Source organism: Lygodium microphyllum, unplaced genomic scaffold, assembly GCF_053477565.2.
Source record: "Lygodium microphyllum isolate KBCC unplaced genomic scaffold, Lygodium_microphyllum_v1.1.10 scaffold_201, whole genome shotgun sequence".
In the NCBI taxonomy this organism is placed as follows: Eukaryota; Viridiplantae; Streptophyta; class Polypodiopsida; order Schizaeales; family Lygodiaceae; genus Lygodium; species Lygodium microphyllum.
In genome coordinates this window covers 69934-141849 of record NW_028229684.1, presented here as the reverse complement: position 1 = coordinate 141849, position 71916 = coordinate 69934, and the positions used below count along the sequence as shown (strand labels likewise).

At 46.7% G+C, this 71916-nt stretch overlaps 1 protein-coding gene across 1 annotated transcript; it reads left to right on the top strand.

The window, feature by feature from the left end:
* The first annotated feature begins 20360 nt into the window (after positions 1-20360).
* On the top strand, positions 20361-67927 carry LOC148008304 (uncharacterized). Its single transcript, XM_087674327.1, has 14 exons — positions 20361-20387; positions 20540-20758; positions 20804-20932; positions 24456-24853; positions 33495-33570; positions 34217-34317; positions 34551-34622; positions 34862-34910; positions 43586-43627; positions 43776-43897; positions 44015-44074; positions 44495-44543; positions 44640-44734; positions 67789-67927. The coding sequence occupies exons 1-14, from the start codon at positions 20361-20363 to the stop codon at positions 67901-67903; spliced, it is 1554 nt and encodes a 517-aa protein (XP_087530453.1). The 3' UTR covers positions 67904-67927.
* Positions 67928-71916: the final 3989 nt, after the last annotated feature.

Here is a 71916-nt window from a genome sequence, read left to right as displayed (position 1 = left end):
GTTTCTTATGCTATCATTTGGTCTCACCAACTCTCTTGCAACCTTTAATAGAATGATGGAAAGAGTCTATAGAGCATATCGGAAGTTTATAGGTACTTTCTTTGATGATATTTTGGTTCATTCAAAAGATGAAGAAGAGTATAAGCAACATTGGAAAATTGTGTTTAAAGAACTCTGCAAACACAAACTTTATGTGAATAGTAAAAAGAGAGAGTTTTTCCTAGAATAGATTCACTACTTGGGCCATATCGTATTTGAATAGTGGCCAGAATTGACTAATGTTCATGAAGTTTGAAGTTTCTTGGAATTATGCTCTTATTATAGGGGATTCATTAAATGGTTTGTAGTGGTTGCTGGATCACTGCATAATTTAACCAAGAAAGCAGGCGCATTCCGGTGGACCAAATTAGAAAAGGAAGCTTTCGAAGCTCTAAAGTTTTATATCAGCAAAGGTTATGTTTTGATTATACTTAATTTGTCAAAACCTTTCTTTGTGGAATGTGATGCTTTAGGAGATTGGATTGGTACAGTCTTTAACCAGGAAGGGCATGTAGTTGCTTATGCAAGTAGAAGGTTATAATTCGCAAAACAGAATGCTACTACCTTTGAAAAGGACTTAACGGTTATCATTCAAGCTTCAAAAGATTGGAAACACTATCTTTTAGGTAAAGAATATCTCATCAAGATGAACCATGATAGTTTGAGACATTTTCTTAACCAACCAAAGATTTTTGAGAAGTATATTCGATGGGCCAATTATTTAGCTCAATTTGACTTTCAGATATACTGCATATTTTTGGGAAGCAAAACAAGGTAGTTGATGCCTTGTAAAAAAAAACTTAGATTTATGCAGTGTCCACGATTATCATACAAATTTTACTAGTATGAGGGATATGCATGCTTTTGATGCAGATTTTAAAATTATTTGGAAGAGTTTATAACTTGATAAAATGGTAAATTCTTACGTTATCAAAGATGGATTCTTTTGATGGAGAATAAGTTATGTGTTACTAAAGATTTCAGACCTAAAGTTCTGAAAGAATATCATGCGGCTCCTTACATGGCTCATCGTGGTATTTTGGCCACAACCGAGGCACTTGAAATGCATTTTTTTTGGCTGAGTCTTCGATGAGACATTGAATAATTTGTCAAAGAATGTCTTCTCTACCAAAATATTAAGCTTGATGGCGAAAAGCATGCAGGGCTTTTGCAACCATTACCAATTCTATACCAACCTTTGGAAAGTATTGTTATAGATTTTATTTTTGGCTTGCCAAAATCAACAAATGACAATAATGACTCATGGACTATTGTTGATAGGTTTAGCAAATAGACTGATTTCATTCTAGTCAAGAAGCCTTTTAAGTCTCAACGTATGGCTAGAATATTTATTCAACAAATCTTGAAGTATCATGAGTTACCATAATCCAATATAGATGATAGAGATTCATGAATCACTAGTTTCCTGTGGTAAGTTATTTTTGAAAATTTGGGTACAAAGCTTACTTTTTCTTCTTCTTATCATATTTAAACAAATGGTCAAAGTGAGATAGCAAATCTCACAGTATTAAATATGTTGAAGTGCTATTGCCATAAAGCCAATCAACAATGGAAAGAGTATTTACCTTTGGTAGAATATGCCTATAATAATATATTTTATACTTTTACAAGTAAAGCACAATTTGAGGTCATATATGGAAAACCACTCTTATTACCTATTTATAAAACAAAGGAGGAGATATTTTCAGCCGATGAGTTTGTGCGTAATATTGATACAACTTTTGTCCAAGTTAGACGAGCTATCCAAGGATCTCAAGAAAAACAAAAGAAAGTAGCAACTAAGCATTAAACACACTTGATTTTACAAGGAGATTGGTGTCAAAAGATGAGGTACCAGGGAGATAGTAGGGTTTGCGGGGAGGAACATGGAGTGAACTCGGTAAACATGGAGAAGAGAAGAGAAGAGAGAAGAAACTCTGATGTATGGAATGATGAAGTTTTGAATCATGGAGTGAATGTGATACAAGGAAACAAGGGTGCCCTAGCACAAGGAAGATGATGAAGATAGTTACGAACCACGAACCGCAATGTCCTCATGAAGGGGTGTGAGGGTAGTGGAGAGGCTGGAGAGAAGAGGTGACGGACTGAATGAATTTGTTAGCTTGCTCTTATTCAGTCTCAGTCTGTCATCTCCTGGTTGTGAGCTCCTGTCAGAGTCTGACAGGAGACAGAGGAGCTCTGTCAGTGTGTTTTTAGGCTGCTTTAGTCAGCATGCAGCCTTGGGCATTTTACAGCCCAGATCTGGGCTGTTTTTGGGGTGACTGCCCATTATTTTGGGCAGTCGGACCAGTTCTGGTCAGTCGGACCAGATCTGGCCATAGTCGGCCAGATCTGGCCAGGTCGGCCAGTTTAGCTGGTCGGCCAGTTTTCTGGCTGGGGGCTATTTATAGCAGCCCCCCCCAGTCAGTCCAGTATTCATTCTTTGCAGGTACAGCACTGCTTCCTCCGTCTCCGTCTCCGGCATTGGTGCTGCCTCTGCTTCCAGTCTGTCCTGGTTCCCTCACTGACGCTCCGGGCTGCGTGCAGGGACTGTTCTGTCCATTCCAGTGTATACAGCATTCATCTCAGTCAGTGCAGACTTTCTTCCTTCATTCTCTGCTTCCTCTCTCCTCTCCTCTGTGTTCGTGTTCTTCTTTCGCTGCGCACTCTCACATGGTATCATCGCCTGATTGAGAGCACGGAGGACGAGAGAAATACCTTACTGCTGCTACCCACAGTTCCACAACAGCCAGGCGACTGCTTCAGGCGGCTGCCAACAGGTCCATCCCAGCCAGGCGACTGCATCAGGAGGCTGTACAGCCTGCGTTTGCTGTACACAGGGGTTGCCACGTCATCCAGTGACGCAGCAACCCTGCGTTTGCTGCCAGGCGACCTCTTCTGCTGCAGGGCGACCTTCCTACAGCCTGCGTTTTGCTGTTCTGCAGGTCGCTTCTTCCCCCGACTGCTCCTTTCCTGCAGGCGACATCTGTCTGGGCTTGTTCCTGATGCTGGTGGTCTCGATTCTGGTGTTCGCCATCAGATCTATTTGCGTTTTGCAGATCCAGGTGTTCGTAGGCACTCTCTGCCTGCGTCTTGGTGGTTGGTGACCACATTGCTGGTCCTATTTCGTCAGCGGCACACTTTTCTTTGGTATTTTGCAGATTGGAAGATGTCTTACCAGTTTTCAGGCTTTGAAGACTCAGAGGATGAGCTTCTTTCTCATCATTCCTCTGAACGGAGGCGGGACTATCGTGAAGTTCGACATCGGGAAGACCCTCCTCGCACTCGTCCTTCTTCAGTCCATGCATCTTAGAGGGTTCCCTCTACTGCGAAGGTTTCTTCCGTGAAGACTGCATCAGATGTGCGGATGCCTTCCTTGATTCCCTCTATCCAGGTGCCGATTCTCCCTTCCTTTCCGAAGGAAGACAAGTTGGATGGTTCCAACTACTCCCTATGGTCATGCAGGTGGCTTGCATCCTTGATACCTTTGACCTTTGGGATCTTGTTTCTTCGCCCATCGACCGACCCCCCGTGGATTCGTCCGATGGCACCTCTATGGACCGTGCAGCCTTATGGGATAGGCTCAACTCACGAGCCCGTTCCTTTCTTTTTATGAGTCTCCATGATTCTGTTCTTGTACATGTTCACAGGTTAAAGACCGCGGCGGAAGTATGGACAAAGCTTGCGTCTTTGTATCAGCACAAGACATTTGCCCACAAGATTTCCCTGGAGAAGAAGTTGCGGATGCTCAGTCTTGATGGTTCTTCTTCCATGAAGGAGCACATCACGAAGATGGAGGATATGCGAGGCGAGCTAGCCTCTCTTGGTCGTCTGATATCGTCTGAGGATATGGCGATGATTCTGTTGACTCAGCTGCCATCACCCCGTTATGATGTCTTTTACACCAGCCTCATCACTTCGAGGACCCGTGAGACTCTCCTTTGGGAGGAGCTTTCCCCGCTTGTCTTAGAGCATGACGAGCGACTCAGAGAGGTGGGAGCCAGTGGCTCCACCAAGGCATTTACGGGTGGCACAGGTGGCGGCAAGAAGAAGAAACAAAAGAAGGAGAAGGCCAAGGACAAGAAGGAGGAGGACAAGAAGGATGCGAAGGAGAAGAAGCCCAAGTATCCCCATTGTGGGAAGGGCACTCATCCCGAGGAGAAGTGTTGGCAGAAGTATCCCCATCTGAAGCCTAAGGAGAAGGACTCGAAGGCGGCCCCAGCCACAACAGAATCTGCGTTTGTGCATCTCTTTGTTGAGGAAGACACTGCCCTAGCTTCTACCACACAGGAGAAGCCTTGGCTCGTCGACAGTGGAGCATCTTCACATATGACCTTCCGTCAGGATTGGCTTCAGGATCTTCGTTCCAGAGGGGGTACAGTCACCATCGGTGACAATTCTACAGTTCCTGTTCATGGAGTGGGGACTTTACCTATGTTTTCTGACAGGCGGTCTTCCTCCGCCAAAGTTCTCTATGTGCCTGATTTGGGTTTTAACCTCTTATCTGTGCATGGTCTTACTCAGTTAGGTACCCGAGTCATTTTTACTCAGGATGTAGTCACAGTGGAGGATGCTTCTACAGGTGATGCTCTTTGGACAGGTACACAGGAGGGTGGGCTTTATACGCTCACAGCCTTGGCTGCGCGGACTTCCCATGAGCTTGGGCTGCTCTGGCATGCTCGGTATGGTCATCTGAACCTCCATTCTCTACGCCGGGCTTCTACGAGGAAGATGGTGGAGGGACTTCCTGATTTCCCTCCTCTTCACACTTTGTGCCCTAGCTGCTTGAGGGGCAAGCAGCACCGGCAGCCTCACCTGCAGGTTGCTTCTAGGCGGGCTACTTCTCCGCTTGAGTTGGTTCGTACCGACCTTTGCGGACCCATGGGCACGGCCTCCCTTGGGAAGGCCAAGTATTTGATGCTGATTGTGGACGACTTTAGTCGTTATGTGTGGCCTTATTTCTTGGAGTACAAGAGCGAGGCGTACTCCCGTTTCTGTGAGTGGCAGGTGTTTGTGGAGACCCAAACAACTTCCAAGGTCCGTGGTGTTCGAGCTGATCACGGTGGAGAGTTCACTTCTCATCTTTTCTCTCAGTTTTGCAGGGATCATGGTATTCGGGTGGAGTATTCCCATCCGAACACACCATCAGAGAATGGTGTGGTGGAGCGTGCGAATCGGACCATGCTTGAGATGGCCCGATCTATGCTGGAGCATAGGAGTCTTCCTCATTTCCTTTGGGGTGAGGCGGTGGCTACAGCGGTGCATATCCCCAACCGCTCTCCGACTTCGGCATTACAGGACATGACTCCGTATGAGGCTTTCTTTGGCAAGAAGCCTTCCGTGTCCCATTTTCGCATCTTTGGGTGCGATGCTTTTGTCCATGTGGACAAGAAGAAGAGGAAGACGAAGTTCGACTCTAAGTCGTGAAAGCTTATCTTCGTTGGTTATAGCACGACCACGAAGGGCTATCGGCTCTACGACCCGACGACTCGGCAGGTTGAGGTGAGCAGGGATGTGATCTTTGATGAGGCTTCGGCCTCTGAGGATCCGATTGATGGTTCTATTACAGATGTTTCTTCATCATCGACGGACCCCCCCCCCCCCCCCCCCCCCCCTTCTCTCCCTTCACTTCCTTCCAGGATGCCTCTTAGCACCCCCCCAGTTCCTCCTCCCTCGGCTTCCCTTTCCCCCTTGGTGGATGTGCCTTCGTCTTTAACGAGCTCTTCTTCCACCACTTCGGGATCTTCACAGGATATCGAGCCTTCTTCAGATGCGGAGGATCTACCTTCTCTCGGTGAGGGGGAGTCCCTCTCCGATTTGGGTGCTTTACAGGTTCCAGAGACCCCCCGGTCTCCCTCACAGCCGACGGAGTCCCTCAGGATTCCTTTATGGTATCGCCGGCTCATGCAGGATTCAGGTGTTACTCACTTTCCTGCTTCTTCGACAGGTCCTCGTCGATTAGCACGTTTACAGGCCCAGCGGGACAGTTCACTATGTGTGAACTATGCTCTTATGTCACAGATTCTTCAGGATTCTGAGCCTTCCACTGTGGAGGAGGCTCTTGCACAGGATATTTGGAGACAGGCTATGCAGGCCGAGCTCGACTCCATCGAGCGAAACCATACGTGGGAGCTTGTACCGCGTCCCGCGAAACGGAAGGTGATTGGTGTGAAATGGGTCTTTAAGACCAAATATCTTGCAGATGGCTCCTTGGACAAGCATAAAGCTAGGCTTGTTGCCAAGGGTTTTGCCCAGCGCGCAGGGTTGGATTACTTTGAAACTTTTGCTCCTACAGCTAGGATGTCCACCATCCGAGTGCTTTTGGCTCTTGCTGCTCACCACCGTTGGCCTGTCTATCAGATGGACGTCAAGTCTGCTTTTCTGAATGGCGTTCTTGAGGAGGAGATTTATGTTTCACAGCCTTCTGGTTTTCTTGTGCAGGGGAAGGAGGATCATGTCTACAGGCTGTGGAAGGCTCTTTATGGCCTAAAGCAGGCTCCTCGTGCTTGGTACCAGCGGATTGACCGCTTCTTTCTACAGAGTGGCTTTGCGCGCTCCGCTTATGATCCCAACCTCTACTTACGGGTTGTGGATTCTCTTTCGGTGTTCCTCATCTTGTATGTGGATGATCTTATCATTACAGGGAGTGACACTCAGCAGGTGGAGCATACACGGTCCATTCTACAGCAGGAGTTTGACATGACGGATCTAGGGATCCTTCACTTCTTTCTAGGTCTGGAGATCTATTAGATGGCACAGGGCATTTTTATCTCGCAGCACAGGTACATCTCCGAGCTTCTTTCGGAGTTTGATATGGCTGAGTGTCGGCCTATCTCATGCCCTATGGACCCTGAGTCCAAGCTTTTGCCAGCTGGAGTTCCTCTTACCGATCCCACCCGTTACAGGTGCCTTGTCGGCTCTCTTATCTGGCTACTTCACACTCGGCCGGATATCTCTTTTGTGGTGGCTTTATTGTCTTCCTTTATGCAGACTCCTACCCAGGATCACTGGCAGGCGGCCTTGCGGGTTCTTCGCTATTTGACAGGAGACAGAGGAGTTTCTGGATGGAGTGATTCTGATTGGGCAGGTGATGTGGATTTGCGACGATCCACTACAGGTTATGCTTTCACCCTTGGATCTGGTGCTGTCTCTTGGAGCAGCAAGAAGCAGCCTACTGTGGCACTTTCTTCTACAGAGGCTGAGTATCGGGCCCTATGTTCGACCGCTATGGAGGCAGTTTGGCTCCGTCGCTTACTCGCGGAGATTGGCTTTTCCCAGACCGGACCTACGGAGCTGCGCGTGGATAACCAGAGTGCTCTTGCTCTGGCCAAGAACCCGGTGTTTCATGCTCGTACGAAGCACATTGAGGTTCAGTATCACTATGTTCGAGAGCGGATCGTGGATTCGGAGCTGGTGGTGGTCTATTGTCCTACGGCGGCCAATGCAGCTGATCTCTTTACGAAGCCGTTGCCTCAGGCTTCTTTGCTTCATCACATGCGGTTCTTGGGTCTTCAGACTCTCCCAGGAGTTGAGAGGGGGTGTTAGCCTGCTCTTATTCAGTCTCAGTCTGTCATCTCCTGGTTGTGAGCTCCTGTCAGAGTCTGACAGGAGACAGAGGAGCTCTGTCAGTGTGTTTTTAGGCTGCTTTAGTCAGCATGCAGCCTTGGGCATTTTACAGCCCAGATCTGGGCTGTTTTTGGGGTGACTGCCCATTATTTTGGGCAGTCGGACCAGTTCTGGTCAGTCGGACCAGATCTGGCCATAGTCGGCCAGATCTGGCCAGGTCGGCCAGTTTAGCTGGTCGGCCAGTTTTCTGGCTGGGGGCTATTTATAGCAGCCCCCCCCAGTCAGTCCAGTATTCATTCTCTGCAGGTACAGCACTGCTTCCTCCGTCTCCGTCTCCGGCATTGGTGCTGCCTCTGCTTCCAGTCTGTCCTGGTTCCCTCACTGACGCTCCGGGCTGCGTGCAGGGACTGTTCTGTCCATTCCAGTGTATACAGCATTCATCTCAGTCAGTGCAGACTTTCTTCCTTCATTCTCTGCTTCCTCTCTCCTCTCCTCTGTGTTCGTGTTCTTCTTTCGCTGCGCACTCTCACAGAATTAACCGTGAGAAATGAATGAGAGAGTGGCGTGTAAGTAGGCATAATCAGTCTAGGATGGTGCCCCTTTTTGGAGTTGCAAACCCTAAATGCAAAATGCAGAAATGCAAAACTTGCAAACTACAGGCGAAGGGTGAAGGGTGAAGGGTTTCTCAACACCCCCTCTCACGCCCAAAAAGGGAAACAAGAACAGTGAGGTGGAGATGCAATGCCACATGCTGAAGAATGCTCATGCACCAGGTGCCACTTGGACAGTGTCCCTTGTTGGGAAATTGTTCACTTGCCCAAGCGCCCTAGTACAAAAATGATGAAAATATGCAATGCATAGGAGGAATATCGGACTTTGTGTAGTGTAGAGAACCATAAGAATATGCCTGTACTTGATCTCAGGAGGTGGCTCCATGCTGACCAAGAGACAAAGAAGAACCACCTTGTAATCTGAGAATACCACTTGAAAGGAGACCTGAAGATAGCCAGGAGATTGGATGAGCTGTAGAGCCCGAAACTCAACCTTAGGAGAGAAGCCACTAGCTTCATGATTCCATGCTGGAAGGAATACGAAGGCCTAGCCACCAAGTCGCCATTGAAGACCAAAGGGCCTCAATCTAGGTGGATCCTCTAGATCCTGGGTATGAGTAGAGGAAATGACTGCTCAAAGGAGAGCCACTCCTCGAAAGTGAAAGATGGTGGTATGTGAAGAACTTCATGGCACATAGGATCCCTCTTCGGAAGGAGTAGAAGTGGAGTCCCCTGTGAAGTCGAAGAACTGGAAGCCCCCTCTGAGGGCGAAGTAAGAAAATCCCCCTCTGAATCCCAGTCTGAGAGAGAAAGGGAATCCAACCACTCATGGCTCACGGGCTGCGAAGCATTTGATGACGAAGAAAGTGCCGTTGGTTGCGCCGAAGAAGGTATCTGGGGCTTGAAAGAAGAAGTTGGAAAGCACCTAGAAGTGCCCTCTTGAAACTGAGTGGAAGAGAGTAGGGAAGAAAGAGGCTTAGGATGAGCCAAGGATGGGGAATATCACGGGCTCTTAGGAGAGTGGACTGTGGAGGAGATGTGGGCCGTGGAAGCCAATGTACTTGGAAGTGGGTGGGGGAAACCTGCACGTAGTGGGGTGGTCTCCAGGAGGGCTTATCGCCTTGGAAGGTCTTAGAGCCTCCGTGTGCTCACAAGGACTTAGTGTGTCGGGTGCGGCTTATTGTCTCGAGCATTATACTTTGATAGCCGATGCAGAATGATCTTTGTGGCCCGGAAAGGAGAGGTGGCACAAGGAGTGCTTGGTGGAAGATGCATATACTCCGGAGGGATGAGGAGCAAAGGTTGAAAGTTGGCAGTCTTCGGTGGGATGACTGTTAGTGCTGCAATAGTAGCACCCAGTAGGACAATCTATTGGTGGAGACGCCATAGTACTAGTGTGGCAGACTGGAGAAGGAAGTGGGAGAGAGAAAAAGGATATCTCCCGATGCATAGTGGAAATGATAGAGAAATCAAATGTTGATGCCGAACTCGCTACCGATCTTTCTCTTCTCTAATGAAGAAGATCTTTGTGGACACGCAGCCAAAGAAGGTTGGATCTGATACAAACGATGGTGTAGGAGAGAGAGACTAAAAACGCAGGTGAGGAGAGAGAAAGACAAAAAACGCAGGTTGTAGGAGAGAGAAAGACTAAAAAAGCAGGAAAAACCAGTAGTAGCAATCAATATGTTGAAATCAGCTCTGAACAATGTGTGGTAGGGTGGAAACAAACACCAGATTGTTATAGACAGCAATGGCCAGCTTGGACTGTGATATCCTCTGCGTTCGGGGTGTGGGCAGCAAGCTAAGATACTTGAAATCTGCAAAAGCAAGATTATTGATGCAGTGGAAGAAGAAGAGAAGTAGATGCCGAACCCACCACTGGTCTTTGCCGTCACTAGAGTGGAGGATCTCTGCCGCTGTTTGAGCAGGTCCAACTTTGATACCATGTCAAAAGATGACGTACTAGCGAGACAGTAGGGTTTGCGGGAAGGAACATAGAGTGAACTCGGTAAACATGGAGAAGAGAAGAGAAGAGAGAAGAAACTTTGATGAATGGAATGATGAAGTTCTGAATCATAGAGTGAATGTGATACAAGGAAACAAGGGTGCCTTAGCACAAGGAAGATGATGAAGACAACCATGAACCTCGAACTGCAATGTCTTCCTTGAGGGGTGTGAGGGTAGTGGAGAAGTTGAAGAGAAGAGGTGACGGACGGAATGAATCGGCCGTGAGTAATGAATGAGAGAGTGGCCTATAAATAGACACAATCAGTCTAGGATGGCGCCCCTTTTTGGGGCTGCAAACCCTAAACACAAACCCTAAATACAAAATGCAGAAACACAAAAAACGCAAACTGCCGGTGAAGGGTTTCTCAACAATTGGGTGTGGCTAAAATTTGACAAAGCTGGTCTAAGAAGCTCTAACAAGCCTTCATTCCAAGTCACTAAGCTCGCAACAAGAAATTATAGACCATTTCAAGTCACTAAAAAGATTAATGATGTTTGTTACAAGTTATAACTTCCAAAGCATCAAAGAAATCATAATGCTTTTCATATTCATCTTTTGAAGCCTTTTGAAGGGACTCCACCATTGGAACCTGTAATAGAGGATCCAATTGAAGGAGATGACCAGGAGGAGATACTTGAACCAAAGTAAATAGTCTTTCCTATGGTTCGAAAATGAAAAAGAAATATTTTTAGATTTTTTTTATATAAATTCAAAAATTACTCTCATTTAGATTTTAAATGGATGCCAAAAGAGTATTTTAAAGACTTTCAAGAAATACTTGTAGCTTATAAAGAAGCTATAGGATTAGAAATAATTCAAGCAACGTCTTAAGGACAAGATGGGTTTTAAGAGGGAGGGATGTAACCAACCTTTTGTATATCAATTGCTACCAAGGCATATTGGCTCAATGATTCGAATTAGTATGATACTCATATACTTTGAAAGATGATTTGTATTATTTGAGTATTTCAAAAAATGGTTAAATGTTTTTCTTTCTATGTAAGGATGGCCAATGGCAAGAACACCCTATAATTATTTTTAAGTTGTTATGGAGTCTTTGTTGTATGGACTATAACAAGTCATTATCATTGTATGAGATCATCCATGATCTGAGAGAGGATACTAGCAGTTTGGTCGGCTCATGTGTGAGTTTGGGTCATGCTTGACATTATCATGCATTTTATTGTGGCCTTTATGATGCTTATTCGGGCATTGGCCGACCAACACTAGATGCTAGTTGACTTGCTGCCATTTATGACATTGTTTTGTGCTTTAAATTCAGGCTCCTCCTTCTCTGTCATTATTCATCATTTGAGGTTTTGTTGGAGAGAGGGAGTTGGTGCCAATGCATATGCAGCCAGTGACTCATTGTTGTACGTGATTGTCTTGTGCTCATTATATGGATTTTGTTTCCCGAGCATTCTTTTGAGTTCTCTTCTTTGCAATGTTCTTTTGTGTTTCTCTCTTTCGTCCTTGTGTTCAATGGTTTATTACAGCATAGGTTTATGCTTCCATTGTTGCATCCACTTCTTACACACTCTCCAAGCAATGGATTTCCACCGATTGCTGCTTCTTTTGTCAAACGTCAGTAGAAACCCCTCACCATCAGTTCCTTACTTGCCCATTGACAAAAGTTGTCAAGGTTTAGTCACTACTATCGGCCATTTGGTTCCAAGTGGTTGGGCTATCGATGCTTCCAAAAGATTGGGTCTTTGGATATCCCAAGTTTGTGGATCCCTTACAAGTTGATGCAAAAGTGCTCTTTTCCTTTTTATGCTTTTGGGGTTGTTGGCATTTATGGATCATTAGGAATGCACTCATCTTTGATACTTCATCGGGAGTGCAGAGTCATATAGTCTGCTTGAAAGGACTTCTTCATTGGCAGCTTGACTTGATTCAGTTAACAGATATTCTCCCTAGACAGGATTTGTTCGCTTGGCATGCTACAGTTTCTTCTACCCGTTCTAGTCACTCTGCTTCCTTTGTACTTTGATTGCGATGTCTGATATTTTATGTACAATGGCCTATAGCCATTTTGTATCTTGTAATCATGTATTTTTTTTCTTAATACAATTTTATATATATATATATATATATATATATATATATATATATATATATATATATATATATATATAGAGAGAGAGAGAGAGAGAGAGAGAGAGAGAGAGAGAGAGAGAGAGACCCTCCATGCCCCTCCCTGTGTGGCGACTTGATCCCAGTCTCGCGCCCCTGCCTTCGCGTGCAGCATCACGTCTGTGCAGCTTTGCGCGGCCCCTGTGTGCAGGACTCAGGCGGAACAAGTGACAGAGGCAGAGCGAGAGAGAGACAGGGATTCGAGCTCGTCGCGGTCCTGTTCGCCATCGCCATCGCCAGCCTGAAGCCTGACGCCCGTCCGACGTCTGCCTGCCCCAGCCGCCTGTCAGACGCCTGTTCTGTCCGCCGCCTGCCTGCCCTTGTCGCGTGTCCTCTCGCCCGCCCCTGACGATTGCCTGCCCTGTCCTGCCCGTCGACAGCCTGCTCTGTCGCCTGTCCCCTCGCCCGCCCCTGACGATTGCTGCCCTGTCGCCTGTCAGATGCCCTAGTCTGACCACCGCCATCGCCTGCCAGATCTGTCCGCCCTTGCCTGTAGGACGCCACCCTCCCCTGTCGGACACTGCCCTCGCCAGTCAGCCGCCGTGGTCGTCGCCCCCGCGAGAGGCCGTATCCCCTGTTCGTGCCGGAGCCTGCGCCTCTGGGCTCTGCGACCTGCACACGGAGGCAGTGTAGCCTTGTCTTTCCACAGACACTGAGAGAGAGAGAGAGAGAGAGAGAGAGAGAGAGAGAGAGAGAGAGAGAGAGAGAGAGAGAGAGAGAGAGAGAGAGAGAGAGAGAGAGAGAGAGAGAGAGAGACGCCAGAAGACAGCAGTATGGCTGGCCTGGATATGGATTTTCTCGACCGGACGGTGGCAGCCCTTGGCCCTGATTCCGATATAGAGGAGCCGGAGGATATGGTGCCCTGCACGAAGGAGATGCCTCCGGGCTCTGAACTGCCGCCTGTGGGCAAACGCTCCAAGCATACTTCTGACGACCCAATGGGTCCTCAGGAACGTTCCTATGCGCAGGTTGCCTCTGATCCTGTGGATTCGCAGGAGATAGACTGGGAGCATTTGCTGGACTTTGCCAATACTCTGCTTGGCGATTATGTCCAGCACAACAATGAAACTTTTTCTGATGCGGGAACTGATGATGTGCTGGAAGCCACGGTGGACCCGAAATCAGTCTTGCGGTCCTTCTCAGTGTTTTATGACCGTGCAGTCATACTTTTCTTCACTGGCAGAATCCCCGTGCTTTCACCTATTCGCCAGTGGATGCATCATTTATTGCAAGGGGAGTGTGTTGAGGAGATCTTCCTTGGACCTTGCGGCTTTTATGAGGTGCTGTTGAAATCAGAAACACATCGCGCTGAGCTCCTGTCCAAGCTGCCATTATTCTTTGATCGCCGCTTGGTCCATGTTGTACCATGGCGCCCGATGGCCGATTTCCAGCGTCTGCTTCAACGAGAATGCCCGGTATGGGTAGAAGTGGAAAATTGTCCGGCAGTTTATTGGCCATTGCTGAAGGATGCGATGGCCGTTGTGGGCACAGTGCTGGTGCCCCCAAGCCTCAGGGCTATGAATCGCAACCGTTTATGCATGTTATGGGACACAGCCATGAAAAGGCCTGCGTGGCTTCACCTCAATTGTTCTGGCATGCATCCCTTGCATTTTCGCTTGAAATGGGGCAATTTTGCAGGCCACTGCTTTTCATGTGGTAAATTGGGGCATTTCATGGCCGAATGCCCTGAAAGGCAACCGTCTTCCGAGGATGCGCAGGTTGTGCTGCCTAAGGATGACATGGTGCTTGATGCCCCGACGCAGGAGGCCCTTCAGCCGCCAAATGTCGTGGATAAAGGCAAACAACAGGTCCTGGGTTTGGACTCTCGTAGCACTGATTGGATTAAGGCCCGTCCCAAAAAAGGTAAAAAGTTGGATGCAGGCTTGGCGGATCCTGGGCCTACTACTTCACTGGATTCCGTGTGCACGTATATGCGCAGAAAAGAAATGTTCACTTCATAGCCGGCTGCGCGTACTATAGCCCCGTCTGCCCCCCGTAATCAGTCTACAAGGAAAGCCTATACAGACGGCCCCAAGGGCCCACCTGCTAAGCTGGCGTTTGATACAAAAGGTAATGTGATTACACCTTGGGATCGGCGTTATCCCCGCCCTGCTCCCAAGGCAGTGGATTTTCCTTCTACCTCTAAAGCAGGTCGCCAGAATTCGTATGCAGTATTGGTTGATTTTCTGGATGAGGGTGTCCTAGATGCTCTCGCGGAAAAGGTGAAATCGAGGCAACAACCGCCTCGTTCCTGACTTCCTTTTTTTGAAGATATATGAAGATAGCCACGTGGAATGTGCGAGGCATTTGCTCTCGCCATAAGCAACATGCCATGTGGACTGTCTTGCATGAGAACCAGTGGGATGTATTGTGTGCAGTTGAGCACAAAAGTCACGCTGAAGCAGGCAAAATTGTGGATTGTCATGGATTCCGTCTGTTTTATGCAGGGACACAAGCTATGCACTATTCGGGCGTGCTGATGATTGTCCATGAAAAATACCAGCTTGTTCTTATAAAAAATGATGTGCAGGGCCGCTTTCTGGTAATCGAAGTCTTATTTGAAGGAGAAATTTTATGGTTGCTAGGCCTCTATGCTCCAAACGATCCTGCCTCCCGACGGGATCTTTGGTCGACTTTGCAGGGCTCCATGTCACTTGGCCGAAGGGGATTTTTGATGGGAGATTTCAATATGTGTGTTGACTTTTCTCAGTCCACTTCGGGGCATTCGGTAATGGATACGCCGGAAAGCCGGGTGTGGAATTCCTTTGCTTTGCGCGTGCTTAAGCAAGATCTTTGGTCGTGGCTTCACCCTTCTTTTTCAGGCTTTACTTTTCATTCCGCACAATATGCCACTACTTGGTCGCGCTTGGACCGAATGTATATCATGCAAGGGGATGATTTTCTTCCCGAAATGCTGGAAATGAAGGTCTTGGAGCAATATGCGTTGTCGGACCATTTCCCCCTCCAGTTTGAGATGCGGGCACACTCTATTGCACCTTTTACGCAGTTGCTGGATAGGCTCCCTTTACGTTTCAACTCCTCTTATTTGACGCATCCAATTTTTCAGGGTTATATGCAGCAATTGATTGAGAGATTCTTATTGGACTTCGCCTCTGTGACGGCCTGGCAGCATTTGCGCGGCTGCTTTCTAATGTGCAGCGGGTTGCTCGGCAGTAGGGATTCATCATGCCTCTCTTTGTCTGCGACGTCGACATGCAGCAGAGGACTTACTGGCTTTGGTCCGTTCCTTGCTCGTGGATTCCCCAGATGATGATTTTCTGCTGTCACTGGAAAGGCGTTTGGCCCATCTTATTCAAGTGTTTCAGTTGAAATCTTATCAGCAGGCCAAGCTGCATAACTTGACTGACACATTGCACGATAGTGCCTGCCAGTCTCATAAGTTCTTTCGCACCTTGCATGCTTCTCCGGCTCGCGAAAATATGACTAGGCTCCAGGATTCGGAAGGTCGCATGGTCACTGATCCGCAGACCATTGTCACCATGTGCAGAAATTATTTTATGGAACTTCTTGGTTCTTCTCCCTCGCCTTCTAGCCAGGTTACGCATGCCCGCTCGGCCTTCTATCATCTGGTCCGTCAGCAGGTTTCACTTGATATGCAAGCCACTTTGGAGGCGGATATTTGCGAGGAGGAGGTTATGGATGTTTTGTTGCACCTGCCTAAGGATAAAAGTCCTGGTTGGGATGGTCTCACTAATGAATTCTTTGAGCACTCGGCCACGCAGTTGGTGAAGCCATTGGCGGTCATGTGTCAGCAGGTTTGGGAAACAGGGGTCATGCCTTCCTCATGGAAGGAAGGCCTTATCAAACTGATTCCCAAGGTCCCTTCGCCGTCAAAGCTGCAACACTGGAGACCAATTTCTTTGATGGGCTCGATGTATAAAATCTTCTCCAAGGTGTTGGCGAATCGGCTTCACAAGCACCTTCCAGCTATTGTGCATCCTCTCCAATATGGTTTCATCAAGGGCCGCAACATTCTCCATAATATCTTGAATGTGCAAATGGCTATTGACTATGCGCGGCATTCCAGTCAGGAAGTGGTCTTGATTCAACTGGACTTGGAAAAGGCCTTTGACTATGTGGACTGGTCTTTCATTGCAGATCTCATGTCTGCTATGGGCTTTGGCACCCGGATGTCCCGATTGATCTACATCATTAGTGCTGCGGCTTCTTCAAGAGTTATGCTCAATGGTGGGTTTACAGAGCCATTTGTCCTTGCTCGCTCGGTCAGACAGGGTTGCCCTTTGAGTCCTCTCTTCTTTGCCCTGGCGACTCACCTGGTCCTTTCAATGTTATCCTCAATGGCGGCTTCGGCTCAGCTGGCCGGATTGTCTCTTCCTTTGGGGCAGCACTTCATTAGCCAATCTTTGGCTGATGACACCTTTATGATTTTGTGGGCAGACAGGGACAACATTCGAAAGGCATTAGATGTTTGGACGCTCTTTGGTCAGGCCTCTGGTCTTCGCATCAATGCCTTTAAGTCGGCCATTCTCAGTTGCACGGAGCCTGATTTACAGTCATTAGGCTGGCAGGGTCAGGTGGTTTCCCGTGGATCCATTGTCAGGCATCTTGGATACCCGTTGGGAGTGGATGTACGGCCAAAGGACCTGCTGGAGTGGATTTCACAAAAACTGGCGACGAAGTTTATGTATTGGAAGTCGCAAGCGTGGCCATCCATGTGCGCCTCAAAGTGGCTCAGACCATTATGCTACCAATGCTAATGTATTTCTTGCCATTGCTGCCATGGACGCCTACTACTTTGAAGGCTCTTACTCATCCCATTCGTTTCATGCTATGGAAGAGGGACTCCCTGCAGGCAGGCATTTCATGGATTTCATGGTCGCATACATGTACCCCTAAACGCATGGGTGGTGGCGCTATTTTGGATGCTGAAACTCATATGGTGGCTCTTCGTTGCTCTCTTTTTCGTGCCATGTGTGTGGATCATCACCCGTGGACCATCATAGCCCGTTATTTTCTTGAGGACAGCGGGCTACGCCATGGTAACACACGGCTTCGGGCCTTCTGGTGGCATGTCCTTAATTCTGACTCTCGATTTTCCAGTCCCTCTTCCTCTTTGTTACTGCACTTGGTCGGCTCTTGGAAAGTGGTGCTCCAAAAGGCCTGTTGGCATCCAGTCGGGGACCGCTTGCAGACTAACTCCTTTCAGCTGGAATTGTTGGCAGTATCCAGATTACTTTCATGGGAAGCCAAACATCAGCTCAGACCGAGATTTAACCGCATGGCCCGTTTAGGTCTGACTTCGATTGCGGATGCTACCCTTGCCACTCGCAATGTCCTTGCATCGTTTCGGACTGCTAGGAGACTTTTCAGGATCCCGCGCGGATACCGTGGTTTATGGGAAAAGCTTTTATTGGAGCTTCAGGGTCGGCAACCCTTTCCTGCCCTGGCTGTGGATCGTCCTTGGCAGGACTGGGACCTTGCAGGCAAGTTGACTCTGGAAAAGGCCTCTACCAATCAGGTGTATCTTCTTCTCATTCGAGATCACCACTGGCTGGGTGTGAAAGCTAATACTGTTTGGGGACTGTGGAAATCGCGGACATGGCGGCAGGCAACGCTGATGGAGGGCTGGCGGAATAAGGCACCTTTCAAATGCAAGGTCTTCCTTTGTTGGCGGGTAATGATTGGTGGTCTTCCTCTTGCCTCGGCCCTTTCCAAGCGTCGAATCTCGAATGGCAATTGTTTCTTCTGTACCACTACCGTGGAATCGGCCCGACATCGTTTTCTTTCTTGCCCGCTCGCCAAGAATATCTGGTTACTCTTGTCGCAAATCTGGCAAGCGGTGGTGGGGTCCTCACTAACTCCTTTCGATTGGGTTTTTGTGCGCCCAAAGTACCCCACACCGCCACAGTTACATATGAAGATCTTATTTCACTTTTTCAGATATTGGGGATGTTGGCACATTTGGACCACGCGCAATGCTTTTCTTTTTGATTCGGCCTCTAATGTACCGAGACATATTGCCAGGCTTAAAGGGCTTTTGCATTGGCAGCTAGATCTCATTCGACACTCCGACTTGCTCCCTCGGGAGGATTTGCATCCATGGCATATGGCAATTGCCTCTGGGTCGTTGCCATGATTGGTGTAACCTTTGTAGTGCATTAGTACGGGGATTTCCCACACGTTGGGCTAGGACCCTCGTGTCACTTGTAATCATGTCATCATGTAATCTTGTATCTTTTTCGTAATTAATACAATTACCTTTTACGAAAAAGAGAGAGAGAGAGAGAGAGAGAGAGAGAGAGAGAGAGAGAGAGAGAGAGATTCTATTTGGAGACTTTTCAGGATCCCTCGTGGATACCGTGATTTATGGGGATAGCTTTTGATGGTGCTCTAGAGCAGACAACCCTTTCCTACCCTTGCTTCGGATCATCCTTGGCAGGACTGGGACCTTGCAGGCAGGCTGAATTTGGAAAAGGCCTCAACTAACCAGGTGTATCATCTTCTGATTAAAGATCATCAATGGCTGGTTACTAAAGCTAATACTGTATGGGGATTGCGAAAATCTCAGTCATGGTGGAAGGTAACAGTGATGGAGGGCTGGTTGAACAAGACACCTTTCAAATGTAAGGTCTTTCTTTGGAGGGTGATGATTGGTGGTCTTCCTCTTGCTTCAGCCCTTTCCAAGCGTCGAATCTCCAATGGCAATTGTTTCTTTTGCACCACCAGTGTGGAATCGGCTCGTCATCGATTTATTTCTTGCCCTCTCGCTAAGAAAATCTGGTCACTCTTGTTAGCGGTTTGGCGAGCAGTGGTTGGTTTCTCGCTAAGCCCTTTTGATTGGGTTTTTGTGCGGCCCAAATACCCCACACCGGCACAGTCGCATATGAAGATCTTGTTTCACTTTCTCAGATACTGGGGCTGCTGGCACAATTGGACCATTCGGAATGCTTTTCTTTTTGATTCAGCCTCTAATGTTCATGGATATATTGCTAGGCTTAAAGGTCTCTTGCATTGGCAGATAGATCTTATTCGGCACTTTGACTTACTCCCTCGGGAGGACTTAGTTCCTTGGCATATGGCAATTTCCTCTGCGTCTTTGCCATGACTTTTGTAACTTTTTTGTCGTTTAGTACTTTATAAATATAACATCCATTACGGAGAGAGAGAGAGAGAGAGAGAGAGAGAGAGAGAGAGAGAGAGAGAGAGAGAGAGAGAGACTTCCCTGGCATATGGCAATTTCCTCTGTGTCTTTTCCATGACTTTTGTAACTCTTTTGTCGTTTAGTACTTTATAAATATAACATCCATTACGAAAAAAAAAAGAGAGAGAGAGCTTCTATTTGGAGAGAGAGAGAAGAAACGATGGTGAGTGTGATGGTGGGGATGCAACGGGACCCCGATTAGGGTTTTTGTCTGTCGACTGTGCGTCTTCTGTTCTCGTTCGTGCAGTCTGCCTTGGGGTTCCATGCTAAAGCCCAATGTCGTTTGCGCCTTCCTATGCACCTACCTTTCCGATCCATTGCAACCCACGCTCGACGGTGCTCTTCGTCTCTTGCTTCTGCCGTTCCACCTCGACATGCTCTTCCTGCTCAGTCGGAACAGGGTACCGTGTTTTTGTGCATCTGCCTGGCCCGTTCCAGCCTTTCGCGAGCCCTGCCCCTGCATGCCTGTAATTTGTCGCAACCACTTCTGCTCTGCGATCAACGTGTTGTTTGGTGTCCAGATTAGCTCCTTAGTCACAGTCCTTGCGTAAGGAGAAGGGACAGCTCTGCCCTGCCTCTGCGTGGTCAGCCTTCACGCACCTAGGCAGTAACCGACCTGCTGTCAGGGCAGTCTGCTGTGCATCCTCTGAGCGCCCTTATCCAGAGCCGGTGAACCAGATATTATTACATGTGCAATCTGCCCTTGTGCACTGGTAAAGAGAGCAGACCTGCCCTTGTGTAGAGAAAAAGTGTGAGAGGGAGAGAGCGAGAGAGAGAGAAAGAATTCTGTGTTCGGAATCTGGTTTTGCTATGGCAAATATACAGCAATCTAATGGCATCGATATGGCCTTTCTCGATCAGTAGATTGGGCAAGGGAATGACAAAGACTTCACCGATCCGGATGGTGATTCCTCGGCTAATGAACTCGGGCCGTTGGAGGATAGTGAAGAAATGGGCAAATGTCATAGGATGTTGGTCGAAGAACCGGTCTTGGGCCCGATTTTATCTCAGCTAGAGGTTCATGTTTCATGTTCACAACACGATGGATTTTTACAGTTCATGCTGGCCAATGCCAATCATTTTATGTCAAATTATGTCCAATGTAATGAGGATAAAGCTAATGAACTACCGGATGGGGATCAAGTAGTTGCAGTCTTGGGAACCGACGTGGTCTTACAACAGATAGTTGCTTTCCATGAGAGGGCCGCCATATTTTATTTTACGGGAAGGACTCCTTTGATTACCAGAATTCGTGCTTGGCTACAGTCCATGCTTGTCAGTTTTGAATAGTGCTTCGAAGATGTTTTAGGGTGTATGTAGATTCCCCTGGTGGAAGAGATTTATGATGGCCCGAAGGGGTTCTTTGAGGCTCGTTATCATTCTGCAAAAGTACGGGCTCTTGTTATGCAACACATTCCTTTGGTTGAGTTTCAGGAGGTGCTGCAACAGGCATGCCCAATTTGGGTAGAGATGGTGGATTTCCCTGCGCATCTCTGGAGACTCCTCCCTCTGATTATGAGAACCATTGGGGAGATTTTGGTGGAACCTCGGCTGGCTTCTTGCAATCGGAATAGGGCATGTATGCTTTGGGATATAGGGAAACCTCGCCCAACAAAGATTCGTTTTGAGGTTCCAGGGTTACAAATGTTGGTGTATGAGTTGAAATGGGGTACTTTTGCATGACACTGTTTCAGATGTGGCCAGTTGGGCCATTTCATTTCGGAATGCGACAAGAATATGGAGGTAGGGCAATGCCCTATGGACCCAGATATGGAAATGCAAGACCACCTCCCTTAGCAAACGATTCAGAAGCCCGTGGTTGATCCTGAGCAGCTTTCTCAACATGGTCGTAATGAAGGCAAGAAGGACGTTTCCCACGGTGATGGGGAGCGTGCTTCAATTGCGGGTGGGCGGAATTTGTCTCTTAGGAGGATTCCTAGGTCACTGTAGTTTGTCGTAATGCCAGATAGGATTCTCACTCCACTCCTGCCCATCCTCTGCCGCTCCCAATCACTCAAACCTTTCAACGCAGAGGAAGGGGGTTTTATATGAAACCCCAATCTTCGCGTGCTCCAGCAGTAGAAGATAAAAGGCCTTCCGATTTTGCTTTGCGCTTCGATGTACTGTTGCAGCGCGTAGGGTTGAAGGTCACCACAGGGGTTTGGCAAGAAAACTGGACAAGATAGATAGAGATGTGTCTTCAAGAGACAAGTAGATTACAGTGAATGTTTAAAGGTTCAAGAGGTACTTCACGGTCAATCACAGGGGTTTGAGAGAGAAGAATGTATAGAGGTTCAAGAGCTTAGATTCCGGAGATGGTAGAGATAAGAGAAGGGTTGAAGGTTTCAAGCCAAGTTCTTGAAGATGTTAATAGAGCTTCCAATCGCATGTTCTTAGCAAAGATCACAAGAGTATTATCTCATAAGTTCTAACTCAAATTAAGCTTGTTTTCTTGACTGTAAAAAGAATCACAAATTATAAAATCAAGTACAATATGCTATCATGTATCATAAACAACTCTACATCCCATCATTCATACATGATGCCATAGCATGAATCAACTTTACATGATTACATTCAATGTATGCTGTTAGGCCCTAGGGAGAAAAGCTTATGAGTCAATTACAAGGCTTGTAGGGCAGAGAGACTTGCTTCAAGAGAGCTTTAAATTGAGTTCCTGATAAGGATAAGTTACCACAGCCAAGAAATAAGAGAAAAAGCTCCTCTTAATTCAACTCAAAGCATCTATGAATGATCTACAAACATTGCCCTGCCATAGGGGCACATAATACTTGCATATTTTGACAAGATGTCTTCTGTAGAGTATGAAATGAATTAAAAGAACATTGTTGTAGCTAATTCTCTGAATATGTCTGAAGATATCAGCCCCAAATCAGCCCAAATATCTTCCGGAATTCACCTCTGATGATAGCATAAACTTCCCTAATACGGTGTCGGTGTGTTTGGTGTCGAAAGTTTACCACGGGGGTAAGAGACAGTAGGGTGAAGGGAGATTCAAGGAGAGGAGTAGACGGAAGAGAAGGGGTTCGAAGAAATAGAAGACGTAGAAGAATACTCACAGAAAGAAATAGAAAATGTAGAAAAATACTAATAGAGATGAAGCCTGTCAATTTATTTATGCATTATGAGAAGATAAAACTCTTGTAGACAAAAACATGTATAAAATAATACCTTCCTCTATGTTGCTCAGATCGCCAATCTGATGCTTCCATTGGCTTCGAAAGGGGTGTAAAATACTAGCACACTTGGCCAGAATTCTGCCAGATCACTTCCTCTTCATCTCCTACTTCAGAGTGCTGTTCACTGCTTGGAAACAGCGATTGCGTGTCGCCCGATTTCACTAACCTTTCTTTTTACGTAAAATCCTCTCAAAATAGCTAAAAGCTACATGCTTTCTTTTACATGTTATCCTAATCTAGAAGTTGTCTACAGTTTTATGGATTTTTACAAGAGATAATATCTAAAATATCAAAAATTGACTAAAACTTGTCCAAAAATCTAATATTTTTGAACTAATGCCTAAAGTGGCATTGACTCTCTAGATCTATAAGGAAGCCGCACTCTAGAGTTTTTCACACGATGTGCGCGTAGCGGCACGGTAGCGCGTGGGAGGCTTGTGCCTCCTCGGGATGTTTTCCGCTCCCAGCAACAATACTTCCCTTCGTGTGCTTCCATTGCCGGCTTGCAGAGGGCAGATCTTGTTGATGTTATTTGAGGTGAAATGAAGAGATTCTAGGCTGCCAAGGCTATTGATGTAAAAGGGAAAGAGAAAGCGGTGGTTCAGTAGTTTTTCTCATTTGTGATTCATCATGAAAATTGCTCTGTGGAATGTGAAAGGTATTTCTTCGGGTAGCAAGCAGTATTGGTTGTGGAAAGTGGTGCTCGTTGGAAAATGGGATCTTTTCTGTGCTGTGGAGCATAAACAACACGCTTTGGTTGGATCTTCATATGTATATATAAGGATTATGTAGTTTTCTTTAGTGGTCGTCCTCCTCACAGTTTGGGAGTTATGTTGGCTGTCAAATCCTCTCTACAACCATGGTTGGTCTCTCAGGATCCTCGTGGCTGATTTTTGATTCTTGAAATAATTTATGAGGGAGAGGTTTTGTGGATTGTAGGCGTGTATGCTCCTTCTAATGCAAGGGAACGTTGTCAGCTTTGGGATGACCTGCACTGCCTTGCCATAGCTCGTCAAGTCTTTGTTATGGGTGATTTTAATGCCTGCGTTTTTGCAGATCAGGCGACCTCTCCGCATTTAGTTATGGATGGTCCTGAGAGATAAGTTTGGGATGCTCTTGCAGCGGCATCTTTGAAATAGGACATGTGGTCCTGGATGTATCCATCACAAGCTGGATACACTTATCGTTCTTTTCAGCATCCAAACACTTGGGCCAGACTTGATAGGATATACATCTGGCAAAGTGACTCTTTTCTTCCTGCAGTCATCGATATGCAGGTGGAAAGACAACATGTTTTGTCAGATCATTATCCTTTGGTTCTAGAAATGAGCCATAGACCTGTTCATGCATTTATAGCTCTCCTTGTCCATTTGCCTCTTCGGTTTAATCAATCTTTTTTGCAGCAAAATCAGTTTTTCGACGGTGTTCAGCAACTGATAGTCTCTTTTAGCTAGAGGGTCCTATCTAGAGGGATGGAAGCATGGGCGGTTTTCAAGGATAATGCGCGAGCGTTATCCCGACAATATGGTATTCAACATTCTTCCTTGTTTCGAGCTGAATTGTAGCATGCTCAATCCTTATTAGCTCATTCCTTGTCTTTGTGTCAAACTGGGGATTCCAATGATGACTTGCTCACATGCATTGAATGGCTGAAAGGCAGGGTCCAATCTCTTCAAGAAGAGGAATATGCAAAATATAAACTGTTGGCTAGAGCTGAAGCTTTACATGATAACAACTTTCAAACTCATCAATTTTTTGCTTGTCTGCATTAGAAATATGCCCGGGAAAATATTGTGATCTTAAAGGATAGGCAAGGTGATGTGGTGACTGATCGTGCCTCTTTTATTCAGACGACTGTTGACTTTTATAGGGCCTTGTTGGGTCCGCAAGAGATTCTTTCCGATGCTGTTCTCTTTGCTCGAACATGTATTTGTGACCCGGTTAGTAATCAGGTCAAACCAGAATGGGTGAATCTAATGGAGGCTGATATTTCTGAAGATGAAGTGGAAGAAGTGTTGTCTCACTTGCTTCCAAGGAAAAGTCCTGGGCTTCCTAATGAGCTGTTTTCAACCCATGTGCAACTGCTTAAGGACCTATTAACTTGCTTGTGTCAGCAAGTGTGGAACTCTGGTAGTATGATGCCTTCAGATTGGAAGATTGATGTCATCAGGTTGTTGCCCAAGGTTCCCTCTCCGACCTCTTTGAAACAATGGAGACCCATTTCTGTTAAGGGGTCGTTATATAAAATCTTATCCAAAATTATTGCCAATAGATTGCAAAAAGTATTTCCTCACCTCATTCATCCACGTCAATACGGTTTTATTAAAGGTCAGAATATAATGCACAAAATTTTGAATGTTTAACTGGGAATTGACTTTTGTGGCAATTAATGTCTACAATGGGTTTTGGGTCCGGTATGATTTCTCTAGTTGATACCATCAGTTAGGGTGCTGTGGCCCGTATTGCTCTTAATGGAGGGATTACAAAGGAAATTGCCTTATCTCGGTCCCGTCGGCAAGGCTGTCCTCTTAGCCCTTGGCTGTTTTCTTTGGTAACTCACCCCATGCTCTCATTATTGGATAAGTTGGCAACTCAAGGTGAGATATTTGGCTTAACTCTTCTCGGTGGTGACTAGCTTGTGGGTCAATCTTTGACAGATGATTCTTTTATGTTCCTTAAGGTGGATCGTATTAATGTTAATTGGGCAATGGTGGCGTGGAAACTTTTTGCTTTGGCATCGGGTCTTTTCATTAATACTTAGAAATCCACCCTTCTCTCCTGTACGGAAAATGATCTGCAGGCCTTGTGCTGGAATGGAATTGTGATTACAAGGGGCAATATAACCAGACACTTGGGATATCCTATTGGTGTGGAGGTTGCTCCCCGTGCCTTGCTAGATTGGATGGTCTCCCGAATTCATGACAGGTTCATGTACTGGAAATCTCAGAGTTGGCCACTACATGTTAGACTATAAGTGGCTCAATGCATTATGATCAATATGATCTCATTCTTTCTGCCATTGCTTCCTTGGACTAAGAAGTCCATTTTGGATTTGGTTCAGCCTATTAGATTTATGCTCTAGAAAAAGAAAGGCAATCGTTTGGTGTAGGTATGGATCTCCTGGTGGCATGTGACCACTCCGAAAAGGATGGGGGGTGCAGCTTTGCTAGATGTTAATTTGCATATGGCCGCTTTGAGGCTATCCCTGTTGCAGAGTCTATGTATTCAGTGTCATCCTTGGTCAAATATTGCCAAATTATTCATAGAAAAGACTGGCATCTCTCACGGGTGGTAGCACGGTCATTCATGCTTTCTGATGGTATATGCTTAATTCTACGAGGCCTATAAAGGTCTCCCAATCTTTTCTTCTTTCTCATTTGATAGCTTCGTGGCAGGAGATGCTTCGTTTTGCAGTTTGGCGTCCCACGGATATTCGTAAAGAGGAAAATTTGTTGCAAGGAGAAATAATGGCTTTCTCATGGTTGTTGGATTGGCCAAAAAAAGATTTGCAGTGAGACAAGTTTAATTGGATGGCTAGGTTGGGTTTGAAGATAGTTTGTGATGGTGTTATTTCTGGGCAGCCCCGTCTTTATTCCTTTAGGTGTATTCGTTAGTACTTTAGGGTGCCTCGTGGATACAGGGACATTTGGTCGTCCATACAGGACAGTCTTCAGAGGTTCTTTTATTTGCGTGTGTTACAACCATTGGATCCTTGGCATGATTAGATGTTTGTGCTTCATGATGATTTTGAGAAAAGGTCAGCTAATCAGATATATGATCAGATGGTGGAAGCTAAGAGATGGGTCACAGGGAAAGTGAATAAGTTATGGCATCTTAGGGACAACAAAAAGAAGTGGCGGGAAAGATTTATCCAGCTTTGGAAGTCTAAGGTCCGGTATCAGGGAAAAGTGTTCATGTGGAGGCTACTCATTGGGGGTCTTCCAACGGGAGAAGTGCTTTGTGCCCGAAAGATCTCTGCATGGCGTTGTGTTTTCTGCACTACTTGTGATGAGACATTGCTTCACCTCTTTGTCTCCTGCCCTGTTGCGCAACAGATCTGGAATTTCATTTCCCATGTGTGGTCCTCCGTGACTCAGCACCGCCCTTTAGTTTGTTTGTGGATTATGGGAAATATGTCCTCTATGCCCTCTTTGAGTTTAGATTGTTCCTGCCTATTCCATTTCCTTAGATGGACAGCCCTATGGCATATATGGCGTACTTGCAATGCCTTAATTTTTGATTCAGCATCGGGCATCCATGGGCATGTGGCCGGTGTGCGTGGAATAGTGTTATGGCAAATCTCCTCTATGATGTCAGTGGACCTGGTTCTTCCAAATATTGCTGCTCCCTGGCTGGCGATTGTTCGTTCTACTCCAGCTGTTCCTTCTGTGTGATCTATTAGTACTGTTCATGTAATAGGTTGTTCTGAGAGCCTGCAGGCCTCTATGTAAATATTAGTTACAGAGAGAGTGAGAGAGACAGAGTATGCTGACCTGATGGTCTGATGTAATAGGTTGTTCTGGTTGTTCTGAGAGCCTGCAGGCCTCATGTAAATATTAGTCACACAGAGAGAGAGAGATATTAGTCACAGAGAGAGAGAGAGAGAGAGAGAGAGAGAGAGAGAGAGAGAGAGAGAGAGCGCTGCTTCGCGATGGCGGATCTGCTGCCCCCCTGATCACGCGATGCGATTCTGGTGTCCTGGGCGTCCTCAGACCTGTGCGCAATTCAGCTGGCCTCGTCGTTCACATCGTCCCCGTGATCCTCCGACCTGCTGACCAGTTTGCAGGCGCCGCCTATTATCCTGTTCGTTTCCGCCTGCCTTCGCGACCACAACAGGTACCCTTCGTCAGTTGCCCCGTCAGCCGTCTGCTCTTCGTCTGTTGCCCGCGGGTGCCTGCCCTCTGCATCTTGCTGTGCCGCGACAGAGAAAGGGCGCCCTATCCTGGCAGCACGTGACTGCAACCTTGCACACATCCGCGATCTGATCTGCTCCTGTACAGAGAGAGAGAGAGAGAGAGAGCCCTCCGTTTGTGGTCGGCTGCTCTGCGTCAGCGTGGAAGCCTGTTGCAGTCGCGTTGAAGCCTCACTGTCCTGTTGCTGCAGCCGGGTGGTTCCTGGATTTTGCAGGTCTGCGGGACTTGCACAGAGCGAGAAAGAGAGAGAGTGAGGGAGCGAGCGAAAGCGAGAAGACAGCAGTATGGCTGGCCTGGATATGGATTTTCTCGACCGGACGGTGGCAGCCCTTGGCCCTGATTCCGATACAGAGGAGCCGGAGGATATGGTGCCATGCACGGAGGAGCCGCCTCCGGGTTCTAAACTGCCGCCTGCAGGCAAACGCTCTAAGCACACTTCAAACGAGCCAATGGGTCCTCAGGACCGTTCCTATGCGCAGGTTGCCTCTGAACCTGTGGATTCGCAGGAAATCGACCGGGAGCATTTGCTGGACTTTGCCAATACTCTGCTTGGCGATTATGTCCAGCATAATAATGAAACTTTCTCTGCTGCGGCTGCGGATGATGTGCTGGAAGCCACGGTGGACCCAAAATCAGTCTTGGGTCCTTCTCGGTGTTTTATGACCGTGCAGTTATACTTTTTTTCACCGGCAGGATCCCAGTGCTCTCACATATTCGCCAGTGGATGCACCATTTATTGCAAGGGGAGTGTGTTGAGGAGATCTTCCTTGGACCTCGCGGCTTTTATGAGGTGCTGTTGAAATCGGAATCGCATCGAGCTGAGCTCCTGTCCAAGTTGCCACTATTCTTTGATCGCCGCTTGGTCCATGTGGTACCATGGCGCCCTATGGCTGACTTCCAGCGTCTGCTTCAACGAGAATGCCCGGTGTGGGTGGAAGTGGAAAATTGTCCAGCGGTATATTGGCCATTGTTGAAGGACGCGATGGCGGTTGTGGGCACAGTGCTGGTTCCCCCAAGCCTCAGGGCTATGAACCGAAACCGTTTATGCATGTTATGGGATACGGCCAGGAAAAGGCCTGCGTGGCTTCGCCTCAATTGTTCTGGCATGCATCCTTTGCATTTTCGCCTGAAATGGGGCAATTTTGCCGGACACTGCTTTTCATGTGGTAAATTAGGGCATTTTGTAGCTGAATGCCCGGAACGGCAACCGTCTTCTGAGGAGGCGCAGGTTGTGCAGCCCAAGGATGACATGGTGCTTGATGCCCAGACACAGGAGACCCTTCAGCCACCTACTGTCATGGATAAAGGTAAACAACAGGTCCGGGGTTTGGATTCTCCTAGCACTGACTGGATTGAGGCACGACAAAAAAAAGGTAAAAAGTTGGACGCAGGCCTGGCAGATCCTGGGCCTAATGCTTCCCCGGATTCCGTGCGCACGTACACGCGCAGGAAAGACATGGTCACCTCACAGCAAGTTGCGCGTACCATGGCCTCGTCCGCCCCCCGTAATCCGTCTTCAAGGAAAGTCTATTCCGAGGGCCCCAAGGGCCCACTTGCTAAGCTGGCGTTTGATGCAAAAGGCAATGTGATTACACCTTGGGATAGGCGTTATCCCCGCCCTACTCCCAAGGTAGTGGATTTCCCTTCTACCTCTAAAGCAGGTCGCCCGAATTCATTTGCAGTATTGGCTGATTTTCTGGATGAGGGTGTCCTGGATGCCCTCGCGGAAAAGGTGCAATCGAGGCAACAGGCGCCTCGTTCCTGACTTCCTTTTTTTGAAAATATATGAAGATTGCCACGTGGAACGTGCGAGGCATTTGCTCTCGCCATAAGCAACATACCATGTGGTCTGTCTTGCATGAGAATCAGTGGGATGTATTGTGTGCAGTGGAGCACAAAAGTCACGGTGAGGCAGGAAAAGTTGTGGATTGTCGTGGATTCCGTCTGTTTTATGCAGGGACACATGCTAAGCACTATTCGGGCGTGCTGATGATTGTTCATGAGAAATACCAGCCTGTTCTTGTTAAAAATGATGTGCAGGGCCGCTTTCTGGTAATCGAAGTCCTATTTGAAGGCGAGATTTTATGGTTGCTGGGACTTTATGCTCCGAATGATCCCGCATCCCGATGGGATCTATGGTCGACTTTGCAGGGCTCCATAGCACTTGGCCGCAGAGGGTTTTTGATGGGAGATTTCAATATGTGTGTGGACTCTTCTCAGTCCACCTCAGGGCATTCGGTAATGGATACGCCAGAAAGCCGGGTGTGGAACTCCTTTGCTTTGCACGTACTTAAGCAAGATCTTTGGTCGTGGCTTCATCCTTCTGTTTCAGGTTTTACTTTTCATTCCGCACAATATACAACCACTTGGTCGCGGTTGGACAGAATGTATATCATGCAGGGGGATGATTTTCTTCCCGAGATGCTGGAGATGAAGGTCTTGCAGCAATATGCGTTGTCGGATCATTTCCCCCTCCAGCTTGAGATGCGGGCACAATCTATTGCACCTTTTATGCAGTTGCTGGATAAGCTCCCTTTATGCTTCAACTCCTCTTATTTGAAGCATCCAATTTTTCAGGGTTATATGCAGCAACTGATTGAGAGGTTCTTATTGGACTTCGCCTCTGAGGGCTTGGCTTTGTTTGCACGCCTGCTCTCTAATGTGCAGCGGGTTGCTCGGCAGTATGGGATTCATAATGCCTCTCTTTGTCGCCGACGTCGACTTGCAGCAGAGGACTTATTGGCCTTGGTCCGTTCCTTGCTCTTGGATTCCCCAGATGATGATTTTCTGCTGTCACTGGAGCGGCGTTTGGCCCATCTTATTCAAGTATTTAGCTTGAAATCTTATCAGCAGGCCAAGCTACATAACTTGACTGGCACATTGCAAGATAGTGCCTGCCAGTCTCATAAGTTCTTTCGCGCCTTGCATGCTTCTCCGGCTCGCGAAAATATGACTCGACTTCAGGATTCGGAAGGTCGCATGGTCACTGATCCGCAGACCATTATCAATATGTGCAGAAATTATTTTATGGATCTTTTTGGTTCTTCTTCCTTGCCGTCTAGCCAGGTTACGCATGCCCGCTCGGTCTTCTATCAGCTGGTCCACCAGCAGGTTCCGTTTGATATGCAAGCCACTTTGGAGGCGGATATTTGCGAAGAGGAGGTTATGGATGTTTTGTTGCACCTGCCTAAGGATAAAAGTCCTGGTTGGGATGGTCTCACTAATGAATTTTTTGAGCACTCGGCCACGCAGTTGGTAAAGCCATTGGTGGTCATGTTTCAGCAGGTTTGGGAAACAGGGGTCATGCCTTCTTCATGGAAAGAAGGCCTTATCAAACTGATTCCCAAGGTCCCTTCGCCGTCAAAGCTGCAACACTGGAGACCAATTTCGTTGATGGGCGTGATGTATAAAATCTTTTCCAAAGTGCTGGCAAATCGGCTTCACAAGCACCTTCCATCTATTGTGCACCCTCTCCAATATGGTTTCATTAAGGGACGCAACATTTTGCATAATATCTTAAATGTGCAAATGGCTATTGATTATGCGCGGCACTCCAATCAGCAAGTGGTCTTGATTCAATTGGACCTGGAAAAGGCGTTTGACTGTGTGGACTGGTCTTTCCTTGCAGATCTTATGTCTGCTATGGGCTTTGGTATCCGCATGTCCCGATTGATCTACACCATTAGTACTGAGGCTTCTTCAAGCGTTATGCTTAATGGTGGGGTCACAGAGCCATTTCTCCTTGCACGCTCGGTCAGACAGTGCTGCCCTTTGAGTCCTCTCTTCTTTGCCTTGGCGACTCACCCGGTCCTTTCAATGTTATCCTCCATGGCGGCTTCTGCCCAGCTGGCAGGGTTATCTCTTCCTTTGGGGCAGCACTTCATTAGCCAATCTCTGGCTGATGACTCCTTTATGGTTTTGCAGGCGGACAGGGATAACATTCGCAAGGCATTAGATGTTTGGACGCTCTTTGGTCAAGCCTCTGGTCTTCGCATCAATGCCTTCAAGTCAGCCATTCTCAGTTGCACGGAGCCTGATTTACAGTCATTAGGCTGGCAGGGCCAGGTGGTTTCCCGTGGCTCCATTGTCAGGCATCTTGGATACCCATTGGGGGTGGATGTACGGCCAAAGGACCTGCTGGAGTGGATTTCACAAAAACTGGCCGCGAAGTTTATGTATTGGAAGTCGCAAGCCTAGCCGTTCCATGTCCGCCTCAGAGTGGCTCAGACAATTATGCTACCAATGCTGACGTATTTTCTGCCATTACTGCCATGGACTCCCACTACTTTGAAGGCTCTCACTCATCCCATTCGTTTCATGCTATGGAAGAAAGATTCACTGCAGGCAGGCATTTCCTGGATTTCATGGTCACATGCATGTACCCCTAAGCGCATGGGTGGTGGAGCTATTTTGGATGCAGAAACTCATATGCTGGCTCTTTGTTGGTCTCTTTTTCGTGCCATGTGTGTGGATCATCACGCGTGGACCATCATAGCCCGTTATTTTCTTGAGGACAGCGGGCTCCGCCAGGGTAACACACGGCTTCGGGCCTCATGGTGGCATGTCCTTAATGCTGACTCTCGATTTTCCAGTCCCTCTTCCTCTTTGTTACTGCACTTGGTCGGCTCTTGGAAAGTGGTGCTCCAAAAGGCCCGTTGGCATCCTGTAGGGGACCGCGTGCAGACTAATTCTTTTCAGCTGGAATTGTTGGCAGTATCCAGATTACTTTCATGGGAAGATAAACATCAGCTCAGACCAAGATTTAACCGCATGGCCCGTTTGGGTGTGACTTCGATTGCGGATGCTACCCTTGCTACTCGCAATGTCCTCGGATCGTTTCGGACTGCTAGGAGACTTTTCAGGATCCCGCGCGGATACCGTGATTTATGGGGGAAGCTTTCGTCGGAACTTCAGGGTAGGCAACCCTTTCCTGCCCTGGCTATGGATCGCCCTTGGCAGGATTGGGACCTTGCAGGTCGGTTGAGTCTGGAAAAGGCCTCTACTAATCAGGTGTATCATCTTCTCATTAAAGATCACGAATGGCTGGGTGTGAAAGCTAATACTGTTTGGGGCCTGCGGAAATCACTGTCATGGTGGCAGGCAACGCTGATGGAGGGATGGCAGAATAAGACACCTTTCAAATGCAAGGTCTTTCTGTGGCGGGTAATGATTGGTGGTCTTCCTCTTGCCTCGGCCCTTTCCAAGCGTCGAATCTCGAATGGCAATTGCTTCTTCTGCACCACTTCGGCGGAATCGGCCCGACATCGTTTTCTTTCTTGCCCGCTCGCCAAGAATATCTGGTCACTCTTGTCGCAAATCTGGCGCGCGGTGGTGGGGTCCTCACTGACTCCTTTCGATTGGGTTTTTGTGCGCCCGAAGTATCCCACACCGCCACCGTTACATATGAAGATCTTATTCCACTTTTTCAGATACTGGGGATGCTGGCACATTTGGACCACCCGAAATGCTTTTCTCTTTGATTCGGCCTCTAATGTACCGCGACATATTGCAAGGCTTAAAGGGCTCTTGCATTGGCAGCTAGATCTCATCAGGCACTCGGACTTGCTCCCTCGGGAGGATTTGCATTCCTGGCATTTGGCAATTGCCTCTGGGTCCTTGCCATGATTGGTGTAACCTTTTTAGTATACTAGTCCGGGGATTTCCCACACGTTGGCCTACGGCCCTCGTGTCTCTTGTACTCGTGTAATCATGTAATCTTGTACTTTTTTCGTAATTAATACAATTACCTTTTACGAAAAAAAAGAGAGAGAGAGAGATGTTAAAGTCTTGGTAGACTTTTGTTTGTTTTTTGCTGACCTGATGGTCTGATGTAAATATTTACTACTTAATTCAATTATCTTCACGAAAAAAAAGAGAGAGTTTCTATCTGAATTTTAGGTTGACTACAACTTGGGACGAGGTCAAGGTGTATCCTGTTCCAGCCATACTATATTTAATCAAGAACATTTTGCAGGTACAATTTCTTTTTTAAACAGTGTCTTTTGCTTGTATCAGATTTGAGAGACACATGAATGAGAGTGTTTGGCTGTCTGTCTGTGCATCTGTTTGTTTGTCTGCTGTGTGGTGAAGGTGGTGGGTGAGTGTTTGATACTTATTTAACAACATCACGTGTAAACTGTTCAGAGCAGGAATTCTACTTCACTCTTGCCATGGTTCAAGTGTTTTATTTGTGTTTGTATATTGCTTTTTCATCCTCTCTTTATTTAACAACATCACATGTAAACCGTTCGGAGCAGGAATTCTACTTCACTCTTGCCATGGTTCAAGTGTTTTATTTGTGTTTGTATATTGCTTTTTCATCCTCTCTTTATTTAACAACATCACATGTAAACCGTTCGGAGCAGGAATTCTACTTCACTCTTGCCATGGTGTTTGTATATTGCTTTCTCATCCTCTCTCTTCTTCCTCAATTTCATCTGGGATTGACCTGTTCTGTTGTTGGAATCTTTGCCTTCAACATTGATTTTTTCCCAACATGCTTCAAAAATGAATGCTAAACAGTAAAATGGTGCCAATCTGGCTTTCATTAAATTTTGGCTATATTTTAGGGTGCAAGCACATTGGCTTGACTTTGTTATACTTTCTGCTGTGTTTTGCAGTACTATATATTCTTATTTGTGGATGCACCAAGTTATCAAATACTGAAAAATTTGAACATCATAACCACTGGTGTACTATACAAGCTTTTCTTGAAGCGACGGTAAAGTTGTTTCAACTCCAAGTTGCATCAACATATGTTCAAGTGCATTTAGTTCAGTGTCAAGAGCTGTGCACAAAATGTTTAATAAAATGGACATGTGGCCTGCTGATATTATTATTTTCTGTTGATATTTCTTAAAGCTCCTTTGTACATGACTGAGTGATGATGTAACAAGATCACTCTGCAAGGATTTTGGGAATTAGGTCATTCAATTTTTGGTTTTGGATGATCAGGTTGACAGCAATTCAATGGGCTGCATATGCCCTCCTTGCTTTGGGTTGCACTACTGCACAGCTAAATGCCTCGTAAGTAAAGCTGCTCATTGCATATTTTCTTCTACTCTTGTGAGAGAATGATGATATTTTGCTCTCTGTGGATTTAGTAAACAATGACCTTTTTCATGTGAAAGTCAATTGCAACATCTGGTTTATCTGCAGTGCTTCTTATCCAGAAAACATAAATAATGCCTTCAAGATTCTTTTTATAATCAGTGGGCAATGTCGTTGACTTGTTGCAGTTTTTTCCATGATTTTGCTTAATTCAGGTCAGAGAGGGTCCTTCAAACTCCCTTGGAAGGATGGATAATGGCCATAGTAAGTTTTACTTTTTTGTTTTTTGGTGGGTGAAAGGGGGGTTTCAAGTAACCTTGTTTGAGTCTTCTCCCATACTTTTGTGTTGCCAAACTGAAAAATGTTCTCTGAAAGGCAGTGTAATTTTTGTTGGCTAATTATAACTTGGGAGAATCTAGTTCAATAGTTGAACCTTTAGTTGACAGACTAAAGTTTAGACGTTTCTCCAGTCAGTCAAGGTACATGATTCCAAGATGCCAAGACCTGATCACTTTCACTCCTTTAGTGGTTTCGAGGAGCCTCAAGGCTGTCAAGCTGTCATGCATTCTTGAGGCCAAGAAGTTCCATCTCAGCAGCGGTACAGGTTTTTAAGAGCCTTTTTGAAACATCACAGCCCTTGATTTGGAATCCTTATCAAACATTTCCATTTGGCCAAATGGTTGGTAATCCACCACATTGTGCTTCAGGTCCCCTTTCTACTGGACATGCTTCTCGGAAGGCCCCAAGAGGGTGGCCTAAACACCGTGGGCTGTTTCCAAGAGGAGATTATTTAACTAATTTTTGTAACTCCCAACATGACATGGATGTTAGGTTAGGAATCAGTATCACACACTTGCACATACTCATAGTGAACAAGTGAACAACAAGAGAGGAGAGTTGTTGGAAGGTCACATCCACTATGTGAGAACGATCATGAAACTACAATTCCTAAGATATTGAAGTACCACATCCACTAATGGGTGTTCACATGGGAAAAAACCCCTCTCCAGCTACAAGGTAAAAAGTGCCCATGGAGAAGGGAGCATTCACACTAGAGCTACGGAGAAACATAAAAATTGTAACAGACCCCCCTCGAGTGAATGGTGTGAACGTACACAAGAAATTGGCAGATCAATTCCCAAATGGTAGTAAGCCTAAAGCCTTGCGAAAGGCCTCGAACTTCTCTCTAGAGAAATAGCTTTTATAAACACATTTGCCAAGTCGTCTTGGGTAGGGGCATAAACCAAGTCAATCTCCCTTGCATAGAGCCTCTCTTTGACACATAATGCATCTCAATGTGCCATTGTGAGCATGAAAAACTAGATTCCTTGCAATAGGCATGGCACTCTAGTTGTCAATATAGATAGGAGTGGATGATTTGCTATCCCATGCTAAGATTGATCAATAGGTATTTGAGCCTACACATTCCAAGCTGTAAATGTTGCCATGTTTTCAGCTTCACAGCTAGACATGGCCACTGCAGACTACTTCTTGCTCAGCCAAGAGATGCATGAATGATCAAGCATGAAACAATTACTAGTAGTGGATACTCACGTGTCAAAACAATGAGCCCAATCAGTATTTGTAAACTCATGCAAGCAAAGAGAAGCATCTCTGAGATAGAAGAGGCTCCATGTCCAAGTGCCTTTAAGATAGCAAAAGACATGCTTGATTGCTTGTAGACATGTAGTAGCAAGAGTGTACATGAAGCGTGCCAGCTGAGAGATCCCAAACTTTAATCAGGCCTTATAGTACACAAATACAATAGACATCCAACAACCTGCTGATAGAGAGAAGCATCACATGGATCTCCTACATCCTCAAGTGTAAATGTGTGGCCTATCTCAACTAGAGTAGAGATAGGCTTGCAATCTTGCATTTGAAAATGCTCAAGAAGTTGCCAAATGTACTTAGACCGTCACAAAACAATGCCCCTCTCAATTGTAAGAAATTGTATGCCAAGATAGTAGTGCAAGTGTGCTTTTAAGGCTACAATGTATGTCTCATGTGGTTTAGTCAATAACATATCATCCACACCGTACATGGATTTTTGACTTAGAGGTGCTCTGTCATAGTCCTACACATGGTAGCTTCGCGCCACTGGCTTTTCAACCTAGTACAATACATTGCACACATGATAGCATCAAGCCAAAATTTTGTGGGTAGCTTATTGTGTGTAAGCACACAACATGCAATCTCTATGAGAGCTCTATTTTTTCTTTTAGCCACATTGTTTTATTGAGGGGTATGAGGCATAGTACACTGATGCATAATGTCTCTTTCAGGCATAAATGTTTTGAATTCATGTGACATGTATTCTCCCCCTTGAGGGAGAGTAACCAACTTGCAATCACAATAATATCCAGACATGGCCAATAAAGCTTTAAAGTGAGCAAATACCTTGATTTGTGCCTCAATGCATACATCCAACAATGACATGTCATATTGTCAATGAAGGTCATGAATACAAGTATCCTTCGATGGATATGACACACATGGGTCCACACTATGCACAAGTAGTAATTTTTGATTAGCACACATAGATTCCTTTTTTGGAAACAAAACATGATGCACTTTGCCAAGAATGCAACTCTCACATGCATTTTGAGTAGGTGCTTTCAATGGAGGAACATCAAGCACCTTAATTGCCATAGTTGAGATGACCAAATCAAGCATGCCACAACTCAGTGGTATCCATAATGGTGGCAGCAACATGTATGTATTCTTTGATGCTCTTTTCTTATGTATATCAAGCTGATATAGGTCATTGTACAATGTGCCAATGACAACAATGGCATCCCTATTATGACAATCATAGAAATTGCATCAATGCATGTGGAATCTAACCATAAAAGCCAACACATACAATAGTTGAAATTTAAAGGAAGATCACTAGCACTATATGGAGCATTTGCATGATCAACATTAATACCATGAGTTCCAAACCCAATGGGCTAGATATGCATTACCAAACTTGCCACTGCATGCCCTAGCATCATGCCAACATTGCTATACAAGGGGTGCGTAATACTAGCCATACCCTGATACATTGGGCCTTGCACACGATGCATTGGTTGCTATACACCATAAGGATTTGTGCCATACATCCCCGTATGTGGTCCCTGACCCACCATAGCATGGAAACTAATGCCGCCACCAAAGCAACTTGGCTGCCCCATTATTGCATGCATGCTTTGCTGTCCAAAAAGCATTGGATTGGCACTTCCAAGTTGGCCTTGCATATGCATGGATTGCCCCATTGGCATGATTTCCTTATGCTCACTACCCACATTTGGAACATCATGTTGCTGTATTGGTTTTTCCTTTAGTGCATCTTGCTGTCGTGAAGCTCTTGAAGGCAATTTCTCTTTGCCTTTGCTGCCCTCCTTCAAAGGGTTCAAAAAGTGCCCGAATTGAGGATCATTTGCCAATTGCACAAGTAGAGTTTCTAAAACGCTAGAAACAGCGTTTTGTGTATCTATGGCACCCTCTAGGAAATCCCAATCAACCCTATCATAAGCTTTCTCGATATCCAAGAGTAGTACGGCCAGTCTCTGCCCACTGTGCTGAGCCCACTTTGTCGCCTCAAAGAAGGTAAATACATTGTCTAGGATGCTCCTATCTTGGACAAAGCCTGTTTGTGTGTCATGGATGATATTTGGAAGCACGGGGCGTAGTCGCCTACCAATCATCTTTGCCAGTGCCTTATAAGCCACTGACAATAAGGTGATCGGTCTCCATTGGGAAAGCTCCAACTGGTCTCCCCCTTTGGGGAGAAGATTGATAAGGCTTGCTGAGAGACTCCTTGGCATCTGTGCTGAAGTGAAAATCTCCTGGAAGGCCATCAGTAGGGGGTCCTTCACCAGTTCCCAGTAGGTATTGAAGAAGGCCTTAGAGAGGCCATCCTCCCCTGGGCATTTCTGCCCATCCTGTGTATGGAAAGCCTTCTCTAGTTCCTTCTCTGTGAAGGGGGTTAGGAGGGAGCGTCCCATCTCCTTTGTGATGAGGGATGGGATGTGATCCCATACTTGCTATCTACATCTTTGTCCTCTAGCTGAAGCTGTCTCCTGTTGGAAAAGGCGCGTGTAATGGTCAGTGGCAATCTCCATTACCTCGTCTGGGCTAGAACGGGTCCTCCCATACTAATCCTGAAGGTTGCGTATTTGCTCTCTTGCGGTGCGGGGCTGGTGCACCTTGAAGAACTCCCTGCACATCGTGTCCCCCTTCTGCGCCCAGAAGGCTGCTGAGGTTCGAAAAGAGAATTCCGAGCGCCTCTTCTCTAGGCCAGCAATGGCTGCTCACATGCGGATCTCCTGTTCGTGGAGTTTGAGATCCCGTGGTGCCTCCTGCAATAATCTTTGCGTGGCTGCAAGGTCCCGCTGGAGTGCTCTCTCCTCCTCCCAGCACTGTTGCTTGGCGTGTATGGCTGCCTCTTGGCAGATTCTGCTCGACTCGGCTAGGACCTCTGCAACCTCCACTGCTATCCGGTCCCTCCTGTCCCACTCTCTGGTCCAAATCTGCTCTATTTGTCTCGTCACCTCCTCCCTTCTATAGATCGAGTCAGGGATCCGACAGGATCGTGTGTCTAGAGCGGATGTTGGGGGGTCAAGTGTCAGGAGAACCGGACAATGTTTGGACAATGTGGTGCCTGCCAAGTGCTCAATCTGGCCTCCACGAGAGCCTCTCCACTCTCCCATATAAAACCTGTCCAACCGCTCGAGCAAGACTGCACCTAGCCGGCTGTATCCCCAAGAGAAGTCCAAAGACCTCTCCCTCCTGTGGAAGGTAGGGTCTCTCCAAGCATCACGTGCTCCGAGTGCAAGCAAAAAGACCTCCCATGCCTCCTGCTCCTCCCCAGCCATGCCCTGGTAGTTTCTGTCTTTGCCCTGTTGGTCCTTCAAAGCCTCCAGGTTGTTGAAATCTCCTCCAACGATTTAGGAGTCCACCTTTGGGAGTCCATTTGCGATCTCCACCCAGAACCTGCTGCGTGCCCTAACCTCCGTAGGGGCATAGACATTGAGGACTCCAATGCACGAGTCCCCAATATCCAATTTGATCCATAGAACCCTTCTTGCTACTATCGTCCCGTGGTCTCGCACACAGGCGGTGAGACTCGGGCCAATAGAGGTGCATACACCTCCACTCCTGCCGTGGGCACCTATGGCGTGCTCCTAGTAAGTGTGTGAGTTGCTCAGAAGTACCTTTCCAACCCGCTGGGCCTGGGTGGGGGTGAGCTTGTGCTCCTGAAGAAGCAAGATGTCGATCCGTCCGGCAAGGGCAGGCTGCAACTCTTGCCAAACAATCAACTTCCTGGAACCACGTGCCCCACTATAGTGGAGACTATTCACATTCCAAGATGCAAGGTGTAAGCTCATGGGGAAACGTGTGACTGACCGAACAGGCATCTGTTCGGTATGGATGTTGCTGATGAGGAGGAGAAACTGTGAGGCGTGCAAGTGTGCTTTGCTGCCGGTCTGGACGGTGAACTCCAGTTTCCCATGGTGGCCCTCGGCCCGGACCATAGGGGTGATAGATGCGCCAGGTGGTACTATCAATGCATCTATTAGCCTTGTTGAGAGTCGCGACTTTGTACACTGGTAGAAACGGGCCGCCTGTGCCGGGGGCCACTTGATCATGTCCATCGGAGCTCTCCACTGTGGAAGGGCTTGAAAGATAATGCTCAAGTGTGGGACCTCGGCACTGGCCCACCAATTAATGTCCATCATGCAACCAGGCCACTGTTGTGCAAACAGTGCTAATCCTTCATCTCCCATTCACTGGGAGATGTGATCCGCTACCTGACTCTTAACTCCTCCTCAATTTGTGTAGTCATCCACTCCCTTGAGTAAGAGGACTGAAGGAAAAAGGCATAGTTTGGTCCATCCGGTGGTGCTAGTAGATGGACCTTGCCCCTCCTTGACTTACGAACCACGAAGATCCCCACCTCTAGAGGTAGTGGGAACTCTCGCGCTCCGCAACTCTTAGGTAGGACCATGGGCCACTGCGGAAGAACTCCTGTGGCAATAGTTGTGCCTATCTCGGGAAGGTGTGGCGGTTGGTAGGGGCAGATGAGTTGGTGGCTGTGTGGGAGGGGGAAGACTACTGGTGCGCGGAGGAGGTAGGTGTGTGTGGCTCATCAGCTCCTGTGGGAGGAGGGGAGGTGGGTCTGGGGGGGATCACTTGAACTGGGTGCGGATCAGGGGGGGGTGCTCGGTAGGGGGGGTGGTGGGGGGGAAGAGGATTGAGGGATGGTGGGATGGACGGAGATGCATGGCCGGTGTGGGGGGAGGGGTGGTGGCCCTGGAAAGGGGGGGCTGTGGGCCAAGGTCAGGGGGGGGGCATGGGATGTTGGGGGGGGGGGTAGGTGAGGGGACTGTGGAAACCTAGGCGAGGCAATTTGTGGCGCGGGTGGAGGATGTGGGGGGCTGCGGTCTTGCCGGGTAGGATGGACAGGGGGGGGGGGGGGGGCTGTGGAGTGCTCCGTCGAGGGGTCGTCGCTTGCCCGTTTGCACCCTGTTGACGAGGCTGGGTCTGAGGAGCTGGCTGTGCCCTCCCTGCCGTCTGCCTCTTTGTCATCTTTGGACCCGTGTGAAGCCGTTAGCGTCCACCTGCGGGCCTGTCGGCGGAGTCGCCTTGGCTCCGAAATGCATACAAATTGCTGCCTGATGCCCAAAGTCGTGGCAGCGCAAGCACTGCCCTGGTTGCCCAATCACAATGACCTGCTGCCTAAAGGGGTGCCAACCTGCCTCAATCTCTAGGAATTGTGGGATATTCCTTACCTCTTTCATTGCCACCCGTACCTTTGGGACTCTTGTTGCTGTCACTGGATCGACGAAAGACGCAGGAAGGATAGTGTTGAAGAGCCGTCCAAAGTCTTCCACCAACTAGCGATACTCAATCGCCATGCTAGGGAAAAGAAGGGTGACCGAGTGCCGAAGAAACCTGTTGTGGAGTGCAAACGCCTCCACAGTAAAGCCACTATACCAAGGGACCATGTATATGACCCCCTTCGTGGACGCATATGGTGAATTGGCGAGTAACTCGCGAGTTGCGTCCGCCAAGCAGAGCCGGACCATGAAGATCCCTTGGCCCAATAGGACTGCCTCCACGATCTGCACTGTGCCGATGCGCAGCGTGGAGTGAGGCCAGTCCTGAAGTTGGGCCTTGGCTGGGGAATGCCCTACTACCTGACCATAAATCGCTGTTTCCATTAGCTCCAGCTGCTTAGCTCGAACAGCTAAGAGCTGCTCCTCAAAGAGGACTATGCGCAAGGTGTTTGACTGGGGGGACACTCGCTGAGTGCTCCGGTGTCTGACAAGAGGTTTCCATTGCGTGTCCCTTCTAAGAGAACTACCAATCACGTTGCGGTTCTACCTGAGGGGGGAAGTTGCTGCAGATAGAGGGAGCAACAATCGTGTGGGCAGACAGGCGGGGGACAAACGTCTAGGCGAGGGGTAAAATGGTCAAGCGGGGTGGAAAGACGGGGGGGAGAAAACAGCCCACAATCTTTGGGGGGGTGCGATCAGGCGGAGCGAGGGGCACGATCCAAACTGGGGGGTGGGCGCGATCAGACGGAGCGGGGGGGTAGAACCATACGATGTGACGGTGCTGAGTGCGGTGTTTTTCAACGTACTGTTACAATGGGATCCTACACAATAGAAGGATAAATAGAGGTTTTCTAGGAAGGATATCTACGTCATGTTGATTATTAATGTGTTCTCTATATTTGTTTGGGCTTTCTTCTTGAAGGCTAAATTATGAAGTTAGAGGTGTTTCAGAACTTTTGCAGTTGGAGGAATATGATGGCATTGCTGATCCTGTTGCATTCATGTGGACCATACTAGTATTGACATGCCATCAAAGAATGTTGTGGTAGAGAGCGAGAACGATATGGTAATGAAGATGGCCTGCTCTATGCTTGAGCATCAGGGCTACCTCATTAACTTTGGGTCGGGATAGTTTCCACTGCAGTATATATGTGCAATTGGTTGCACATTCTAAAGGAGAAGAGCGGAGGTTGGAGACAAATTCCAAGCACCGCATGTTCATTGCTACATTTGGTTCACCTGAGGATATAAGCTCTCTGATCCGGGTCTGAATAGGTTCCAGTTAGAAAGGATCTGAGCTCTCTTGAGGATGCTGTTTAGTGCACTACTTCACCAGGTAGTCCTTAAGTCATCAACATGTGGTGATTTTGAGGAGGCACAACCCACTGTAGCACATGATTGGTCCCTCCATCCTATCTTCCACTTTTTCCTCCTATTCTGCGAGTATTCCTATCCTAGTCCTACTGTAAACATAGCCTCAACCACTTGACCACGGTCCACAAGTGCCCGTTGCAGATGCAGTAGAGCCACAACAGCCAAATGCAGTCATGTGAGAGCCAGATGGGCCGATGCGATGCAGGAGAGTGAGCCAGAGTTGCAAGCAGTAGGTGTGTAGGAGTTAAAGACCACAATCCACTCAGCAATTATCTTTCAGAGTTCCACTGGTTAAGGACTCTTATGCAGGACTCTAGGGTTCATTCATTCCCTGGGCCTGCTAGTATAGACTTATGTGCTCATAAGGTTAAACAATCAGCAGGGACACCATCAACATGTTGGTTCACTTATGTGAACTATACTCTTTACACACATGATTATGGAGGACAGGGAGCTTAATTGTATTTTGTCTCCCACCTTCAGTCCTCACACTTCCAAATCCCTCATTGCAGCTACAACCTGTAGCACATTTAAGAGCTTTCTTTGTATCAACCTTCTTCATCAATCAGTGCCAAGTTCCTTTTCATCACCTTCATCATTGCTCTTCTGTGTTCTATCTTTTGTTTAACGTGTCCCTTCTTTTGCTGCCATTTTTGATAAAAGTGCGTTTTCTCATTTTGGGATGGAAAGATGCGGGGAAATGCTCACAGACAAGTCCTAATAGTGTACTTTACACAGGTCATGGCTTTATTGAGCGGTTTTGCTGGAGTATACACTGAGGTAATATGAAACTTCGTAGTATTTGAAGCATTGGTAACAGTGGTCAGTGACCTACAGCTTGTATGCAATATTTGGCATTATAGAAGAAATTCAGTGTTTTCCATTTAATGACTGGGTATTAATTTCACTTTTCTGGAATATTAAACAGGTGATAATAAAAAGGAGACCATCTCGCAACATTAATGTGCAGAACTTTTGGCTTTATTTTTTTGGCATTACCTTCAACATTGGAGCCATATTTACCCAGGATTTTGATGACATCTTGAACAAGTATGTGAACAAGGAGTGACCACCATTTACAAGCAAAGGTTTCCTTTGGTACTCATGTGTTCACTAGTAGTTGAATCTAATGGTCTTCTCTTTTTTTTCTTGTTTGTTGACTTCCAGGGGCTTCTTTCATGGATATACATTTATCATAGTCTGCATGATCATAAATCATGCACTAAGGTATGCAAGTAAATATAATCTTAGCCAACATCCCCATGCTCTATCAATCAGAGGTGAAGTCTTCTTTCTGCAGTGATAGTCCATTGATAGTGATAGAGGGACTTTATATTTTCAAGTAGTATGGTGAATATTGTTCTACCGTGAGTTCCTCTTTTCTATTTTGATATATGGTAAGAGATCGAACGTTCATACCATTGTTGTGCTCAAAATGTCTTTGTTGATTTCACTTTTTAGTAGAAGTGCTGTCCATAATAGAGAAACTTTCTTTTTGCATGTGCAGAAAAGCTATGATTATATTATGATTCTTGATAGTATAAAACCTTTTGCTTTAATGAAATAGATAATTATAATGAGAATGATTTACCTATTTAACTTTCAGCAAGTTCTCAAATTTCTCATCAACCATGTTTACTTCGGCAGTGGCATTGCTGTATCTATGGTGATGAAATATGCAGACAATATTGTTAAAGTATGCACACCTTCCATCCTACACCATGTAAAGATTTGTCAAATTGCTTCATCTACTAGCACATTCTGAGTATCGTATTGTCTGCTTATTTTCCAGGTTTATTCAACTTCCGTAGCAATGCTGCTGACTGCAGTGATCTCTATGGCACTTTTTGGCTTCAAGCTGAGCCTCCCATTTGTTCTCGGATCTTCGTAAGTTTTAACTTCTTGTCGATGAACTTCTCTCCTAGTTGGATTCAGGCAATGTATAAGGGAGATGATCTGTATGAAACATGTTAGTAGGTCTAGTGCATGCAAATGGGATTACTTTTCCAAAAGAGATCAGGATCATGAAGGGTAGTTACTTCTGGCTAACTTGACACAGCAAAGCCTGTGCAGCCAAGAGGAAGCCTGGAAAGAACAAATGAACCAAGCCAGGTACTCCACAATGCAGCACACGTACTTGAGTTTGTGGAGTTGACAAAGCTATAACCCTTGATGGAGACTCTCACTTTATAAGTTCCTAGCGCTTCACTTGCAACTTGTGGGTGTTTAAACATTTGGAAGGACCTTTTTGTGACCTCTGCTAAGTGTTGTATAGCCCATAGTATCGTTCTGCTAGAATCTTCTGGACTCATTTTCTTGATCTTGTGTCTCAGTTCTTGGGTCTGACTAGTGTCTCCGCATTAATGATGGCATTTCATGAATCCTTGCACACAAAAACCAAGTCCTGATCCCAAGCTTCCAATGACTGCTGCTAGATTCATCTGGATGGAGTCTTTCTGACTTATGAAACAGCAAACAATCAAATCAAAACAAAGAGAAATCAACTAGAGGGTGTGCAGAAGGAGTCGCCAATGCAAGTCTCCAACTTGGAACTGATCTAAGCATTAACATCTCTCTTTTTAGCTCAAGCAAGCTTGCACTAGTCTGTCTCAAAAGCATTAGGGCTAACTTAAAGGCAGTATGAATTCTCATGTCCATGCTTACCAACCAAGAGTCTCCCTGGGAAAACTCTAGAGAGCTACTTAAACTTAAAACAACAAAGATGTATCATCACAGCTTTCATCCCAAGCTTAGACTACATGATTCTTAAATTCATGGATCCATATCAGCGAAACACAGATCATGGAAGTCCTTGAAAATGCGAATTGCAGAAAACTTCAACCCATTGCCCTACTACTGAGGAGTGCATACTGCATATCATGCCCCCTTCATTAATGATGGTGGTACCATGCCTAGTGGAGCAGGAGGCGGTGGAGTTGCACTACCTAAGTACCAAGCATTCCCCCCTACATATCGATGTCTTACTACAGAGTTCTCCATCAAGAACCGTGGTCCTACTTGAACATTGCTGGCTACAAGAGTTCCCACTTCATCTAGAGGTGGCCAATTTTGTGATATGCAAGTCTAGGCATGGCAAGCTTTGAATGATGGGCTGGACCACTTCATTGGGCCAAGTGTTCCCGTGTTTGGTCCAAGGAGGTAGAGGAGACTATCATGAGCTATCATTGCTATAGTGGCTAGGCATGGGTGGGCTAGATCTCTTGGCCATATAGTCGTGCTAATGAGGAGTGACACCTCTTCATGGATATGCTAGAGCGGCTGCTGCAGTGACCGCTGCTATATCACAAAAAAGGAAGACCAAGGTCATGATCTTTAGAACCACCTTAGTCTAGGGCAATATAGTAGAGCAATTATCCTTCCGTGTATACATTATGTTCACTTTTGTCGAACCCAAGTTATCCATGGCCAAAGCTTGTGTGCTAGACTCACAATGGGATTCTTGACAGGCTGCACTACAGAGGCGATGCAACCTGATCTTCTTCCAAGAGCCAAGGATGAAGCTAAATGTTTTTGATATACTTGTCACTCCAGCCTTGATCTATGGAACTACTTTCTTGGGACTTGGTCGTCACAACAGAGGGCAAAGGGTGGAGAAATCATTGCTTTTGATGATTATTATGATGGTATATATCACACCATCTATACTAAGTGAGATCATGTGGCTAGAGCTCGCATGCTTTCACATAGAAAGGATGTGTCATTGAGTGTGGATTAGATTGACAAGAACAAACATTCACAATCATTAAGATGGTAGTGATAATTAAAGCTTGTATAATATTTATATCTATGCTTAGAGGTAAAAAGAGTGCTTGCCTTCTCATTCAATCTCAAAATGAGCTTCTTATATTGTTTTTGTGTTGTACTTTGAAAGAGTCGTCATTTCATACCTATATTTGGGGACCCATAAATTTTTAAGGGATCCCTAGATTATAGGAGATGCCCATGCCTAAAAATGCTACTCAAAAAAATAGGGCTAATATAATGATAGTAGTAAGTTTGTATTCTAACAATTTTCAGCCAAACATGGTAGTTCTATTTTGGAAGCTTTAAGTTTTCAGACCAAGCACGGGTCATTTGTCATTCAAACTTTTAAGTGTCCTTCCACTTTTCACTTCATGATATGTGGTTGATACTTGCCCTTAGCCCCAGTTTCTCTCTACTCTTAAAGCTACTTTTCCATATATAAAGAGCTCTCCTTATTTTTCCTAAAGTTCCTTTTGTAGCTAACGATAGCTCTAAAATTGGTGACAACCATCTCCTTGATCAAATACCACCTTGTCAACAAATCCCTCAACTTTTACCCCTCCAATTATAGTCTTCACAGCAACGGCATATATATTATATTTCTAGCCCTCTTTGAGTATTTTCAACTTCTCTCTTTTAGTTTCAGATCATGAATAAAAGCAAGCCAATTTAATGCTCAACTACAATGATGAAAGGTAGATCTAGGGTCAACTCCTCTATGGATGTATGTGCCAACTTGGAAGAGGTCCTCCACCATCATGGGGACAATAGGCCCTAATATGCTTGAGTTTTGGTCCAAAGTGCCCAACTAGGTTGTGTATGTGGAAATATGTGGCGTCTTTCTTTTAATGCACACCATGGGTATACCATGACTTGTGACCACACATCAATGGTCAACTCTTAATGCAACTTTGTAGCTACATCATATTAATACAAAACCTCTCAAGGCAATTTGAGTGCAACAAGGAAAAGAAGCCAAGGGCAGGGGGTATAGATGCTTTGGAGAGTGCCATTCTGTACCATGATGAATAGGCTATGGTATCCTTAGGCCATTCTAGATGGCTAGTTATGTGCCATCTCCTCTTGAACATAGGGGGAATTTTTGTGATGGTGGGCAATGATTAGGTGGTCCAATTCTACGGCTCTTTCTTGTACCACCTTCCTTGGCAATCTTTTGAGGGTATGGTAGTAGCTTTGTTGAGTGCTGCTAACAATTTTAGCTGAGCTATCAGTATCAATCTCTTGCATGTGAGCTGCAAAACCTTGTGTGAATGTATACTCTACTTTTTAACTAGTGGATATATGAAACTACAACATAAAGAACAAAGAGTGCAACTATGCATTTGTCTACATCGTTAGAGGGGCTAATAGGAGATCTCTAAGTAGATACCCTAAAGAATACCTGAGAGAAAATAACATTTTGGTTAGGGGGTCACACACACACACACACACACACACACACACACACACACACACACACAGTTATATTAGCGTCTACAAAAGGCCAAATCAGCCTATGAGACCAAAATGTTACATTTGAAAAGTCAGGGAATTTTCCAAGTCTCAAAATAGCTGTCATCTAATGTGCAGTCAGGAGGGATGGAGGGAGGGAGAGAAGCATGGGACTTGCGCAATCTGCAGACGTGACTTGCAAGTGGCAACATGCTTAGTAGGTGATTGGCAGGCAGTGCAGATCATTTTGGGCACAGTTTGGCAAGTTGAGGAACTCACAGGGCATAGCACAACCAGGTGGTAGGAGGGACTATGCACACCCTGAGGGTAGTGAGTAGGAAGGTGGGGGCAATGGCATCATTGAATAGGCCGGTTTTTGTTTGCCAGCGTTATTGTGGGTCACGTGTCCTACACATGGCGATGCAAACCAGGTGATGGCTTGCAGGCACATTGAAGTTTTGATGTGTGCAACCCTTAATAGGTGCGAGGCACCTTGACGCCAACCCTAATTAGTCCTCAATACACAAATAGATGTTTGGTAGTTCAATGCTTTATAGACCATCTCCTTGAAGACTACTGACTTGTAGAAGAGTGAATAACTGACCTGTGAACTAACTTTGGAGAGATGGAGACCTCTCATGGCATAGAAATGGATATCATTGATCAGCACTTGGCTGGGGTGGAAGGTAAATATGATTTGTATTCTGATGAGTAGTCTTAAGCAGAGGACATTCATGAAGAGGTTGAAGGTGATGAAGCAAGTAAGTGCTACAATATAGTGGTGGATCCCACAGGCACGAGTGCATTGGAATTTGCACAGCAAGGTGGATGTGCTCCTTTGTAGGAGAAGGGGGACATGTTCCAAGGTATGCTGGCTCAATCTAATAGCCTAATGAGGGAGTATGTTCATGCAAATGAGGGTAAAGTGTTCGCCTACCAGACGGTGAGCATGTGGTGATGGTTCTGGGAACAAATATTGTATTGTAGCAGCCTTCCATGAGTGGGTTCCCATCTTCTACATTGGTTTCATTCCCGTCATAACTCATATTGTGTACCCCTCCATCAAAACATTTCGGCAAAGGAGTAAGGGATTTTATTCTAGGCCCCACTCATTTCTATGCTTGTAATGGCTGTGGGAGATAAAGGTTCTTCACATTCTGCCTTGCAGTTTGATGCTCAGGGAAGATTGCTTCCATTGAGGGATGCTTTTTGTTATCAGCAACAGCAGTTTCATTCTTGGGTGTCAATTACTGGTTTGCTGAGGGCTCACCTTGTAGATGTCATTTGCGGTGAAATGGAGAGGTTTCAAGAAGGTAAAACTGCATATGCCAAAGGGAAAGCATTGCAGCAATAGTTTTCTCTTGCCTATTCTATCACGAGGATGACTTTTTGGAATGTTAAGGGTGTCTTGTTTGGAAGCAAACAATATAAAAAGTGGATAACTATTTTCGCTGGAAATTGGGATATTTTCGGTACAGTGGAGCACAAGCAACATTGCTGGGTTTATCATGGTAGGGGCTTTTGCCAATGGCTGGTTCAGTTTATGCATATAAGGATTGTATGGTGTTTTTCAATGGTCGTGCACCTAGTAAATTTGGGGTCATGCTCACTATTCGCTCTTCCTTGCAGCCATCTTTGACTTGCCAGGATGCTTAAGGCGGGTTTATGATTGTGGAGATCATGTATGAGGCCGAGGCTCTTTGGCTAGTGGGGTATATGCATCCAATGCAACTCGGGATTGTCGGCAGCTTTGGATGGACTTGCAGTGTCTCTCTTTAGCCCAGCAAGGGATTGTGATGGGAGACTTTAATACTTAGTATGTGGAGTAGGCAATGTCGCCTCGTTCTATTGTGGATGGTTTGGAATGCAAGGCATGGGATGCTTTGGCAACCTCGTGATTGAAACAAGATATGTGGTACTAGTTCCATCCTTTTGAGCCATGTTTTACCTTCCGTTCCCTTCAACATTCTAGAACCTAGGCTAGATTGGATAGGATATATGTGTACTAGAGTGATTCTTTCCTTCCAGTAGTGCTTACTATGTGGGTGGAGAGACAACATGTCCTCTTGAACCATTATCCTTTGGTCTTAGAAATGCTTCAAGCCCCTGCTCGGGTGCCTATCCTTGAGATTCAATTAGGCTTGCTTGTTGCATAACCAGTTCTTAGGATACATGCGATAATTAATTGCTTCTTTTGGCAGATAGGTCTTATATGAGGGTATGGAAGCATGGCCAATCTTTTGGGATCATGTATGTGCTTTGTCTAGACCTACGGGATTCAACATGCAGCTACATTTAGAGTAGAATAACAACATTTACAACCTTTGTCGGAACAACCTATCATCTTGCAGCAGGCTGGGGACTCATATAATAAATTGGCCACTTATTTAGAATGGTTAAAATGCAGAGTACATGTTCTCCATGATGAGCAATATGTAAAATATAGACTATTGGCATGTTTGGATGCTTTGTATGATAACAATTGTCACACTCATCAATTTTTTGATTTTCTTTGCCAAAAATATGCATATGAGAATATTGTGCACTTGTTGGATATGCTAGATGTTGTGGTCATTGAGCCTCACTCTATAATCCATATTTGCCTTTGGTACTATAAATCTTTGTTTGGTCCAAAAGAAATTCTTACTAATGTGGTTCATGCTGCTTGCAAGTATAAGTTAGGCATGGTGCATGACGAGGTGAAGCTTGAATGGGCAGATCTTATGAGGCAAATATTGCTGAGAAAGAGGTTGAGGAAGTGTTGTCCCATGGGATCATTATATAAAAGAGAGAGAGAGAGAGAGAGAGAGAGAGAGTTATATTAATGTCTACAACAGGCCAAGTTGGCCTAAAATGTTGCATACAAAATGTCTGGGAGATTTCAAAAGTCCCAGTGAAGCTAACGTTTATGCTATGTTGAACTAAATTGAGTAGGTACAAAATGATATCTAGACTAGATACAATCTAGAGGTACTCCCAGTGCGGTGTGGAACTGCTCCTGGAGTGTTCATCCTAGGATGTCCCGCATGGGTCGGTCTAACATGGAGAGACTAAAGCGGCGGGGCAGGGCCCTCCGATGGCGGCGTAGTATCCCTTGTATCTTCGACATGTGTCTTCTGCGGGGACGGGGGCCGGCGGGGTGTGGGCGCCGGGCTTTGCCTCTCGCTGTGGCTATTTCTAAGGTGGTCCCCCGGGGTCGGGAGGCCGGTTGGGTTGGTGGGGGCTCAGTGGTGGGGAGGGTAGCTGGTATTTGGTAGAATTCGTTGAGTGTGCGTTGGTTGGTGGCTCCTTGTCTTTGCTCCGTGGTTCGTAGGAGGTGGTCTCTGTGGCGTCGTATTTCCAGTAGAAAGAGCCCCAAGCATCTCTGGTCTTTGAATTCCATCACCTTGGAGAGTGGTCCGAATCCTTAGCTGAATAGGCAGTGGAAGCGTCCCCGGATTTTGTAGTACACTGGGCATCTACAGATATAGTGTTCCTCTGTCTCTGGCTCGAGATGGCAGAGCTGACAGATTCGGTCTTCTGGGGGGAGGGGGTTGGCCCCGTATCTGCCTGTTTCGACCCGTAGTTGGTGTGAGGACGTGCGGATTTGTCCGATGGCACTTCTGACCCCGTGAGACAGGTGTGTGTCCATGTAGCTTAGGCGGGTGATGAAGCCATCCAGGGAGATGTGCAAGAAGTGCTCTCGGTACAAAGCCTTCTTGGTTCCTAGTTCCGACGTGGGGGTCACCCATGTCCTGGCTGTGTCTGTCTGGATGATATCCATTCTGATGATGCGATTCACCTCCTCTTGGCTGAGCTCCGGGTGTGGGCAGTCTAGTCTGTATTGTAGTGGGGGGAGGTGGTCCATGTGCAGGCCATGGAGCCGTAGCCAAGTCTCTGTTCGGGCATACCAGCACTCAGTGTCCCCTTGTGTTGCTAGGTGTTTGGATGACTCCAGGGCAAGTCTGGGGTACTGGTGCCAGGGCAAGTCCCATATTCGGTGCAAGAAGGTCACGGTCTGGAAGAGGGCCTCAGCCACGAGGGGCGGTGCCCCCAGCTCTGCGCGGATGATCTCGTGTGGTACGGAGGGCTTGCTTCGGATCATCCGTGAGATCATAAGTATTAAGGGTCTCTCCATCTGCTCCCATCCCTCATAGGTGGCCTCCTCCTTAGGCCTTCTCCATTGACCTGAGGGCTGCATAGCCTCGGGTTAGTCTATCTTCTGCTACTTTTCTCAGGGTAAATCTCGGTCCAGAGAATGTAGTCCCCAGATAGACGTATCTTTGGACCACGTCCACGGTCTCTCCACCGTATGTGAAGGGAGGTACCGACCGTCGGAGCCATTGGGTTGACGTGTTGAACACCATGACCTTGGTTTTCCCCAGGTTCACAGTTAGGTCTTTGTCTTGGCAGAAGGCCTGTAGTGCATCCAGTTGGCGCTGTAGCCCTTCGGGTGTGCTGGAGATGAGGACTATGTCGTCCGCATATAGTAAGATGGGTATAAGTGTCCCTCCCAGGCTCGATCCCTCCTCACCCAATCTATCTATGTACTCTGAGATCTCATCAATGTAGAGGCCAAATAGGGTGGGTGAGAGTGGGCATCCATGCTTGACTCCGATGGTGCTGGTTATCTCCTTTGACAGCCCTCCTGGTGCCCCGTTACCGATTCATATAGTGCCAGTATCCCCCATCGCATTTCGGTTGGGACCTCCAATTCCTGTAGTCTCTGCGTGAGCCTCGCTCGTGGGACTGTGTCAAAGGCATTGCGGAAGTCCACGAAGCAGCAGTACACCCGTCTTCCATGTGCTCTGCCCTCCTCTATGATGGCTCTCAGTGTGAGGATATGGTCAAGGGTGCAGAAACCCCTCCTAAACCCTGCTTGTCCTGCCGCCCGATGTTGGTGTTGCTCTGCCCACTTGCTCAGCTCGTGGTCCAGTATGGATCCATAGAGCTCGGCTAGTACATGGCCAACCATGACTGTTCGCTAGTTCGTGGGAACCATGGGGTCTCCGGTCTTCAGGATAGGTATTATGGTGTTGACTAACCAGCTGGCAAGGAAGCCTTCGCATAGGGCTCTGTTGAACATGTGTGCTAGGAGAGGTGCCAATATGTCTCTGGCATGGGTCAAATGCTGTGCTACAAAGCCTTCGTGGTCTTGGGCACGGCCATTTTGGAGTCTATCAATGGCGTCCCAAACCCGCCTCGTGTTGAAGAATGTGGATGATCCGGGTCTGCTCCCTGGGGGCCGGGGTAGCTGGGGCTGCTTGGGTACTTGGTATAGTGAGGTTGCATATGCGTGCCAAGTGTCCGGGGAGGTGATGGGCATCTAGGCTCGGGGTTCCTAAAACGCCTTCCATGCCTCTTTGCTGTCCTGTCCTAAGAATAACTGGTAGAATTCGTGTTCCACTTTGGAGAGGTAGGCTCATTTCTTCCGTCGCACTAGACGACGCAAGATCAAGCGTGCCTGTTTATGCGTGTACTCCCCGTGCTTCGTCCTGTTGAAGGCGGAGCCGGGTTTCCCTGCGCTCTGCGTCGTACCAGCTATTCTGTGGGACATTCTTGTTCGGAGGGGTGGAGTGGGGGGATGTGTGGGGGAAGTATTCGGCAGCCGAGGTGTGTAGTGTGCCCGCCAACTGTGCTGTGACCTCCTCTAGGGGTGCGTGGGGGTCCATTTCTTGCAGGCTCCAGTAGAAATGGTCGGAGTATGCGCTTGCAGTTAGCCTGGTAAAGTGGTACCTGGGGAATCTTGGGGGGTTGCTTGCTGGGGGGGTTAGGTCATACCTGCAGGTTATGTCAAATTGCAGGTAGGCATGGTCGGCAGCCACTGCGAGTGGGCGAGGTGATATTCTAAAGGACTGGATGTCGGGGATAAGTGATAGAGGGCCGAGGATATAGTCCACTGTGCTTGCTCCCAATTTCTGTGTGGGTGCTCCATGTGCCCCCCGTCCAATGCAAGTGGCCGCGTGCTTGTGTGGGAAGCATGTGAGGGCATCCGACCCGGGCCATCTGTCGAGACCGTTGAGGATGGCTAGTCCGTGTGCCCCCCCTAACGCTAGTAGGTGTTCACCATATTTGGTACATTCAGCCGTGTCCTGTGATGCCCGGTTGAGTCCTATCTCCTCCGGTGCGATCTCTTTGTACATGTGGTCTTCGCTCTCGAAGAAGGGGGTCTGCCTCTGTGCTGTGCGTGCGTTGAAGTCTCCAACCAACATGACATCCTTCAAGCTGGAGTAGTGCATGATATCCTCGTACAGTGGTAGGTATGGTGACTCGCCCTTCGGTGATACGTATGGGGAGTGTGCTGGTGGGAAATAGCACACCGCCATGTATATGTCTCGGGGGCGATCTGTGTGTATCCGGATCCACATGAACCGGGCTTCCTCATCTTTCCGCATGACTTGCACCATGGGTTGTAACTCCTCCCTGTACAACACAGCCACCCTCCCAGACCCTCGGGTCCCTCCTTTTGTTCGAGCTCTAGGGCGGCATGCCGTCTCCCATCTATATCCCCTCACTTCTGGTAAGTAGGTGCCTGGGCTTTGGTGGGTTTCTGTGTAGAGGACGATGTCCTTGCCGGTGAAGGTCTCCTGGAATAATCTTGCATCTGTTTTCATAGCTTCGTTGCAGTTCCACACTGCAAACCTCAGGTGGGTCTCATAGGCCGCGCCCCGTCATTGGCATTTATCTGTGATGATGACACAACCTTCTCTGTATACTGCCCATTTTCCCGCTTTGCGAGCCTCTAGGATCTGTGGCATGCATTCTTTACGGTGTGCCACCTGTGCGGGTGTGAGGTCATCCTCCAGGTAGACTTTTTCCCCTTTTAGAGCTGTCCTTTTAGAGAGGAAGGCTCGTCTGGATTCTAAGTTGGCAAATTCGAGGATAAGAGGCCTTCCCTTGGTGAGGTCTTTCCCTACGCGCCATGCATTCTCCACTATTTGAGGGTCCTCTACTCCTAGCTTTTCACATATCTGCTTGGCGTCTGCCAGGGGGCTATCCCCTTCCTTCCATCCGACCACCCGGATGTGGAGCGCTCTAAGCTTTCTCCTTTTCTCCTCCTCCAGTGTTGCATTCACAAACTCCTCCTTCTTTGTTGGTGACTTCTTGGCTACCTCAATCCATTTGGAGTTCTCAGCCACTTCAGCTTGTGCTTGTTTCACTATATTCGCCCATGTGTTGAGCTCCTTTGTTACTTGTGTCTTCAGCTCGTTGATCTCGGTTTGCACCTTGGTGGGTGTTGTTTCGGTGATTTCTCCTTCCTCCTTCTTGAGTAGGTCCAGCTGGTTTCTATATTCATCGAGCTCGTGCCTCAGTTCTTCGATCACCCTGTTTCTCTCCTGGAGGGACGTTTCAATGTCCACCTTCCAGGAGGTGAAGTGTGATGTGATCTCGGCGTAGATTTTGTTCTTCCAGTCTTGCACTTTCGTGCTTATTTCCTCCTTGATTTGGTGTGCAGTTTCCGCGCACATTGCTGCCATGATTTCCTTGATGTTGCTGATGTCTTGGTCATGCGCCTTGCATACATCTCGGAGAGCCTCCATGCCTTTCCTTGTGTGGTAGTCTGTCACCTTGTCAATGCTGCTTCAAATCGCTGAGTATTTCTCATTTTTCTCCCCTCTTGTGCGGTTGCCTGGTGATGGGGATGTCTTGCTCGAGCCCATCCCTTCCTCACGGTTCCTGGGCTTGCTCAGGGGATGTGTGCATCTGGCCTCATTGTGGTGGCGGATGCGTGATGGGGGGTGGTGGGAGGTGGCGGAAAAGTCGGGTATTGACAGGGCTAGTGGCGGTGGTGTGATATGGGTGCCGAGTCCGGGGCGTGAGGGAGGCCTGTAGTAGGGCGGGGGAGAGGGGGGCGGTTGCTACGAAGGGAGGAGAGATGGCGACTGCTCTTGTCGAAAGAGCAGGGAGGGCGATGGTAGGGGCGGGCTGGCGTGCGTGGTCCGGCGACTCGGATGGTATGGTCCAGTTGTCGACTCGGATGAGGGAGCGTGGTCACGTGGAGAAGGGGGCGTTCGATTGTGCGGGGACTCGGACGAGGGACGTTCGGGGCAGTGTCCGAGTCGGACGGGGGTGAGGACTCGGACGAGGGACGTCCGATTGTGGGGACTCGGACAAGGGGTTTAGTCCACGTGGTAGTGTCCGAGTCGGACGAGAGGGCGTCCGATTGTGACGGATGGGGCAAGTGATAGACGAACGGGGCAATGACGGATGGGTCAGTGACGAGAGAGAGAGAGAGAGAGAGAGAGAGAGAGAGAGAGAGAGAGAGAGAGAGAGAGAGAGAGAGAGAGAGAGAGAGAGAGAGAGAGAGAGAGAGAGAGAGAGAGAGAGAGAGAGAGAGAGAGAGAGAGAGAGAGAGAGGGCGACGGTGACAGGCAATGACGGGCGGCAGAGAGAGGGCTAGTGAGACGGGAGAATAGACGGGGGGCAAGTGACGAACGGATGGCAAGAGAGACGGACGAGCGGATGGTAGGAGAGAGACGGGATGAACAGACGACGGACGGGATGAACGGACGGCGGACGGCAAGAGAGATAGAGAGAGAGAGAGAGAGAGAGAGAGAGAGAGAGAGAGAGAGAGAGAGAGAGAGAGAGAGAGAGAGAGAGAGAGAGAGAGAGAGAGAGAGAGAGAGAGAGAGAGAGAGAGAGAGAGAGAGAGAGAGAGAGAGAGAGAGAGAGAGAGAGAGAGAGAGAGAGAGGTTCAGGGTTATATGCAGCAATTGATTAAGAGGTTCTTATTGGACTTCGCCTCCGAGGGCTTGGCTTCGTTTGCACGCCTGCTCTCTAATGTGCAGCGGGTGGCTCGGCAGCATGGGATTCATAATGCCTCTCTTTGTCGCCGCCGTCGACATGCAGCAGAGGACTTATTGGCCTTGGTCCGTTCCTTGCTCCTGGACTCCCCAGATGATGATTTTCTGCTGTCAGTGGAGTGGCGTTTGGTCCATCTTATTCAAGTATTTAGCTTGAAATCTTATCAGCAGGCCAAGCTGCATAACTTGATTGACACAGTGCAAGATAGTGCCTGTCAGTCTCATAAGTTCTTTCGCGCCTTGCATGCTTCTCCGGCTCGCGAAAATATGACTCGACTCCAGGATTCGGAAGGTCGCATGGTCACTGATCCGCAGACCATTATCAATATGTGCAGAAATTATTTTATGGATCTTTTTGGTTCTTCTCCCTTGCCTTCTCGCCAGGTTACGCATGCCCACTCGGTCTTCTATCATCTGGTCCAGCAGCAGGTTCCATTTGATATGCAAGCCACTTTGGAGGCGGATATTTGCGAAGAGGAGGTTATGGATGTTTTGTTGCACCTGCCTAAGGATAAAAGTCCTGGTTGGGATGGTCTCACTAATGAATTTTTTGAGCACTCGGCCACGCAGTTGGTAAAGCCATTGGTGGTCATGTTTCAGCAGGTTTGGGAAACAGGGGTCATGCCTTCTTCATGGAAAGAAGGCCTTATCAAACTGATTCCCAAGGTGCCTTCGCCGTCAAAGCTGCAACACTGGAGACCGATTTCGTTGATGGGCACGATGTATAAAATCTTTTCCAAAGTGCTGGCAAATCGGCTTCACAAGCACCTTCCAGCTATTGTGCACCCTCTCCAATATGGTTTCATTAAGGGCCGCAACATTTTGCATAATATCTTAAATGTGCAAATGGCTATTGACTATGCGCGGCACTCCAATCAGCAAGTGGTCTTGATTCAATTGGACCTGGAAAAGGCGTTTGACTGTGTGGACTGGTCTTTCCTTGCAGATCTTATGTCTGCTATGGGCTTTGGTATCCGGATGTCCAGATTGATCTACACCATTAGTACTGAGGCTTCTTCAAGAGTTATGCTTAATGGTGGAGTTACAGAGCCATTTCTCCTTGCACGCTCGGTCCGACAAGGTTGCTCTTTGAGTCCTCTCTTCTTTGCCTTGGCGACTCACCCGGTCCTTTCAATGTTATCCTCCATGGCGGCTTTTGCCCAGCTGGCAGGGTTATCTCTTCCTTTGGGGCAGCACTTCATTAGCCAATCTTTGGCTGATGACTCCTTCATGATTTTGCAGGCGGACAGGGATAACATTCGCAAGGCATTAGATGTTTGGACGCTCTTTGGTCAAGCCTCTGGTCTTCGCATCAATGCCTTTAAGTCAGCCATGCTCAGTTGCACGGAGCCTGATTTACAGTCATTAGGCTGGCAGGGTCAGGTGGTTTCCCGTGGCTCCATTGTCAGGCATCTTGGATACCCATTGGGGGTGGATGTGCGGCCAAAGGACCTGTTGCAGTGGATTTCACAAAAACTGGCCGCGAAGTTTATGTATTGGAAGTCGCAAGCCTGGCCGTTCCATGTCCGCCTCAAAGTGGCTCAGACAATTATGCTACCAATGCTGACGTATTTCCTGCCATTACTGCCATGGACGCCCACTACTTTGAAGGCTCTCACTCATCCCATTCGTTTCATGCTATGGAAGAAGGATTCACTGAAGGCAGGCATTTCCTGGATTTCATGGTCACATGCATGTACCCCTAAGCGCATGGGTGGTGGAGCTCTTTTGGATGCGGAAACTCATATGCTGGCTCTTCGTTGGTCTCTTTTTCGTGCCATGTGTGTGGATCACCACCCGTGGACCATCATAGCCCGTTATTTTCTTGAGGACAGCGGGCTCCGCCAGGGTAACACACGGCTTCGGGCCTCATGGTGGCATGTCCTTAATGCTGACTCTCGATTTTCCAGTCCCTCTTCCTCTTTGTTACTGCATTTGGTCGGCTCTTGGAAAGTGGTGCTCCAAAAGGCCCGCTGGCATCCTGTAGGGGACCGCTTGCAGACTAATTCTTTTCAGATGGAATTGTTGGCAGTATCCAGATTGCTTTCATGGGAAGATAAACAACAGCTCAGACCAAGATTTAACCGTATGGCCCGTTTGGGTGTGACTTCGATTGCGGATGCTACCCTTTCTACTCGCAATGTCCTCGCATCGTTTCGGACTGCTAGGAGACTTTTCCGGATCCCGCGCGGATACCGTGATTTATGGGGGAAGCTTTCGTCGGAACTTCAGGATAGGCAACCCTTTCCTGCCCTGGCTATGGATCGCCCTTGGCAGGACTGGGACCTTGCAGGCCGGTTGAGTCTGGAAAAGGCCGCTACTAATCAGGTGTATCATCTTCTCATTAAAGATCACCAATGGCTGGGTGTGAAAGCTAATACTGTTTGGGGCCTGCGGAAATCACTGTCCTGGTGGCAGGCAACGCTGATGGAGGGATGGCAGAATAAGGCACCTTTCAAATGCAAGGTCTTTCTGTGGCGGGTACTGATTGGTGGTCTTCCTCTTGCCTCGGCCCTTTCCAAGCGTCGAATCTCGAACGGCAATTGTTTCTTCTGCACCACTACGACGGAATCGGCCCGACATCGTTTTCTTTCTTGCCCGCTCGCCAAGAATATCTGGTCACTCTTGTCGCAAATCTGGCGCGCAGTGGTGGGGTCCTCACTGACTCCTTTCGATTGGGTTTTTGTGCGCCCAAAGTATCCCACACCGCCACCGTTACATATGAAGATCTTATTTCACTTTTTCAGATACTGGGGATGCTGGCACATTTGGACCACCCGAAATGCTTTTCTCTTTGATTCGGCCTCTAATGTACCGCGACATATTGCAAGGCTTAAAGGGCTCTTGCATTGGCAGCTAGATCTCATCAGGCACTCTGACTTGCTCCCTCGGGAGGATTTGCATTCCTGGCATTTGGCAATTGCCTCTGGGTCCTTGCCATGATTGGTGTAACCTTTTTAGTATACTAGTCCGGGGATTTCCCACACGTTGGCCTAGGGCCCTCGTGTCTCTTGTACTCATGTAATCATGTAATCTTGTACTTTTTTCGTAATTAATACAATTACCTTTTACGAAAAAAAGAGAGAGAGAGAGAGAGAGAGAGAGAGAGAGAGAGAGAGAGAGTGTGTGTGTGTGTGTGTGTGCGCTCTTTGGCACATTTGGTGTACTTGTAATGCCTTTATTTTTGACGGTGTCAGGTATGGTCATGTGGCTCGTGTTCGAGGATTATTGTTATGGTAGATTTCTTCCATTGTTTCGGCTGGCGTGGTCCTTGTTGAAGTGGCTGGTCCATGGTTGCATATTGTTCACTCCACTCCTGTTGTGCTCCCCATATGATATTTATGTGCTGTGTTTTGATAGCCTTTTGGCTTCACTTATGATTGTTGTGATTTTCCTTTGCTAGCCAAAAAGCCAAAAGACTAAGTCACCTTGACTAGCAAACAACAATGAAAATGAAAAACAACTGATTATGACGAGAATAATCATGGGCTACCACCATGTATAAAAGGATCTCTTGATGATCCTTTAGTTGAATTGTAGGATTCCACCTTGATCAATATGACTCTCCAGAAACAAGGTACCCTCCTTGAGGCAAGAATATTTGTCATGGAATGGTCCAAGACATGGAGTCCACTAAGGGAAGATACTCGTCTTTGGTGGTGAGTAATGATGGCTCGAATATGTCAAAGCAAGGATGTCAAGCACAACGACAAGGTGATGGGTGCTGTGCTCTATGAAGTCTGGTTGCTTGGTTTGTTGTGACCGCTTTGACTCGTGGATGATGTGGTGGTATTGCTGCAATGGTAGCATCTAGTGCTCTATGTAGTGGTCCAAGACATCGAGTCCACTAAGGGAAGATACTCGTCTTTGTTGATGAGCAATGATGGCTTGAATCTATCGAAGTAAGGATGTCAAACATGATAATGTTGGGATATAAAGGCCCGGTAACCTCCATGTATAGTACATGCACATGTACATGTGAACGTACCCTTTACATGCCCCAAGTATAAATACATTTTATTCTTTGTGCACCAACACATTGTTGGTACACTCTAATCGTCTCGTACTTTCACTCTGCTCACTCTCTCCAGCCGTCACACTCATACACTCACTTCTGCTCGATCTCCATCTCTCTCAGATGTACCCCTCCAGATCCAACAACTGGTATTAGAGTTGACTTTTGTGCACGCTTCCCGTGAAGAAGAGGAGCAGCTGAGCAGCTCTGTAGAAGACGAGCAGAATATTGCTCGAGGTGACCAGACAGGTGTGTGGAGAGACCACGTTGCAGACTAGCGACGACGAGGCGCCAGTTGTAGGGCACGCAGGCGACAGTCAGGCGATCTCTACGGGCGGTGCGCGAACGGGGAACTAGGCGACAGCCAAGTGACCTTTGCAGATGATGCGCGATTGGACAGACGGGCGACGGGACATGATGGGGCAAGGTCAACAGCAAAAATTTACTTCTGGTTGAGAAAAAACAGCAGTGCATTTTGCTGGTTCAGCTTGAACTTTTGCAGATTAGTGCATTTACTCTTGTGTTCGTGATAAAATGGCTACAACTTCTTCCAGCTCAGACATCAAGTGCTTGATGGCCATGGATTTGACCTTTGGAAAGACCGTATGCAGGGCATTTTGTTCCTAAAGGATTGTGAGCATGCTTTGCAGGAAGATAAACCCGCACTAATGTCTGATGCAGATTGGGCCAGAGTGAATAAAAAGGCTGTGGCTTACATAAAGATGGGTGTCACTGATGACATTATGACAGACATTAAAGGTTTAGATAGAGGTTATGCAATATGGGAGAAGTTGAAAACTACTTATGAGATCACCACACCTGTTAATCAGGTGCATTTAATGCGCAAGTTGGTGAATATGTGACTGGATGAGTCAAAGCCTGTAGTTGAGCACTTGAGTGCATTTACAGGGATTCTAAATTAGCTCAAAGATGCAAATTTGGACTTTGATGATAAGTTGAGGGCAATCTTTTTGATCATGACACTTTCTGACTCTTGGGAGACCTTGGTGGTTTCACTCAGCAATAACCCCAATCTCTCATATGATGGGATGAGGGGTTCTATCTTGAATGAAGAAATTAGATGTATGTCTAGTGGAGAAGGCAACAACTCAGCTTATAATGTAAGAGGTAGGGCCGAAAAGAAAAATGCAAATGCAGGGCAGAGAAACAGGAGCAAGGGCAAAGGAAAGGAAAAGAGTGACATTACTTTCTATCACTGTGGTCGGAAGGGCCACAAGAAACCTGATTGCAGGTATTACAAGAAGGAACAAGAGAGAAAGAAGAATCCAGGAGATAAAAAGAAGGAAGAAAAGACACATACATTGGAGACAACCCAAGGCAAAGAGAAGGCCAATGTAGCCTCTAGTGTGGTCATAGAAGAGCTTTCAGATACAGAGGCTGATGTATTATGTGCAGTTGATTATGATGCCCTTGTATGTCACATGCAGGATATGCAGATTACCAAGGCTGATGTGATTGATGCACTCTTGTCAATTGATGATGGTGTCACTTAGACTTGGATTGTAGACTCTGGTGTCTCTTTCCATGTAACTCCTTGCTTGGAGTGTTTTGCTATGTTCAATGCATGCAACTATCGAAATGTGCAGTGGGAGTTGTTAGTAGGTTTATGTCAAATCCTGGCAAAGCACATTAGGAAGCTGCCAAGTGTATTCTTTGATACCTTAAGGGTACACAAAGGAAAAGTATTTGCTATGGGCAGGGTGCAGTTAGTTTGCAGGGTTATTGTGATGCAGACATGGTAGGTGACTTGGACTCTCATAGGTCCACCAGTGGGTATGTCTTTACAGTTGCTGGTGGGGCTGTTTTTTGGTTTTCCAGGTTGCAGAATATTGTTGCACTGAGTACCACTGAAGCTGAATACATATCAGCTACTGAGGCTTCTAAGGAAGCTATATGGTTGAGTAGACTTGCAGATGATCTTGGCCTGTCTATGGGTACTGCAGTTTTGGGATGCGATAGCCAGAGTGCTGTGTATCTGGCTAAGAATGCCATGTATCATTCACGCACAAAGCATATAGATGTGCGATATCACTTCATCAGACAGATTCTGGAAGATGGTCAAATCACATTGACCAAGATTAAAACACAAGATAACCTTGCAGATGTTCTCACTAAAAGTCTAAGCAAAGCTCAGCACGAGCATTGCATTCAACTAGTGGGAGTTGCTTAGCTAGAGGTTCATATCAGACCTTTAAGTGGGAGGTTGTTGCGATATAAAGGCTCGGTAACCTCCGTGTATAGTACACGCACATTGTACATATGAACGCACCCTTTACGTGTCCTAAGTATAAATACATTTTATTCTTTGTGTACCAACACATTGTTGGTACACTCTAATCGTCTCGTACTTTCACTCTGCTCACACTCTATCTAGCCGTCACACTCATACTCTCACTTCTGCTCGTTCTCCATCTCTCTCATCTGCGCCCCTCTAGATCCAACAGACAACGGGGTGGTGGGTGCCATGCTCTATGAAGTGTGGTTGCTTGGTTTGTTGTGACCCCTTTGACTTGTGGATGATGTCGTGGTGTTGCTTTAGTGGTAGCATCTAGTTGAAAAAAAACTATAAGAATCCATTGGCTCATTGTCTCTACCTTAGTCTTTGTCCTACTTCTTAGAAGCTTCTCCTTATGCGTTCGGAGCTCCAATAAAGAACAGTCGTAGGCATCTCTAATCCTCATGCTTCATCACCTTGCAAAGAGTCTCAAATCCCTCTTGAAAAATGCAATGAAATCTGTCTCTAATGTATAAAATATAGTACATTTGCAATCAAAGTACTCCTCAGAATCAACCTCTTGGTGGTATAACTAGCAAATGTGTGCATCCTTAGACATGTAAGTATTCTATCTTGTCTAAATTTTGAGCTGGTGTGATGATGTCCATATTTCTTCCATAGCACTTCGTATCCCATGAAAGAGATGGATGTCCATGTATATTGGCTCGACAATGAATCCCTCTAACATGTATGAGAAATGATGCTGATACTATGCTAGCTTCATACCAAGGGGCTCTAGGGGGTGTACCCATGTATGATTTGTATCAATCTTCTTAGTATCTAACTTGATAAGTTAGTTTCGCTCTATACGAGTTAGATCTAAGTATGGGCAATCCAAATTGACTGTAGTGGTGGGAGTGCGTCAAACATCACTTTAATCCATGTGTCCTGAACCCTGATTGCAGCTTTGCAACCACCAATGTGGATCCCCACTCTTTGCTATTTGTCTGGAGGAAGACAATGCCAATCACAAAGCTCCAATCTTTACTCTAATAATCTCATGGGGCTCGATGGTTTGCTTTGTATCATGCAAGCAATCATCATCACAAATGGCCTCTCAATACTCTTCTAGGTCTTTTTTGCAAAGACATGGGCCTCACATTAGGGATGCATATACAAGGCTAGGCTAATCAATGTACCAAAAAGCCACAATGTAGTCTGCGATTTTTGGAATTGAGCATATGCACATTTGACCTCAAGTGCTCCAAGTGATGCATAACCTTTATCCAACTTTGCAGTTGCTGCATCTCACAATGAAAATGTAGGTCTTGTAAATTTGGCCCCTAGATACGCATAGGATCTAGCATACTCAACCACATCCCCTCTGAGACACCATCACCTTGGTCTTCGGAACATTCATTGCCAATCCTATCCATACAAAACACGTGCCATGTATCCATGTGTCTTTGCAAAGCCTCAGGAAAGTTCGCTATCAATCCCCCATCATCCACATACAATAAGATGGGTATCAATATGCCGACCAAGCTTGCACTTGCTTCCGCCTAAACACCGAAGAGAGTAGGTGAAAGTGGGCATCCTTGCTTCACCTCAATAATACTATCCATCATATTAGAAAATCCTCTTGGAGCATGTACTCTCCTTGTCATTGACTCACACAAGGCATAAATCCTCCACTGTAGATCCTCTGGAGCGCCAATATCTTGTAGTTGCTACATGAAGCTAGCTTGGGGCATAGTGTCAAATGCTTTGCAAAAATCCACAAAGCAACAATAAATCCACTTCCCTTGTGCCCTACCCTCCTCTATAATAGCTTTGAGGGCCAATATATAACCCCCTCCTAAAGTCTGTGTGCCCCCATTCTCTATACCCATGTCTCTCTGCCCATGTACTGTGCTCATGCTCTAAAATGCAGCCATATATCTTGGCCAAGTAATAACTTATCATGATTGTTCTTGTAGTTCTTTGGTACCATAGAGTCCCCACTCTCAAAGAGTGGTATAATCATATGCGCCATCCAAGTTGCTAGAAAGTTCTCACCCATGACTTGATTAAAAAATGTGTCTCAAAAAAGGAGCAAGAGTTGCATAGGTATGTATAAAATGTTTCCCAACCATGCTATCACGATCTTGTGCTTTTCTAGATTGCAATCTATGAACGATGTGGATAAATTTCTTGGGGTCCAGTTTGTCGTTTATGTTGGAAAACTGGTAGTAGCCGGTTTCCGGGGGGGGGGGGGGGGGGGGGAGAGGGGGCGGGGCGCGTATAATTACAAAAATCAAAATGGAGTACAATAGTTTTTTGTTTAATACAAACTGATTGTCAAGGCTTTCGTCGATTTATGGCCTACCATAGTAGTTGCATCGTGTTCTCATTAAGAATAGGTTGCGGGTTCAATTCCTCCCTCGGATGGGTTCATTCATTTCGTATTTGGGTTATAGTTTATGTATGACATTTTAACTTTTGGAAAAATTTTCCCTCTAAGACTGACCGATGATGTTGACCAGCGCCTCCTCGTGGCCTTGCGAATACGACAAGCTATACCCCAAGAAATTTATCCTCACCCATCTATGAATCACCTCTATCACCATCCCTATAGTAAAGTATGAATTGCAAGATGGATGGGGAAGGCGAAGTACGGGGGAGTTTCGGAAATAGGGGAAACGGAAACGACAAAAATTGGAGTTTTGGCGAGCTTTGGAAACGGGGGAGGAGTTTCGGATTTTACCCTAAAATAAACACATAGTAATCTAAATATATCAATGCCTACAACAATATCTACCCAAATTTCACACAAAACTTCAAGTCTTCATGTCACATGATTGAATTCATGACGTTTGAAGTTTAACATGCTACAACTTATATCAAACATGATGACTACACGATTGAAGAACATAAAATACTTATTACTGACTTACCACTTACAAGTCAAGTCTCAATTGAAGACTCAATTTTTAAAACAACAAGATGAACTATGAGTCATGACTCATGAATCATTTGAAGACTAACATCAAGAACCAAGACACATAGTAGTACTAAGTAAAATCAAGATACATAAACTCTAGTACCAAGTGTCAACATCAATGATCATGTAATCAAAAAGCTATAGTCTATGGCAATGTCACATGTGTGTTTGCATTGCGTGCCATCATAGAATGATGGAACATAGAATCTAGATGATGGATTATGGCACTGTGACACATCACACATGCTATACTCTAAGCATCATTTGAGGATTTGTGTTCCATCTCCTCATCCAAGGACTCCCTCCTTGACTGAGAGGGTGATGACGTAGCCTCAACCTCAGTCTTTGATTCATGCTTTGCCTTGAGCTTTGGCTCTACTGCGCGTGAGGCCTTCTTAGTAACACAAATCTTTGTGATTGCTTTCATCCTCTATAGATGGCTTTATTGAAGAGAAATAGGCATGCAGACACATGCGATAATAATAAATATTGTAATCTGAAGGCTAGCATTGAAAGCTGAGAACTAAGACACATTGCCAATCAGCCAAAAACAAAAACATAGGTGGGTAAAATTCCAAGGCCTCTCCCCCTAAACAAAAACCCTTTCTCACACACCAAAACCCCCCCTCTCCCCCAAAGAAAGAAATGTGTTTCAAAGTTTTGGAAATGTTCCCGAAATGCCATTTCGGGTTACTATGGGGGAGGCAAAGGGGGTTGGCCTTGTACATCGTATAGGTTCTTTGCATAGCTATAACGTGCCTCTAGTGCTATGATGGGGTGCCTGGTTGCCTTTCTATAAATATCTCCCATGCCCTCTTGATGTCTCATCCTAAAAACAACTGGCATGTCTCCACCTCTAGTTTAGCCAAATACGCTCGTTTGTTTCGTTGCATTGCGTGTTGAAAGATCAATCGAGCTTGCCTATGTGTTGTATCCTCGGTAGCTATCGTATGCTTTAACTTTATTTGTACCCACAATATGAGAGAAGACATGTGTCCTTGGTGCATGCAAAACTTCTTCCAACCTTGTGATCTCATTCAAAGAGCAATATGGATCCATAGTAAGCACTCCATCATATATTCTAGTTCTATATACATGAGCTATCTCCTACAGAAAACTGATACCCTAGGGTATCTAGAAATTGGAGTGGCAAGTGAGCTCTTGGTGCAACCTCGTGTCATTCAAAACTCAAATATGTATGATCCGTTGCTAAACCAATAGGTTTGCTTGAAAGGGTAAAGACAATGATATTTGGTGACAAAGAGTGTGATCCCATCAAATAGTCTATTGTACTTGATCCCCCCTTGGGATTCCAACATGTGAGCCCTCTTGAACTTGGCCATGGTGACATGCCGTTAAAGACAACCATCTTGTGTGCACTCCCCAATCTGATGAAATATTTGCCATACTCTATTATCTCACTAGCGTCACATGATGATCTTTGCATGTTCGTATCCTTTAGGGCAATGTATTGATACATGGCATCATGTGTGTTGTATAGCACTATGTGGGTTGAATTTGTGCATGCATTAAAATCTCCAACTAGTAGTTGTCACTAGCGAATCATAAAATGTCTTTGTATAGTGGCATGTGAGGGGATTCCTTTGCTGCATCTCCTAATGGTACATACTTGGAACTAGTTTGTGGAAAGTAGTAGATTACTATGTATAACTCTTGAAATCCATCTCTGCATGTTCTGATCCATAGGTATTGTACCTCAATATCCCTATGTATGACATGTACTCAATCATGGAGCTCCTCGAATAGCAGATCTACTCCTCCAAATCCTTTGGCTCCCACTGCTGTGTGTAATGAAGGGTGAAAAACTGACTACCATGTATATCCTCGTACCTTTGGTAAATGCTCATCACTGCATTGATGCGTCTCAATCTACATAGCAATATCTACATTCCTCAAAGTGTCCTCAAAATAATTAGAAGCCATTTGAAGAGCTCTATTATAGTTCCATATTGTAAATTTCAATATCTCATGGGCTGTGCATTGTCATTTGGACCGATAATTGGTGATAATCACCCATCCATCACAGTGCATTGCATATTTCCCCTCTTTGCAAGCTTTGTGAGTCCAAGGCATGTGCTGTTTTGTATGTGCCACTTAGGTCAAAGTGAGGTCTTCATCCAAGTATATCTTCTCTTGTTTGTGTGTTAATGTCTACTAGAGATCAAAATGGCCTATGAGACCAAAGTATTGATACATCCAACTAAGAGTATAAAATATAGCATGAATTAAAAAGAAAGAAAAAACGAGAGAAACTATCTCATGTGGCCAAAATGTGATAATGGCAAATACAATTGTGAGAGAGAATAAATGTGGTGTTGGTGTGGAACTAGAAAACACTACAATGGGAGGCATTTGGGCATCAGATCTATTTAGTGTAGACAGACTAAATTGCGGGGATAATGTTGCGCAATGCTATGCCAAGATTGCTCAGATCTTGTGGTGGTGTCTTGATCTAGGTCTTCGTTGAGCAAGTCGTGGACGCCATGCTCTACATAGCTCTCTTGCTCTATCTTTGGTGACTCCCCAGGGTGGCTGAATGACTAGTCCAACTACTTGCTTATCATATCTGTGTGGAGTCATTGCTGCTCTGAACAGTTGGTGAGAGTGTGTTGATTTGTATCTTGGGACTTCCCCTTGTCTTGATCCTAGCATATGATCTCAATGTCTATGTAGCTCAATGAGGAAAAGCCCAAGGCAGTGCAGGTCTAAGAAGTCCATCACTTTGGACAAGGGGCCAAACTTGTGAGAGTGCACAACGGAAGAGGAACACAAACACAGAGAGAGAAGGGATGATAAAGTTTGCAATGCAATTCCTGCATTAAATAATGCAAGAAATACAATGGCGGTAAAAAATGCTGATTGTCTCATATTGGTCAGTGTGAATGCAGTCCAAACCATTGGAAAAGAAATGCATAAGCTGGAATATAACTAGCCTAGTGTGAGTAGACCCAAAACTAACTAAAAAAGAAATGCATGCTCTAAATAGAGCTGCCTCCTTCATCAAAACACATGACAGATCAAGTGTTGACTTAGACTGAGGCTCACAGGTAGGAGATGACTGTGCAAGCCACATGACTGGTAACAAACCCTCTTAGATCTTGGATGTGGCAAAGGCCAAAGAAGACTGGATCCAAGGGTGGAAGAAGAATTGCCAATGCTGATTAAGTCTGTCGAGGTAGTTCATTGATGAAGAAGCTCCTCACAATCTTGGAAATCGTCCTTTGAAACACAAGGGTCCAAGGAAACCATGGCCGCATCATCGCATCTCCCTCTGAAAGGGATAGAAGGTATGACGTTCCAGAACCATTAGAGGAGATGGTGGAAGATGGGATGGAACCTGTGGGATAGGCGGTGCACAATCGGGAAAAGCACAATCTGGAATAGATGCAGCCATGGAAGATTGTCTTGGAGGGTCTTGGAGGACCTTGTACAATGAAAAGGGAATGTAGCCTTTAAAGCTCCCCTCATGCCAACCTGTTGTCAAAGTGGCTTTTGTAGAAGAAACCTCAATAAAGATGACCTGCTTGGTGAAAACAACCCCGTACCGAGTCTAGTAAGGCCATGAACTACGGAAGTGACAAACATGAAGAGAGTGAAAAAGTGTGAGAGAAGAAACACAAGAATGATGAACAGATCCAATTGAGAGAAGAAACACAGGAGTGTGGGAGCCTAGTAAAAGGCAAGGGAGTAAGAATATGCCGATCTGCTGTCCAAGAGGGCAAACCTGCTGCCACCTATGCAAACTGGTGGAGTGCCCGCTGGAAATGCCATCACACTCATCAAATATGGATGACCTGAAGGCTTTCCATCATGACTGACTGCCATGTGATAATGTGCCTCAAGAATGATGGGAAAACAGACTGGAAATGCAGTAAATGACAGCACCTAATGAATGCATCGACTGACGCAATGTCAGAGCTCCTGTATCTCCTTCAGACTCTGACGGAGCTTACAATCAGGAGTTGACTGCTAGCATGTAGGAAATCATTGTCACCATGATGTCTACATCGGTCCCTATCCATCATAAAACTCCTCTTCCTGACTCTGCCTGCTGTGCTGTAGACTCATTCCTCTGCCTGGCCCTTTGGAATGATATGTGAGGCCACTGGCTCTCCATGGCTCTGATTGCAGCATATGAGAGAGAGAGAGAGAGAGAGAGAGAGAGAGAGAGAGAGAGAGAGAGAGAGAGATTTACGAAAAAAGAGAGAGAGAGAGAGAGAGAGAGAGAGAGATTTACGAAAAGAGAGAGAGAGAGAGAGAGAGAGAGAGAGAGAGAGAGAGAGAGCTGTCCAAAGCAAAGGAGGCCCCAGTGCCCCCGGTGTCTCTTGATCCTTCCCCATCTCAAGACACCCTTTGCACTTGTGTCGCCGAGATAAGTCTTGTGAGGGCCCTGCTGTTTGACTCCCTGTTGCCCCCGAGGTGGAATGAATAATCGGGCAAGGTGGATGGATTTAAACCTGCTAAATCGAATGGTGGTAGGACTCTAGTGAATATCGTGTGGGAGTAGGACAATGGTGAAAATCCAGGCCTCAAGTCATCTCCAAGTGGGGGCCAACACTCTTCACAGCCCTCGTATAGGAGAAGTTTCTTATGCTTGTGAGTGAGCTCTCTGATGACAAGCTTTGCTAAATGAGGTCTGATTGTGATACTGTGAAATAATGCTGCCCAAGACTCCCTCTTACTCGTGCTGAAACATGTTTCAGACGCCACTGCACCAAATGGGATTCCGAACCCAGTGGTGCAGTTGTGCTGTGCAGGATACCCGGAAACAGCAGCAAGAAGCAATGCATCAAGTCATGGCTGATGAGACCTAGAGGAGGTGGTTGACTGCCGTTGCCTTTCCTGCCAATTAGAAATGGACAATGCTGCAGTAGGTCAGTTTCGAATGAATGGTGTTGGGAATAAAGGCCTTGTGCCTTTAAATGTGCTCGGGTGTGAACACACCCTACTTACACATATATATCTATGTAAAAAACCTAAAGGGACTGACTTGTCATTGTACCTAAAAACGTGCACACTCTCTGCTCTGCTCTCTCTCACTCTCTCTGTCTCTCCACGACTAAGGAACACCTACTGTCTCGATATTCGTGCCTAACCCATCACTACAAATGGAGCCAATTACAGAAACCACTATGCTATCAAGAGCCGCCTGGAGTCAATCACAGGGATGAACTGCTGCGGCTGCCCTGATATCAACTCCCACCTCGAAGCCAAGGTATTTGAAGTAAGGTCCACTGCTTAGCTGTTGGTGAACTCAACCAGTCTGTGGAGTCTGAATCCGTAGGGGAGAGAGAGAGAGAGAGAGAGAGAGAGAGAGAGAGAGAGAGAGAGATTTACGAAAAAAAGAGAGAGAGAGAGAGAGAGAAGGCGAGAGCGGGCGATGGCGGATCTGGTGTCCCCCTGATCACGCGACGCGATTCCGGTGTTGTGGGAGACTTCTGACCTGCGCGCGATTCAGTCTGCTTCGTCGTCCACATCGTGCCCGTCATCTTTTGACCTGCTGCCCCGTCTGCAGGCGCCGCCTGTTGTCCCGTTCCTTTCCGCCTGTCTTTCACGAGCAGTGGGGCACAGCGCAGGGAGCGACGAATTGTCCCGTCGACAGAGCGGACGGGGTTCACACAACAGTCTGACAGGCCTCGGCGTTTGCAGCAACAGCCTGTGTATCGCGCCCTCTGCCGTTGCCCTGATCAGCGCCAGCCTGTGTATCGTGCCCCCTGCCGTCGCCCTGATCTGCGTCAGATCCGCCGCTGGTCGGCTGCTCTGCGTCAGCGTGGAAGCCGGTTGCAGCCGCCTTGAAGCCTCACTGGTGTCTGC

Excerpts from the sequence above, each read along its gene's own strand:
- LOC148008304 (XM_087674327.1), top strand. The coding sequence starts at position 20,361 with ATGACAAAGACTTCACCGATCCGGATG. Across the intron at positions 20,759-20,803 it reads CTTGGCTACAGTCCATGCTT|ATTCCCCTGGTGGAAGAGAT; the intron begins GTCAGTTTTGAA and ends GGGTGTATGTAG. Across the intron at positions 44,544-44,639 it reads ATGCAGACAATATTGTTAAA|GTTTATTCAACTTCCGTAGC; the intron begins GTATGCACACCT and ends CTTATTTTCCAG.